The sequence below is a fragment of the Chamaea fasciata genome, unplaced genomic scaffold (assembly GCF_029207755.1).
Source record: "Chamaea fasciata isolate MVZ Bird 193981 ecotype frontalis unplaced genomic scaffold, bChaFas1.0.hap1 SCAF_9, whole genome shotgun sequence".
NCBI classification, from domain to species: domain Eukaryota; kingdom Metazoa; phylum Chordata; class Aves; order Passeriformes; family Sylviidae; genus Chamaea; species Chamaea fasciata.
Genome location: NW_027094094.1, coordinates 18,806,054 through 18,875,818, shown reverse-complemented (window position 1 = coordinate 18,875,818; position 69,765 = coordinate 18,806,054). Strand labels below are relative to the sequence as shown.

The 69,765-nt window shown below is 45.5% G+C and overlaps 3 protein-coding genes across 4 annotated transcripts; 2 read left to right on the top strand and 1 right to left on the bottom strand.

The window, feature by feature from the left end:
• Nucleotides 1-15,570: 15,570 nt before the first annotated feature.
• On the bottom strand, nt 15,571-25,221 carry HIF1AN (hypoxia inducible factor 1 subunit alpha inhibitor). The gene is made up of 8 exons (XM_066191305.1): nt 24,976-25,221; nt 23,762-24,012; nt 22,351-22,499; nt 20,521-20,666; nt 19,929-20,035; nt 19,472-19,535; nt 19,151-19,261; nt 15,571-17,978 (listed from the first exon to the last, which is right to left on the bottom strand). Exons 1-8 carry the CDS (start codon nt 25,186-25,188, stop codon nt 17,934-17,936), a joined length of 1,086 nt encoding a protein of 361 aa, XP_066047402.1. The 5' UTR covers nt 25,189-25,221; the 3' UTR covers nt 15,571-17,933.
• A 2,155-nt stretch (nt 25,222-27,376) lies between these two features.
• On the top strand, nt 27,377-31,085 carry NDUFB8 (NADH:ubiquinone oxidoreductase subunit B8). Its single transcript, XM_066191304.1, has 5 exons — nt 27,377-27,495; nt 27,665-27,791; nt 28,407-28,506; nt 30,012-30,167; nt 30,860-31,085. The coding sequence occupies exons 1-5, from the start codon at nt 27,396-27,398 to the stop codon at nt 30,950-30,952; spliced, it is 576 nt and encodes a 191-aa protein (XP_066047401.1). The 5' UTR covers nt 27,377-27,395; the 3' UTR covers nt 30,953-31,085.
• Nucleotides 31,086-33,149: 2,064 nt separating this feature from the next.
• Nucleotides 33,150-68,655, top strand: SEC31B (SEC31 homolog B, COPII coat complex component). 2 transcript variants are annotated; one of them, XM_066191310.1, is made up of 27 exons: nt 34,827-34,907; nt 37,556-37,644; nt 39,641-39,764; nt 40,588-40,783; nt 41,550-41,645; nt 42,722-42,862; nt 43,349-43,491; nt 43,729-43,828; nt 45,754-45,915; nt 47,772-47,924; nt 48,663-48,893; nt 50,298-50,372; nt 50,942-51,022; nt 51,952-52,060; nt 52,445-52,623; nt 53,324-53,450; nt 54,531-54,676; nt 56,080-56,253; nt 56,885-57,067; nt 57,771-57,984; nt 58,366-58,689; nt 59,725-59,763; nt 62,778-62,833; nt 64,084-64,230; nt 64,666-64,782; nt 66,173-66,244; nt 66,782-68,655. In XM_066191310.1, exons 2-27 carry the CDS (start codon nt 37,566-37,568, stop codon nt 66,959-66,961), a joined length of 3,648 nt encoding a protein of 1,215 aa, XP_066047407.1. In that variant the 5' UTR covers nt 34,827-34,907; nt 37,556-37,565; the 3' UTR covers nt 66,962-68,655. The 2 variants fall into 2 exon arrangements, with proteins under 2 accessions (XP_066047408.1, XP_066047407.1); XM_066191311.1 differs by lacking the exons at nt 34,827-34,907; nt 59,725-59,763 and adding an exon at nt 33,150-33,214.
• The last annotated feature ends 1,110 nt before the right edge of the window (nt 68,656-69,765 follow it).

Sequence of the window (69,765 nt, the reverse complement as noted above, 5' to 3'; positions counted from 1 at the left end):
GTGTGTGTGGCCATCACAACTGGCATCACCATCTTCCCCCTGCCCAGGGCCCTGTACCCTGCCACCCCTCTGTCACACTGGTCGTCCCCAGCCCATATCCTGCTGCTTGCATCGCCCTATCCCTGAGTTTGACCTGGACCAGGAGGGGCTGAGCCCCAGCTGCACCATGAGGCCAGTGGCTGCAAGCAGCCTCCCTTGTCCTGAACTGTAACAGCAAGAATAAAGCTGAGCCACAGTTTTCCAGCACTTTCAGGGGGCCACACAATCCTGCAGCAGCAGCAGTCCCTGTCACAGCTCAGCCTGGCCACCTTCTGGAGATGCTGAAACTTTGGTGGAGCAGATACAGAAACCACGACCAGGCACATTGTGGGCTCCCAAAAATGAGCAATCCCAGGCAGCTGGGCCACAAGGCCAGCTGTGGGTGACCAGGGTGGCCAAAGCAGGGAGAGTCCCCTGCACCACCGGCCACGTGGAGGCAGAGACTGGGCATGGTGAATGCACGCAGAGGTACTAATAGAGACCTAGGGCAAGCATCCCAGCCCTGCCTGCTTCTCTCATTCTCTTTGCAGAGAGAATCTGCAAACATATTAATCTCATCTCACACACAAACCCTCCGTCCTGATCCCAGAATCCATATATTAGGAGATTTACATAAATTACCAGCTATCAATAGGGCACATGAGGTGCAGGGGCTGAGAGCCAGCACCCTTGCCAAGAATACAGTACAAGAGGATTGGAAAGAAGGGAAAGGGAGGGGGCTGCAGGGAAGGGCTAGGAACACAGACCTGGTGAGCAGAGGTCTGGAATGGCAGTGTCTGGCTGCACTCTCTGGGTCTCTGAGTCACTTACTGCAGTCACTGTACAGCTTGGCTGCAGTGGTAGGTACATAACTGGCAGGGCAAAGGTATGAGCTCTTCACAGCACTGCTTTGCTTTATTCGGGGCTTTGCATTTGCCTCAGTCAGTATTCACCTTAGCCACCGGCATCCCCACACCTCAGGAGCATTGGGGAGCCAGAGCTGTGTGGCTCTACTGGGGTATTCAACACATCCTTGACTCCCTCATTTCTACCTGAGGGGCTTTTCCTCTGCTGGGAGAGGAGGAAGGCATAAGTTCAGCCACTGCCCACACCACCTGCCCAGAGACAGGATGCTCTCTACCTTAGATGCACTGAAAACGGCAATCAGTCTTCTGTGAGCCATGAGAAATACAGGTGATGCTTGGTGAGCATTGTGAGAGCCATGTACAGAGCCCTGGCATGCGGATGCAGAGAAAACCGCCAAAACAGATTCCCTTCCAATGTGTTTCCCGGGACAGACCTCCTCTGCAAAGGGAGTGATGGCCAAGCATAGGACAGACCCAGAAGTGCTCCAGCTGACACCAGGGAAAGGACACAGCCGTGTAATGCTGTGCATTTCTAGATCCATCCCCTTGGCATCTGCCTGGGGCACAGCCCCATTCCCATGACCCGAAGTCTCAGACCCTGGACAAGCCTGGGGCGAGCCCCGGTCCCAAGAGGGGACAGAGATGGGTCCTTCCTTCCCATGGCAGACAGTGTGCCTGACCTCTTCTGCAGCATATTCTGAGCGTCCCAGGCAGCAGTCCCGGACCCCCCCTGCCTGTGAAGAACCCCGGCTGTGGGTCCCTTTTGTCACCAGCCCGCGGCCACCTCGGGCTGAGCCCGCTTCTCCCGCAGTGTTCTGCTGCCCTCGTGGGTCCGGAGCGCTCATTGCAGCCCCGCACCCTCAGCGGCCCCGCGGCCCCCTCGTCGCGCCTTCCCTGCAGAGAGCCGATGCACGGGTTGTTCCCTTCCCTGCCGGGAGGAAAAGCAAGGCGAAAAAGGCAGGCACATCCCCGTTTTGGGCCCGGACCGAGGGAAGTGGGGCGGGGAGCACTGAGAGGGGCCTCAGCACCCAGTCCCAACCCTGCTGGTGGTGTAAAAAAGGATACAGAACAAGAACCCTCTGCACCAGAAACAGTGATCACAGGAGTTAGAGCATCACCTCTTCAGAAGGGGCGTTACGTGTCATCTGTCCCTCCACCTTTCCTGTGGACAGGCAGACATCACGGCTGAGGCCAGTGTGTCCGCAAGCTGCTGGGGCTGTTCTATAGCTGTGTGTACAGAGAGGTACTGGAAGCTTCTTCCAAGCTGAGGTGAGGTACACCCCAGTGTTATTTCCAGTGAAGAGAAAGATGGAAAAGTAGCCAGTGGGGCAAAGAAAAAAAAGCAATGCAGGCCATGGAAAACAGGTCTGGATTTGATTTATCTGCTAGACAATTGGATAAAAAACGGGAGAATTTTTCTTTTGTTTTATGATAGTGGGGGAAGGAGGAAGGAAGTAAGGAAAATGGGAGTGACCAAAATTAGAGTTCACATATGCAATATCTCCTGGCAGTGTGACTAGAGTACACACTGACCTCAGCAGGTTTGGTTTGTGTTGGTATATGACAACATATGTGGCACAATGAAAATATGACTTGCACCATATGCTTGTACGTGTACAGCATGTAGCACAGCAGACAGCATCCTTCACTAATGCCAGTGTTCAGGTGTAGGCACCTGGTCCCACGTACATCCCCAGAAACTCTAGGTATGCTCGAGAAGAAGCAAGTCCAACCCAGGTCCAGCAGATAGGTTCCAAACTGAGGCTGAAGCTGGATTCAGATTCATGCCTGGTATATCTGACACGAGGGCTCCGCGCCCTCTAAGGGGAGATGATTTTCACGGGAAAGATGCTCCTGAGGTGTCTAAGTTCAGAATCAGGTTTTTGACCCTCCTGATAGCTCAGCCTGAGCGCCTGCAGCGGCTGTCGTCCCTCCGCAGGCCGAGAGCATCGGCGCTGGCCGGCCGGCACGGCGCGGTCCCCGCGGCAGCCCCGGGAGCGGCGCACGGAGCGCGGGCTCCACGCCGTGGCCGTGCCGGGGCAGCGCACGGCAGCTCCGGGCGGCACTGCCCGCCCTCCCCGGCGCTCACCGGCGGCTGTGCCCGCGCTTACCCCTCCGCGTGTCGCTACCACATACCCCAGGAGCTGCCCGTTCCCATCCCTGCCGTGGCCGTCTTTCCTACAAGGGAAAGAGTTGGTTTTGTCTGTCTGCCTTCCTTTTAGCCAAGTTTTTTCATTGCTGTCCCCCTCCACTTACCTCAGACACCTTCATCAACACCACTGTCCCCGAATTTGATCACAGTCCAGACACTTCAAGACCCGGCGCCTTTGAGTCCGAGCTCTCCTCTTTCGGACGCACAGGCTGGCTCTCTATTTGTTCACTAATCGATTATTTGTCTGCCTTAAAGCACTTGGAAAGCACTGCCACTGTCAGATCCCGGGGCTTTCATTTTCCACCACAGCCACCCGCTTTCACTGTAACCCTCATGCAGAGCCATAGCATGGGAATTTGCCCACCCACCTCTGCTTTTTGTCGTCCCAGTGTGAACGTGCATTTGCAGACACATCCAGCATCAGGAAGATACACTTTGTCCAGTGCCTGGCAATGGCTGCGCAGTGTTTGTCTGGTTGTGCCTTGAGTGCAAGACCAGTATTTGACAGAACTTTTCCAGGGCAACATCTAATGAACCAGCAACAACAATCCAGTCTCTTGGATGCAGGAGGCAATCCCAACATCAGCAGGCATCACCATCAGCTCTGTCCTGCTGCTGGGGAAGAAGCGAGAGAGTGACAGCTGTACAGCAACTGCCAGAGGTGACAGCAGTGCCTTGGCCACTGCACCAAGAGAGAGCTCATCACTGCTGCTCCTGAGGAGCAGAGTCCTCCCTTGCAGACCTGGAGAGTCACTTTGGGAAAGGCAGGTTGTCACCATTGCATCAGAGACTGCAGGTACGGAAAAGGCAGCAGTCGCCCTGATGGCAAATTCTCCTGCAGGACAGGCCAGGCCAACCAGCAAGATCTGATTCAGCAAGGGCAGCTGCAGCCCAAATAAACCAAAGATCAGCAGAGCAGCTGGAGCAGCACCCAGAGGTCAAAGGCAGCTTGAGTATTGGGAGCCAGGGGTGTGTGAGCCTTTCCATACAAGTTTCAGATGCTGACAGAGAAAGAAAAGAACTTACAGTAAATGCAGAAAAAATTCAGTAAAAAATGGAATTCAGTGATGGGTTTTATATGAAGTGATGGGAGCCTTTCACCTCTGTAGCAAATTCTTCGAAGCAGCAGTAGATTTTCTGTCCCAGTGCCTTCAAACCCTGACAGAAGGCCCTTTGGGAAGGAGGGGTTTAGACAAAAGAAACAAGGAGAATTCCCTCAGTTACCCACCAGCTTACACCAAGTGACTGAACAGCTGCTTTTTGACTTAAAATCTCTCCCTGGCTGTGCTTGAGCTGCACAGCTCTTTCAGGTGTGACAGGCAGACCTGCGTCAAGTACCATAGCCTCCATGTGGGTGGGGACAATGGGACAAGTGACTCAGGTGGTTTCATAATCTGTCATAGCAATAGCCAGCACATGAACTCTATCAATCCTACCATCTCTAGTTTGCCTATTGAGCATCAAACCACCTGCTAACAGCAAGCAAATAAAGTTTGGTGAGGAGCATTTTTCTGTTCCTGACCTGCATAAAGGGTACCACCATCAGTTGCCTGTCTCAGAGAAGTGTTTGAGTCACAGGAGCAGTGGAGGTGACTGTACCTCCTCAAAGGGAGAAGTCTTCTGGTTCAGCAGCTAATTACAAAGTCTCTCACACAATTGCTCATGGACTTTCGCCCCTCCTGGGGTCACAAGACAGAAGGCAGATCCAAGTGTCATCCTTCAAGGGGCCTTGACCAGGGTGACAGCAACTGTACTGTAATTCCTGGGCACAGAAGCAGCTGCCAATGCAGGCAGGACCTTCAGGGCCAGGGCAGATATCAGTTGTCCACTGGGAACCATAAAACCCTCCCTCTCTTAGTATTCCTCAGAAGCACCTCCTGCATGTAAGCAGCTCAGCAAAGGCTCTCCGAACTAAACCCACATTTTCCCAGCAATTCCCTGGGGAAACTGGTACACATCAGCTCACAAGTGCAGGGTCCTGCCTCAGCCTATAGTTCATTTGCTCATGCTGAAGGGCAATTCCATGACTGAGAGCGCACCTAGAAGCCCCCTCTGATGCTGGAGACCTCTATCAAGGCCAAGGCAAACACACCATAATAAATACTTCCAAGAAAATCCAGCCATCACACATTTACTTCCATCTGCACTTGAATCCCCTCAACCCTGGGCCACAGGGTTCCTCTTTTCCCTTCATCCAGAGGCTTCATGCCTGATCTGACCCAAGCTTTAGGGCAGGATGAATGAAATTACCTCTGATGCATCTGAAATCCAGGGAATTTGAAACACAAACCGGAGTGGGGAGGTTTGAGTAGTTCACAGGTCCTGAGGATGAGTTTTCATCTAGCACCACACATGCAAGGTTCACAATCAGATTTATAGATGGACAGAGAAGAGGGCAGAGAGTAGCAGGGACTGATGATACCAGTGTACCCAGAAAGGGAAAGCCTTACTGTTCTTAATCCTGCCCTTCCCCATGGAAATTGGGCATTACATCTCCACCCAAAACCCAGCAGACATTATCCTCTCTCTCAGCTGGCAGGAGGTAAGAGTTGCTGTTCTCAGCAGAAAGCTGAGGTAGGTAGGTAGGCAGGCAGGTAGGTAGGCAGGTGAAGACTTTGTTGCTCTGGACACCACGGGTACATGGTCTAGGAGACCTTTGCCTCCAGATCTACATGCAGACTAATGACTAATCAAGCTGGCAAAGGACAATTCATCTTTTTTCATCTGAGGGACAGAGACTCAGACTCACTGGATTTAGTGCTGCAGGAGCATGGAAATACCCAGAGAAAACAGGAAGCTGGCAACAAGCTACAGTTTATAGGTAGTAAAGCAGAGAGTAGAACGGACAGGGAGATAGTTCAAGCAAATGCAGAGCCTGTGAAAAGGGACAAGTCTTGAGAAGAACTTCACATTCAAAACTGACCACGGTAGAGAGCTTTGTGAGTTTTCTGGACAATCCTTAGAGGGCTGGCTTATTCAGATTGTTATAAAGACAGGGGAATTCTGTAGGTAAATGTATCTGTACTCAGTAGTGTTAGACATGCCTTACCAGCTTGATTTCCTAGTTGTACAGCTTCCTTGTGGTACTTATGTATCAGAAAGAGCAAGAATGGTTATAGATGTAAACACAGCAACCGTCTAAACCAGCAGGTGACACAAGGCAAGAAATACAAGCTTTCTTTCTAATATACCACACTTAAAGAGATAAGATTAAAAGCAAGAAATTCTTAAATGGATAAAAACATATACTGAAAATAAACTTTATGTAATAACAATTCATTAAAAGCTTCTTCTGCCATTATTTTCACCAATTTTATTCAGAGTTGAATGTGCAAATGAGGCAGGCATGTTGTCTTATGAAAATCCAGCCCTAGGCAGTCTGTCTCCATTTCCAGGATCAAATACAAGAAAAGGCATGTTCTCATGGTTGTATATGAACTAGTCTGAAAATTAAATATCCCATGCAGAGAGCTGAAGAGAACCTACTGCTCCTACTTGCATCAGCTTTGGGTCCCACTGTGTTCCTTGAATTCCTGGAAAGCAGCCACTTATGGCCAAGAAACACTGATTTTGTTTATTTTTATTTCACTTGGACAGATCTTACTCACAGGTTAGTTTGAGAAGATTTCTCCCCAGAGAGGATTGGAATCAGCCAGGCTTTGCTGGGCCAAACTGCCAGTATCCTTGGTTTTCCTAGCTGGTGCCCTCTTTACTCCTTCAGAAGCTGTTCTCCCGTTAAGTGCTGTGCAGTTTTGTCTCCCAGATCCACGACCTCAGGGCAGTCAGTTGAGCCACCAAAGCTGTATTCCTCCTAGTGTTCGTGCTACTTTCCTGTGTCCTTTTGGAAAGGTACAGTCAGGTGACACTGGCAAGGTGCTTTCCACACCCTACTCACAGGTAACTTTTTTCCTGTCACAAAAAGGGGAGTCAGCATATGGCAAGAGAAGAAAAACACTTTTCTGGTACTCTTGTCACTTAAGAGAAAACAATTTTCACATGCTGGCATGTTCTCTGTAAGTGGTGGGATCAAAGCAAGAGGTTCGGAGACAGATGCCTTGCTCAGGCAGTTTTAGATATGCAAGATCCAAGTGTAGTTCCAGTAGATGACAGAGCTCCTTGGCAAGGTGCAAAATTGTTGCCCCGAGGAAAGATTTGGACTGCTGTGTTTTCTGCAGTAGCTGGAAAGGTGCTATCCTGGGCAGCATAAGCAGATGGAGCCTGAAGGCACAGGGGATGAACAAGACCTGGCTCTCCCTTTCTGGGAGGCCAAGGCAGCCACTGACCTGCAGTGCCTTCACAGCTCCTGACCTGAGCCAGGCCTGATCCACCTCGCCCATCAGTTCTGCCTCATTGACCACACACAACCTCTTCCAAACGCTGCTGTAAACAGCAGGCTCTTGGAGGGGGCTGGAAGGTGGCATTGGTAAGGTTCATGAGCCACCTCCTGGCTCTCTCCTCTCCAAGCACAGCCACATTGCCATGTGGAGGAAACCTTTGGCAGCTGTCTTGTGCTGGGAGACAGGGCTTGTTGAGCTTGGCTGAGTAATTCCAACCACTCCTGTCACTGCAGCTGCATGCATCCTTGTTCTCCCAACCTAAGGATCACTGCCTCGCTGAATCACCCCATTAAATTGCTAATATCTTATTGTTCTTTAAGATTTCGAAACTTGCTGCGAAACGTTTACAGATAATTTTTTTTTGCCTGCAGTCACTGTGCCTAATGCCCAGTCATTGAGTGCCATATGTGTTTATATGCACTGCAATTTTCCACTTGATTACATTTTACCACAAACACTTTCATCCACTCCGCAAAGACAGCAGCAACACATCCATAATGTTCAGAGCAGCCCAGACAGACAGAGCTCAGAACAAATGTCTCCACTGGATGGGCACTGCAAAATGTGAGATTCTTAAAACCAGCTGCCCCAGTCTCCAATTCTGAAGTCCCCGAGGGCACAAACACCTCAGTCACCTAACAGAATGTGCAAAGTTAACTTCATGCTCCAGCTTTCCCATTAAGCATCAGGTGCTGCTTGTAAGTCTGGAACAACTACACAACATGGACATGCTTGCCAATAACCAAGGATATCTCAGATTTTCCAGAAGACAGGGGATGACACAGGCTGCTACAAGGTTGATTAGCACCTGAACCTGAAAAAAATCCATTGGGACAGCAATGGCACAGCATGCAGCACAGACAAGTTCTGAAATTAGATCCTGAACCCTGAAAAGTGAAGGCAAGTTCTCATTCAGACTTTAACTAACTGGACATAGTTCAGCTTGTGCATTGTGGGGGATTTCAGCTCCTGAAGGCTACACCTTCCCATTTGCAATTAGGCAAGTCACCTTGTCACCTCAAATAGCACAAAGCATCCTGGCCAGAAGGTCAGCCCCTACCTGGGGACAGGGGGTCCCCTTAACTCCACCTGGCTCAGTGCTGGTGCAACCAGGTCACAGTCTTCCAGGAGAGGAGAGGCAGTATGATCTACACAGCAACACTGGCATCCCCATATGCGCTCATTCTTTTCACCAGTTCAGCACAGCACAGAGCAGAGGATGCCGGCTCAGCTGCAGCAGTGAGCCAAGCCTCAATTCTGTGCTGATGTGGCAATGCTGCTTTTGCTTCAACAGCCCTTGCCCTGTGATGTCCCACCCACTCCACTGCCTGGTGTGGACGCTCACTGTGGGGAAGTGGCAGACATCTGCCATGTAATGGTCAACAGCTCTCAATCCATTACCATCGACCTGAGCCTGCGTTGCTGACCAGCCTGCTGACAGACATAAGGCTAGTTTGGTGAGGAAGCTCTTCATAACCCTGGAAACCAAAGAAAGTAGCCTACAACATCCACAAAAGATTTTACATAGAGATATAGAATAACCCGGTACTTCCCTTAGATCCTGGGTTTTCTGGGATAACCTCTGCCTTCAGATCTATGTGCAGAATGTTTCTTGTCTTATGTCCAAGAAAGAAATGTTACTACCTCTTACTGGATGCAAACTGTCTAGGGACAGGCCATTTTCTGCTGCTAATGAACATCTTCCATCCTTGACCAAACTCATGGGAGCAAACAGAACTACCCTACACTGGAGAAGAGTCACTAAAGCTGTTAGTGGTCATTAGTCAGTTAGCCCAAAGCCAGTATTCCTCACCCTGGACCCATGAGCACAAGTCTGCAGAAAACGAGGCAAATGAGTGAGCCTAGCTGCCAAGAAGGGCCACCACTGTTCTGCCAAGCATTTACAGTCTCTCTTTCAACAACACTGATTAGCACCACCAGCACAAAATCAATATTTACTTCAGAGAAATGCTGGTTGAGGGAAACCCAAGAGTGACCTTGGCAGAGGCCACTCCCAAGACATGGGGCAGCATGTCTGTCAGCGGGAGCACACACTGCCTGCTGGAAAGTGCCTGTTAACTCTTCTTTTGTTCGAGACTTCTACCTTCCAGACATCTGATGCAGTTAGCCCTCAAGGGGAAAAGGTGTTTATTCCAGATGAGTTCATTGCCCTCCCTTGGGACTCAGGCTGTATTAGTTTTTAGGTCTGTATCTAAAAGGCAACCTTTCTGAGGAGAAAACAAACAACAAGAGGGGTAGGAGTGAGATAGTGGGTTTTTTTCCTTGGCTGCTTCATTGAACCCATTCATCCTGCTGCTAAAACTCCCATGCCTTTCATGTAGGGCAAGAACTCAAGCTCACATGGCAAATAATAAGAGGGTGTGAGCTTCCTAGACTCACTTGGGAGCTATCACCTGCCTGGCTGCTCCTCACAGAGGAGAAGCTGCATTGAGCTTTGAGGTTTGGCCCTGTGTTGCTGCCTCCATCCCACTGCAAGATGTGGCAACTTCAAAGCAGAGCTCATCTATCCACCATGCTCCTTGGTCTAATAAAGAATTGGAACAGTCTCATGCTAGGGCCTTTTATCTGCTCTCTTCTAGGCTCAGCTCAGGGCTTATTCACTTGTTTAATGCATGAGACTAGATAGGATCCCTTGAGTCACTGTATTCAGTCTCCTGCCTTACGATACTTGACCACCTTGTCCCAGATCTTTATATCACGTTCCTTCTGACTTCTAGCGCATCACCTACAACTTCCTTCTCTCCTTCACAATCTCTTCTACTTCTGTAAAAGTTAGTTACAATCCATCACCCTGCACAAAGGGTCCCTAGATATCCCCAGTGCCCCTAAGCAGAATGGTTATTATTACCTCTCATTCCCACTGTGGAGGATATCAGCTTTCATGCATAAGAGGGAAAAGAATAATTCTAAAAGTACAGCATCCCTCGGTTGCAGGCTGATGGGACAGGGGGTACTGTAAAGCTTGATAATAGCAGATGATAAAATCTTTTGGGGAATATCATGCACCTGATGTACCCTATTTTCATCCTAGTTAGGTAACAGGGCATTTGCAAGAGCAGGTCCTGTGGCCCAAGAGCTTCTCAGGCTGCAGGTGAATGGAAGGCATCCTCATGACATGACAAGTCCAGGTGAACCATGGCAGAGACTCAGAAGCAACTTCCTTCCTGCACATGACAATAGGGAGTTTCCCAGGAAGACTTCCACATCCATCTGCTAAATCATTCCCATTCTTTTGCCCTTGATGATCTCAGCCTGCTCTTCTTTCTCCTCTGACAGCTTTTCCCTCTAGCCCCACTGTTGGAGGTTGATCCTTTACTGAGAAGCCCAATTTCTTCTCAACTGCCTTTGCTGAAACCAAGATTTGAACGGGAGCCTCAGGAGAGGGAGGGAGCAAAGTATGACACATTCAAGCGATAGTGAAATTACACATTCGTCACAGCTAATGGGGGCCCACATGGCACCCCAACTCGATGCTGCCCCACTGCCCATTTCCCAGCTGACTTTGCTGGAGTTTTCCCCCTGCTCCCCTCCCCATGTTTCTGACGGTGTCACTCCAAGCGAAGTGGCTGATCTGATTGGCGAGAGAACACGAGGGGTGTCAGAGAAGGTGCTCACAGACATTTCTTAGCTGCCTCAAGGAAATAAAGGCCATCGCTGAGCCTGTCAAAATGATTAATCGCTTACAGGGAATGAGGGGGAGGAGGGAGAGGGAGGGAAAAGAACGGGAGGAAGGAGAAGAGAAAGACAGATGGGATGGGGAGAGCTATAAACAAACAGCAAAAGCAGGAGACACAGGATTGCCTCTGTGCTGGCAAGGAATTGGAAGCAAGAGACCCCAGGCTGTGCTTGGAGTGAGCTGGTTGTAGATGAATGGCTCCTTCACAGCCCCCAATTCCACTTGGAGATTCCTTCCCCAGGTGTGCACCACTCCCAAACACAGGTTCAAAGAGCACTAAGGCCTGCTCCACCAGAGCCAGTGTCAGACCAGATAGCCCAAGTAACATGGCCCTGTGACGCCTCAGTTCTACAAATCTCTGCAGTTCCCATGAGCTGACAGACCAGAAGCTTATTACCTCAAATGCCAAGCAAGGCCTTGCCTCCAGCTCCACAGCCTGTAGTGGCTGGCATTTGACCCAAATACCTACCAGCACCAGTAATTCTTTGCTGCCAGATGGATTTTAACCCAATAAAACACAGATGGTTGGGAGCAGCTTCTGAACGTCAGAGGTCCTGGGCAGGGGAACTTGCAGCAGAATCAGCCCATTGCCTGTGGTACTAATCTCTTCCACAGAAACTACCCCCTTGGATACTATTATAACCCCATGTGCCCTCTCTGTGGGCATGGGGACTGTCCTTTTATAGAAGCAAACTATTTGACCTCACCCCTTTAGCTGCTTTCAGCTCAGCTCGAGCCCTCATACAGCTCACTGCATGAGGCCAGCAGCACTTAAGCAGCTCAAGGGGCACAGAGCTTGCAGCAGATCTTGTAACACAGATTACCTACACACAGGAGAGCCTCCCTTCCTGGCTTCCCAAGAGGTTAAGTCACATCCAAAGGTCCTCCCCATCAAGGCATTCAAGGGCAAATCCTGACTATTCAGGGGGAAAAAAAACCAAAACCACAGCTGACATTGAGACAAAAGTCACACTTGTGCTCCTGCCATCCAGTACAGTGACATTTCCTACAGCAAGGGCAATGCCCTGCCATGTCCAAGTCTGGGATTGCTCAGGGTTTGCTGCAAGTTTGTGAAGTGAATTCTGACCCCACTGCCTACTATACCACAACCTACCTTTCCCCTCTAGGAAGTGCATGAGGTCCACTCCTCCACATGTAAACAAGCATTTAAAATGTTGCTGTGAATGAGAAGCAGCTTTCCACTTGTGTTCAAGAGGGAATAAAAGTCACTATCTGATGTATCTCCCTATCCTAAGCAATGTGACCAGTCATTCTCCTAACTTCTGTCATGATGAGCTCTGGATGAAAAACCCTGTTAGATCCTGTCCTGAGATCTGTTTTCTCTTTCATTTGAGTTCCTGTGGTGAACACTAGCCACAGGAAGAGACAGAAAATCCAAGCTGCTGTCATTTGTCTGAGCTCAGAGCCAGCTGGGAATGAGACAACATGGCTTCAGCTCTGCCCTTTGTATTTCCAGTCACAGAAAGAGTAATCACCCTGATGGAGACCTTTACATCAAGTAAATGATCCAGCCTTGCAAAGGCAGGAACTGTCACTGAAACCAATGGATCCAGTAAGCTTAAGTCTTCAGATGAACCAACCAACACTGTACGCCCCACAAATGGTTTGTCATGCCCTGTCCCAGGTTAGAGCTGTTGATTTAATCAGAGGCAATGCCTGTTCATGCAAACTATACCAGAATGTTTAACCTGACAAGGCCATGGATGACAGCTGTAGGGAAAAGAGGTAACATAGATTTCATGTGTACGATAATTTGATGAAAGCCCACAAAACCCAAACAAATGCATACAGCGGATTGTGCATGACTGGATAATGAGGTAAGATAGCAAATGACAGAGAAGTCACCACTGCCTTCTTTACCTGTCATGCAGTCCATCAGGTTCTTCCTTGCTCTTGTAGAAAATGACATTATCAAGAAAAGAGCCTGAAACTGCTTTCATGTTGCCTACCCTAAGCTTTCTGCATGCCAGTCAAGGCCCCTGCCTGCTCTCTTCCATACCACAAACTGCATGCAAGATGTGGGGAAAGGAGACAGAAAATTTAAGATGTTGTTTCTGTGGTTTTTGCTGTCAGTTTGTGGCCAGGCACCAAGATGGAAGCACAAGGTGTCAGTGGGGGAAGGACTGGTCTCCCAGATATGCCCTCTCCCTTACTAAGTAGGTGTCTGAGAATCACTTAACAGGACTGGAAGGATTTTGCCATGCTGCCTTCCTCTCCAAGCTTTCCAAGCCAGACATAACGCTCTTTGCTGCTCTGTACCTAGGCAGAGATGGGTCTGTGGAGCAACAGGAGCACTTAGTTATGCATTTTGTGGACTTCACTGTGGCTCTAGTGGCTGCCTCCATTGTTTGTGGGATATTCTCCCCCCCTTCCCTCCTTCTAACAAAGATTCTGATTAATGATCGCTCATTCCTAATTGTCAAATTTCTTTTCCTTCATCCTGTGTCTAATCACCAGTGACAGAAGCCATTACGCAAATGAGAGCAGACGACTTCCCACAACTGTTCTCGTTGGTAAAAGCCTTGTAATTTAAAGCTCTGATTTGTAGAGGAAAGCTGCGTTTCCCCAAGGCGTCCGGGCATCTGTTCCACTTACACTCCAAGAGCCTCCACTTCCGCTCCCTCCCCCCACAATTAGTCCTCTGCTTGCAACAAATATTTGACTTTTTGAGGCAGTAATTAGAACTTACTTTGCATGTGTTTGTCACAGTAACAGCATCTTTCCCTTTCCTTCTAGGCAGCACCAATGCAGAGGAGTGCCCAGGGAAGATGGTGGCTTCAGGGCTTCCAAGGACATTGATGGGCGAGGTGCTTTGTCCCGAAACAGGAACAGAAGATGAAGACCAGAAGCAAGAGTGCAAAGAAGCTTCTCACACACATGAGGCAGAAATTAATTTCTCTAAGTGTAAAAACATATGAGCAAAGGCAGTACCTCTGCTGCAGTTGCTGCTCTGCTTCCAGGGCCGAGACCATGCATTAACAAAGGCCTGCCAGGAGATTGCTGAGACCCTGAGAGCACTACCCCCATCCTAAGGCTTTAAAGCACAGTTGGCTGTGTTCAAGGTCAGCTTGGTCATTGATAAGAGCTGTTGCAAACAAAAGAAGTCTTGGCCTAGGCCTACCCCTCTCTCAAGAGCTGCTTTGACGCCAAGGGTGCCCCCCAGATGAGTTAGACTGCCCCTGCACTGCAGCTGTGTCTGATACCTCCTCAATCCAGGCCTGATCCTCAGCTCTTGGCTTCACTTGGCCTTGGACTTCATTTATCACTCCAAATTTCCCTAAGCTGAGCATGACCACCCTGATCAACAAGGGGGTGAACAAGCGGATCAGTTCAAGAACCCACACACATCTCTTTAAACAGGGAAGATCCTGCAGCTATGATTTACAAGGATTAAGACTTCTCCTCAGAAGGATGCCACATTTTAAGGAACAGGGAAATGAGGAGAAAAAAAAAAGAGAGAGAGAGAAGAAAGGTATTAAGGAACCTAAGTTAATAAAACAAGAAAAAGACTGAAAGTACAAGTGAAAAATCTTGGCCTCTGACCTAGTTTTCAAATGACACAGCGCTGATCCTTCAGTTTCCTCTGCTCTTTGCACAGCCTAAACATTTCTGAGCTTTGATGCCACCTGTACATTATCCAAGAGGCAAGTGCAGAGCAGAAAGGATCAGATATAGCAGATCACAAAGTTCAGTGGAACAGAAGCAAGGGTGTTCAGAGATGATGATCCCAGCAGGCACAGCAGGGAAGAATGAGCACCCACAGTCAGACTTCCTGCACTTGGCTTTCCTACTCCCTTCACATTCACCCTGTCCACCAAGGGTGTGAGGAGAAAATGCGATTTGGAGTAGTCCAGGCTGAGGCATCTCTCTCCCACCATGCCAACATACCTCACCTACTATTCAACTTCTCCTTATTTTACTACATCTTAGCCATTTGTTCAGAATTAGTCAACATTTCACCAATGGTTAGATTTCAAGATTGCTGTAGAGTTAATATTACCATAAAATAATAATAATAATAATAATAATAATAAACTTGTGTTTACTAGGTGGAGAGGACTTCAGCTCCCAAGGCTGCTAACACACAGCACAGGTACACACAGGAAGCTTCCCTCCCAAATCTCCATGATGACTGAGTTCATTAGGCCTGGTTCATTAGGTGTAGTTTGCTCCATCACCCAGTCAGTGACCAGAGTATGGTGACGCCATTCAGGTCAGCAGGGAAGGGAATTTTTCCCTTCCCACCAACACTTCCCGTTGACAGGGTACAGGGACATCACCTTATTCCCAGCTTTCCTTTCAGGCTTATGGAAGTAGTATAAAGTTGTGAAGACACATAGTAATGCATTTGGTATTGCTGTTTTGAAGGCAGTACTGGACACCAACAGCCTTCACCAGAGAGGAACACAAGTGGAGTTGTCAGACTGAAAGGTAGCTTTATATGTACATGTCCTTGCAGGGTTCTTCTACACAGCCACTCACAAAATAAATGCCACACCATTCTGTTGTTCAACATTGGTTGTATTTAAGAACTACACTTCAGAAGGTACCATGTGTTTGTCACACCCCACCCCCTGCACACACACCCCGAGCAGAGAACACACAGCTTCCCAATACCATGGCAAGGGGCATTGAAAGCACAAGGTGAAAAGGGAAGGGGGGGGAGTCAGTCCATCAGTGCATTGTAAATGAGCTTTCACAAAGTCAAGTGCAGCAAAACCTGTTCAGACACTTTAAAAGTTAGACCTTTGGCAAATAAAAGAAAAAAAAAAAAGGATCCTAAAAGTTCTGTAAGTACCATTCTCTCTCCACATGGGATATGATCTCCCACCCTGAGCTTCAAGAGTTGATGGTGTCTAACAAGCAGTACTGAAGACTACCATGTGCTGAATAAATAGCACAGAAATGGGATTTAATTTGAGCATCTTTCCATAAAGGGCATGTGCCCAAGATACCTGGGAAGGCCTTGCTTTTGGCCAGTCAGAAGCTTCTTCCCCAGTTGTCCAAAGGCTGTGCATTGATAAGCATCCAGCTGAGTGACCTTTGTCTGGATCTAACCATAGCTCTGGAGTCTGCCACATGGCAGTCAGACTACTCAGTGATACATATTTCTTGAACAAGGACCCTGTAGCTGCCAATTAAACTTCATTTATTCTGACCAGTAAAGCAGCCAGAAAACTTGCCTCAGGACCTCCTGTTTGAGAAGCCTTTCACTTTTGTGAAAGACAAGCCCACTACAAGTGGTGCATGAGCTGTCCCAGCAAAAGATAGGACCTGAGACCGAAGATGGAGCACTTATAAAGTAGCATGTTCCACTTTTATCAGAACCCACATCAGAACAAGCCCAGCACAACAGGGAAAACACTGGGAAGTCTCAACAAAACAAATTCTACACTTTCTGGGATGAGATACGTGGGCTATAAACAGCTTTTCCCACCTCTACCGCTTGGGACCCATTACAACCGCATCAAAAATACAAGACCTTTGCACTACCCCCCAAACCAGAGACAGCAGTGCAGCACACCTCAGGAAATAAAAAGCCAGCTTCCACCTAACGCTTCTGCATGGAAGCATAAGCCTAAGGCTTCTGCATGGAAGAGGAGAAGGAGGAAAGCAAAGTTATTTTTCAGAGTGATTACTGAGGACTCAAACAGAGGTTGTCACTTCCCAGTCTGCCATGTCAAATCCTGGAACACAAAAAGGATCAAGATAAACTTAATCACATTTAAACAAAAAGCCCTGAACTCTTTCACATGACTGTACAAGGAAGAGAACCGCACACTGGCATGGATTTAACTGACAGACAGGAGCCACACAAAATCACACAAACACGCACACCTGTGCGCAGCCACACACGCTTGAGTTCTTGCAGTTTCAGTAAAAAGGGCACTTTCCTGTGTTAGTCTGAGGAGCCAGCACCCCTGGTAGGGAGAAGTGAGGCTCTGTACCTATCTGACACTGTGTTTTGACAGCTGAGCTCAGCATCCCTTGGAAATTTAATTTAAAAATGTGGCTTAATCATTCAAGACTTGGAGAGTGCCCTGGCATTTATGCATCTCCCTTCATAATGCTACATCCCCTTTTAACCATACTGCAGCTTCAGAAGAGCAGGAGAGAAGCCTTCACTCCCCAGAAAAAGCTGTCAGAAAGGAGATTTATCTAGATGTTATTTGGAGAGCATAGGATCTGGTGCTCACACACTAGATAAATTCATTCTGATCTCTACCCTGTACTACATCCAAAGCGTAGATGTCTTAGGTTGAAGTAACTGAATCATTTGTCCAGTTGCTCAACATGCAGGCCATCTCACACGTTCCTTTCCATTAATACAAAAAGCTGCCAGAGTTGAGCAGGGACAGGTCCTCTAACAACAGAGGACTGTGAAACCTAACATTTCCCAGCTTATATCCACTGCTGGCACCAACGCACAAACACAGCCAGGAGGCCCAAACCCCATGAGGCTGAAGAAACAATATTGCTCCTGGTTATCCTCCAAGCTCTTCTTCATTTGCCTGAAAATCCTGAAGTAACACATCCAAGTGCCAGAAGCCATGCTCCTTGTTGTGGCAAACAGGGCAGAGCGAAGAAAATAAACAAGTTAGTGAGCATGAATCCAGCTTCCAATAAGTGCAGACTCTTTCTTGGGAGGTTCAGTTAGATGAGAATGGAGGATGAATAGGGTACTAATGGTTTTGCAGTTCCAGTAGCCCCTTTATTGTAGTGGGGCCAGGATAGGCCAGGAAACCCATCAGTCTGTTAAGTGCTGCGTGCAATACTAGCGCTCAGTATCTTCCATTGCTTGTGAACAAAGCAGCTCCAACATCAGCCAGGGGCACCAGGCATTAGTCATACCGGCCCTTAATCATCATATTCAACAAGGGACCCACCTGTTCAAAGCAAAAACAGGTCATGAGCCAGGATAGTTACACAGAAATGGCACTACAGAGCCTGTTCCCTCTGCATCACAGAGCCCAAGATACACCTAATCACTTTCAGAGTATTTTCTAGAAAAACACTGGGGCACCCACAAACACATTCTTAAAATACCCTACCAAAACTGCAGGGTTCTCTGTCAACACCTGACTTCAGGTGACACCAAAACATTCCATCCAGAGTAGAAATATGCTTGAAACATTTTCACTTCCCACCCAACATTTGTGATTTCTATGTAGATGCTATTAAACGGAGTCAATAGGCACCACGGGTTGTTTTCCAGGGCAGAGAAGAAACATTCTCACTCATTGAATCCCCCCTGGTCCCTGGGGTCAGTAAGAACAGGGGCTACTACTAATGATATTGCTAAGGTTTTTTATTTTTCAGTCAAGACCACTCCCACATCTCACCACTGCCTGATCGTGTAGGGAAGTTCAGAATGCTACGGCAGTAAAATAATCTCAGGGGAAAGGCTAAAGAGGAGTTTCTGTACAGTGATAAGGATTACAGACCATGAAAACATTTCTATCCTTGACCTGCATTTCCACTTTCAGATGATCAGATCTTCAAAGGCATACTTTTAGTACCCCAGTCTTTTTAGACTTAGTACCTCACGTTTTGGTTTGGGTTTTTTTGGGTGTTTTTTTTTTTTTTCTTTGATATTCCAGATGGTTAAGATTGCAAGGAATTCAGAGCTGAGTGAGACACGTGTTGAAGATGAAGCACATGACTTAATAGAGTAGATTTCTGTTATTTAAGAGACTTGGATACAACAGGTGAAACAGGTTTTCTTTTTGCAAATAATGAGTATCATTGCTGCACAGAAGGCTAAGGAGTGTTTGGGAGCAATACTTTCCTGGAAGTGCCCAAAGTCAAAGTACATTTTTTCCCACATAAAAGAACAACTGCATCATTGTTTGTAGTGGTCTTTTCCATGATTATAGTTTTAAAGAGCTTGCCTTTTTGTAAGCAAATGACCTTCTGAAGTCTGCAGCAAGAACCAGCAAAAGAGCAATCCTGCTTTCTGCCACTCTCACTGTGGCACCTACAGGTCCAAGTAGTTGTCATCTCAAGTTCTGCATTATGCCTTAACGATTTCAACAGCAGCGATGGTTCTTTTCCATACCTCTTGTGGATTTCCTAAGGCTTCTCCTAACATCTTCTCAATGTTCCTCATTATTGCCACTTTCTGATGAGCCTTTAACGGATACTCAATTCTCTTTGGGGTTGGGGCACCCTGAAATATCAAAAAGAGCTCATTTGCATGCTTCCTGTATTGGCAGCTTATTCCACCTTCCCCCAGTCACCCAGCTCTTCACACACACAACTCTGAAGAGGAAAAAGTAGCTTCCAGAAGTTCTCATATTGACAGTGTGTGCCAATACACACTTTTTCTACCTGAAAAAATCCTCTGGGATGGAGCTATCCAAGCTGCACTTGTACTCACCTTGTACCAGAAGTTCACAGTGATGGTAATCCCCCCATTCAGGAGAGACTCAATGTGGTGCCACCTGCATGGAAATCACATAAAAAAAAAAAAAGAAAGAAAAGAAAGAAACTATTGCTGTAGCTTAGAGTGAAATACCTTGGACAATGAGTTCAGCGAGCACTAGACAAGCCTTGCCCTATACCTCCTGCATCAAGACCTCAAAACTTCTGGAAAGCTCTCTTTATTTATAGATCCTTTTCTCACGCATGTTAGTGAGTACATGTACTATTAATGTGGTGTCAGGGAGAATTACTATTCCCATCCAACAGGAATTAGAAGCATACTGGCCGAAGATATCACAGAAAATATCACAGTTGCTGAAGAAGTAAAAACAAAATACTCTTAAGAGCCAACCCAACACTAAGTAGGAAACATTTTAAACCACTGGTTTTTATCACAGTAGGGTCCCACTTACCAGTACATGGGTATGTACAGCACATCCCCAGGACCCACTACCGTCTCATAGCCAACCACATTCCGGAAGTTCGGAAACTTCTCATAGTCAGGATTGTCAAAGTCCACCTAATAGAAGAAAACATTAAGGAACTCAGGAGAACTTCTTGCAATGACAGTTCTCATTATTGGCTCTCAGTGTCAAATCATCCTGGTCTTCCCTACATGGCTTTTACATTCCCATTTGTATCTGATCTTCATTGTGAGGTCCTGCAGTACCCTCCAAGTACCATATAGGTAGGAATCTTGTAATCTGTCTGTGAGCAAATCTGTGTTTGACCAAGGGATCAGTGAAACAGAACAGAGAAGGCAGCAACTGCAACCCCATTGTGCTATCAGTAAAAAGGTTTCTAGGACCCTAGCACTTGCGAGTCGGGACCAGACACAAACAGAAAACCACCAATGCATTCCCCACTTAACAAATCTGAACGAAGGTTTTGCAAAAGCTCAGCAAGGGTTTTGCAGCTTTAACTCCAGTACAGCTTCCTCCCACCTAGCATCTTTACAAATGCCCATTCTTGGCATGGAGCGGAGAACAGATCTGCTGCTCTCACCTGGCTCTGTCTGTCACATGGATGGTGCACTGGATAAGGGTAGAGGCATTCAAACTGATCAGGAGGAAACAGGATACACCTCTTGTAACCCTTAATCTGAGCAAAGAAGTTCTGTTGCTCGTCATAATGAGCTGGTGTCACATTCCCTACACAGAGAGAAAAGATAATTAAGACACTTTCATGTAAAGGTATGAAAAAGAAGCAAGTTATATTCCTTGCTAAAGACAGAAAATATACTCCCACATATTCAGAAACCAAACAAGGAAAATGACAACAGGAATGCTACAAACTGAGCACTCTATCAGTCAGCCTTTATTAAGCAGTTGCTATTCCACTTAATTTCCATTTCAAATCCATACTCAGCAACTTATGCTCTACAGGATTAGGATTTCCAGCTTGTTTCTATGAACAGCAGATGCTGAATGCTGATGGGAAGCTTTTTCATAAAACATTTTGTTTAAATGACAAGTTGTGGAACAGACTGTCAAAGACTATTAGTCTAGAGAAAAAGAGTTCAATGGTCGGATTTGAAAAAAGGTCCTAGAAGTTTTGGAAGAAAACAAGTAAACAATCTCTGTCACTGGAGCTCCCAATAGCACCCGCTCAAGTCTGACTAACAGTGCTTGACTGCTGCCACTAGATCTTAAATTTAATCAAATCTTTAAATACAGTGGGGTGCTTTGTACCCCTCACAACTGTTTTTCAGGCTTTTGCCAATTCAGATATTACTCTCTTGGCCTGCAAGAATTAAGATAACAGTTAACCCCATAACTTCATGAAATAGATCATATGATCACATGCTGCTCTAAAGACATTCCTTTTTCTAGCACATACTGGTTCAAGACAATTCCTTGGTTCTTATGCATAACCTGTTAATAGGATTTTAGTGATTATATGGCCTGTAAGGAAGTGTTGGTCCACTGATTTTATATTATGTTCTCTCAGCTAGTAAAACAAGTGATAAAGACAAACTACTGTGGGTCGAGTATGACTTGGTGCAAAGGGGAAAAAAACATCCAAGCTGTGTAATTGAACAATTATAATTGGATATGTTGGCCACATTGATTATAGGCCCTCCCACTTCACAGAACTGTGTACATTTCTTGCCCAGTTATTGAGATTACTTTCTAAAAGAATGTTCTCCTTGTCAACAGCCTAGTGGTACCTCTGTCTCCTAAGGCACCTGCCTCTAAGTCAGGCTCCACACGGATTTGGAATTCTATCTATCCACATACTTTTAAAATTTACCCATCTTCAATTTTCCCACTGTCCTCTAGCCTTTCAAGAAAAAAAAAATCCAGTCTTAATCAAAAGATAATTCCTCCTCATTATCTTAAATAAGAAAAAAAGGCTTCACAAAATAATCAGATTTCCTCCAGGGCAAACATTGGACATACTCAGAAAAGCCCAGAAGTCTAACACTGTTCAACTTGCAAACCTTTCTGCTTTTTGAATCTGCAGGCTTTGAGCTTTTAAAATCTACAGTGCCTGAAGCATGCAACCAGAAAACAGATCCCAGGATATGATAAGTAGTTACTAGAAACAGAGTCCCACCAGCATCACACAGAGCTGTTTCATGAGCACATTGCATTCAGACATTCACAGCACATCCCTGGCAAAATACAGATGATTCCTTTCTTTGTTTCCTCTTTATAACCCAAGTTAACGTGTGACAATAGTCTCCTCCCAACACAAAGCTTTAAACTACCTCCTCTGGAGGAATACACAGAAACTAGGGGAAAATCCATTTGAAAGACCTTCTGCATCTGAAATACAGAACTGCTGATGCAATTTTCTCTCCTTCTCCTCCAATCTCAGGAAGCTATTTACCTTCCATGCCAATAAGAAGCAAGTTAGAAGTCAGTTGACCCCAGCCACGTTTCCCTTGCTGCTTGTTAATCCAGTTCCAGTTGAAGCCAAGGAAATCCACCACAATCTTCCTTCCAACTGTGTCATTCAGTGTTTGCTGTAGATATAGCCTGAATTGCCCAAGAGAGAAAGCAGAAATCAAGTATTAAGCTTTGTCATGAACACAGACATACTCTGTCTCTTCAGAAAGATTTCAAAACAGAGAAGTACTTCCTAGAGATTCTGTTCTATCAATATACAGTTTCAACACCTGTGGAAGTTTCAAAAAGTCCCCAAACTTTGCTGTAAGGTTTCCCAGTACAGAAGAGAACAGATCTCGGTTCAACTTGAACAATTACAAGGGAAAAACATAATTTTAAGGAAGAACAACCCTCTTACAGGGCAGGAGGAGTAAACTCTGAACAGACCAGCCATTACCAAGTATCAAATATACTCATGTCCAATCCCTAGATGAATGCCACCCCTCTAATTCACCTGCAATACAAGTTACCTCTTCTAGCAGAACTACATGAGGGAAAAAGGGGGCTCAGGAGAGCCTGCACATTTCAGTATCAAGTTACTTAAAGCCATGTTTACATTTAGACATAGAGGATCAGAGGAATCAAGCATCTGTACCAACAATCACAGTATTACAGAATGCTGTCTGCAATGCTACAACAAAATGCATTTTTAAGAGCAAGGATTGCATTCTCTCTTGGATAAAGCACACCCAAAGCTGAGAAAGAAGAGAAATACACAGATGACAAGTGGGCATGGGTACAGTGTTCCTTCCAATTAAGACACAATTAAGCATCTGTAAATCCTTTTAGAGGCCCAATACTGAAAACACCAAGGGTTTAAGTACAGCTGCTGATAGTTATATTCCATGCCCACTTGAAGCTCCTCTCAATAACTTACAGCTCTGTTAGTGGCACAGGCCATCACCACCAGCACACAGAACGTGCACAACCTGGCCTCATATTTCCCAAAGAGGGTTAGCTCCTGCTGCCTTGGGATTCTGTGGGAAAGCCCGAATGCCACAGCCTGCACCTTTTCATCAGACAACAAGCTTCTCTACCAATACCACAGTCTGCCAAAAAAAAAGTGAAGCTTAATTCTTCCTCTATACAAACCCTGCCTCACACAGAGGAGGACAAAAATAAATAAATTCCCACAGCCAGTGTGAAGTTTGTTTGGTATGACTTTTCTAATAAGGTAACAAGGCTGCTGTCAACTAGAAGCCCTGCAGGAAAAGCAAGATTATTAAAAAGAAACAAACAAAAAGTCCAAAAAGTTCAAAACATGTTAATCATCAACACCCAGTGAAGAGAAACCTAGCTCCTACTGGAGTCTGAAGAAACAGAGAAACCTCCAGCTGCCACATATCACTCACCTCTCAGCACTCCCTTTTTGTTGTATTTCTTTGAGTCTGTCCACAAACTCAGCAAACTTCATTTCTTCCCTACTTGACTTGGGTTTGAAGTTCTTAAAATTGGCCATTTTCTTCTCATCATAGTACAAAAACTTGTGTGTGCTGGCACTATACACTGAGAAGTCCCCATTGCCAATGTTTTCCTGGAGGTAGTCCAGGTCCCATTTCAGAGCAGGATAAACCAGATTCGTATCTGTCAGCACCACTGGCTCCTGGAGAGAAACAGGAAGCTTATTGGTTCAAAGACCTCTTGAACTTAAGAACGAACACATTCATCACTGCACCCACAAAAACTCCCTTTCAAAACGGGGAGTTGGAGAAAGCATTTGAAGTAACCATATACCTTGTTCTGGGGAGAAGACCAAGCAAGACATGATAGGAAATTTTAAGAAAGTGGTGGCCTGGGGTTACAGTAAGCTCCTGGTAGCAATGGGACAGATTGCACTGTCTACTTGGCCAATCTCTATCAGCGAGGTTAGACAAACACCAGCTGGCAACACTTCTGGGCCTGCTTGGTCCTGCCACGTAGCCAGGAGACACAGCAGATTCTGGCTGGTCACTTCCAGCCTCAGCTGTGAAGGTGTAAATGCCAGCAAAAAGATCCCTCTGAATCCAGAAACACAACTCATCGCTTTTCTCAGAGGACTGCAAATAACCAGCCATCAAAAAGCTGACCATCTCTTGTACAGCAACATTACAAAGGAACCATTACAAAAGAAAGACAAGGACATTGCCTAGCTCCTCATCTACCAGCAGTAAGCACCCTAACCAAGGCAGCGCTGTGTTGCCAACCCGTGCATACACAATTTTCTTTCTTAGAGACTTTCCTTAAAAAACCCAGCTACCAAACCAACTACCAAAATGAGACTGAGCTGGTGTAGAACAAATACAGGAGCCACCACGGCAAAGGAACCTTTACATCTGCGGTCACTCGCACTTAAAAAACAATCTACACGTACCCAGGGTTTTACACAACGTTCCCACAACTTCCATCCCGATAACAAAGGGCTTAAAACAAACGTTTCCTGCGAATTTCACAACTCAACGCTGTAGCACCGAAGAAAAATGCACACTATAGCAGAGAGGAGCGGGACAGCGCCTACAACGGAGCCCGCGCGGTACCCCGGACGGGCAGGGCCGGGATGAGGATGTGACTGCGCCGGGATCCCCCTCACCTCGTTCTCGATGAGCTCCTCGGCGCGGGGGTCGCTGTGGCTGAGCCGCGGGATGGGCCGCGTCTCGAAGGAGTAGCGGCGGAACTGCGACTCGTTCCAGCCGGGCCCTGCCGCCACCGCCGGGCCCTCCCGGCAGGCCGCGGCCGCCGCCGAGGAGGAGCAGGAGGAGGAGGAAGACGAAGAGGAGGAGGAGGAGGACGAGGCCGCCGCCATCGCCGCCTCCACCGAAGAACCCGTACCAAGGGAGCCGGAAGCGGAAGCTGCGCAACCATGGCAACGCCGGAAGCGGAGGGCGGAGGGCAGAGGACCATAGAGAGAGAGGGAGTGAGCGGCGGCGGCCGCGGCAGCGCCCCCGGGGCCAGAGGCGGCCGGGGGCTCCGGTGCCCTTCGCCTGCTGTCCCTTTCCAAGGCTCTCGGGCGACCCTGGGAGCCGGGAGCACAGGCAGAGGAAGACCCGCTGCAGGAAACAGAAAGGATCGTCTGTGCAGCCTCGTTGCCGAGCCCCGTGCCGCCCCGCGAGCCTTCAGCGGGCAGCCCCTTCCCCTTAAGGGCGGCGGAGGGGCGCAAGCGCTGCCCCTCGGGCATTCCCATTGCCCTGATGGAAACAGCGCTGCCCGCTGCCTCAGCCTGCCTGCGGGAAATGCACTGCGGAGCTCGGCGCCGGAAAACGAGAAGGTTCATTAACACTTGCTACAAAAAACAAAACAAAACAAAAACAAAACCAAAAAAAAAAAAAAACAAAAAAAACAAACAAAAAAAACCCCACTGCCTGGTGCAACTAACACCCAGCCTGTGATGGCGACTACATCATTTTAGCAAGGTTTCGTGAACTGTGTGACTGAAGTGGAGCTGTTGAATTATTTTCTTATTGTATGTTTATTATATGAGGCAAAGTCTACTTTTGGCTTTAATCGGCAAACAGCAAGAATGATGATCGCTATTTCCCAAGAATGCATGCCACATTAGGCATCAGCTCTGGAGAACATTTTGGTCTGTGGCATTCAGTGGTTTCATCTTACAGTAGCTGGAATTTGTTCTGCCTGTGCAGAACTTTGCCTTCATGAGAATAATGCAATTTCCCTTTGTCCTTCCAGAATTTAATAATATAATTAGTTTCTAGGAAAAAGAATGCCCTCTCGCCTTTTAAATCCACCACATTTCTGCTGTCCAGGTTAACAGCATTTTTACAGCGTCTTTGCAAATATATTTGGGTGCTTAGGAAACTTGAAATACAGCTGTGGAAATCTGAAACATAATTCAGAAAATAAATACCCAGTGGTGAAGAGCTGATGTAAGAAGCAGCTGACCACAATCCAAGCCTGCAGCGAGGCCTGAGCCCAAGTCAATGGGAACCAAGGTCCCCACTTTCCAGTGCTGTCCCCACACTGCTGTCCCCACAGTGCTGTGGGCTGTAAGGTGGGACATGCACCAAATGGTGCTCCATGGAAAACAGCAGCAGCATCTGCACTGGAAGGTGGGGCTCTGAGTTAGTAACTTCATTAGATAACTGAGTAACTTCACTGCATACTCGTTTGTAAGGGAGTTGGCTGAATTAAGACACCATCCCTAAAAAGATATCAATAGGCCTTTCTTTGGGATAAGTGAAAGGAAGTTCGTATCTGTGACAAAACCCTATCTCAGGCATGCTGTATCTCAGATATAATTTTGTGGTTCACCACTATCTTCATTCAATTATTAGGTTTAAAATTAATGTTGTTATTAGAAGGAATGGCTCTAATGACAAATTATCCGTGATAGTTTTTGAGCTGCAAAGGTTTACAATGTAAATCGTTATAGAGACATTACCCATTATGGCTGATGTGAATAACTGAAGGAAAATGAGTTCAACTACCACAGAGTTTACATAATGAAGTAAACTGCGAAATCCTTTAATGCTCATATTGATTTTATTTACAATAATACATTGCTTACATTTGAAGAATCACATTGCTAAATTAACAAGCCATTTCTGCTGTCCACCCTCCCCTAGCTCCATGGAGATAAGACGATTACATCTGGTTATTGAATAATAATATTGATACTGATACAAAGAAGGCGATTTGCATAACGCCGTCGGGCACAGTATCGATCCGATCGAGCATCGATCCGGCTGCTGCCCAAGAGGCTCCCCGCGTCTGGAAGGCAGTTCCTGCCATAAATTCCCATTGCCCCGCTTCAGACGATGACAGACAGAGCAAAATACCGCACCGATGCCTTTTCCGTCCATTACTCTGGTGTCAGTATTACGAACCAGCGGCCGATTAATCCCGACCCCGGCGGCGCTCGCTGCCGGCACCAGAGGCGGTCCCGGAGCGGCCCCGCCCCTCACTGGCCCCGCCCCAAGCCCCGCCCCTTGCGCTGGCCCCGCCCCCGCCGCGCCGCTCCGTGCCCCCGGCGGCCGCGCCTGCGCGCTGGGGGCGATGGCGGCGGGCGCTCTCCGCGGTGTCCTCTGGCGCCGGGCGGCCGCCGGGCTCAGGGCGGCCCGGGCCGCCTTGACCGCGCCTTCGGGGGCGCGGGCGGGTGAGCGGGGAGGCGGAGGCTGGAGCGAGGGGCCAGCGGCGGGGCGGGGGTGTCTGGCGCGGCGGGCCGGTGGTTGCGGCGTCGGGGCGGGAGGGCGGCGCGACCTCCCCGGCCTGGCTGCGGCTGCCGGCGGGGCCCGCGTCCACTCCGTCGCGTTGCTCTCCCGCAGCCTCGGAGATGTCCAAGGACATGATGCCCGGGCCGTACCCGCGCACTCCGGAGGAGCGGGCAGCCGCTGCGAAGAAGTACAACATGCGGGTGGAGGACTATCAGCCCTACCCCGACGACGGCCGCGGGTGAGCTGGGTGGTGCCGTTGTTCCGCAGCCGGGAGCGGGCCGGGGCAGCTCCTGTCTTTGTGGGGGGATGCTGTAGGCTCGTAGTCCCTGGTGAATGCCTGCCTTTGCTGTACTGTGAGCTTAGAGCTTTGAAGACACTCTAGTGTTTTGAAATAGGAACGAATTGAATGAGCTTGAGGCCTGTGTGAATAAAACACTAGAGACTTCATGAGAGAAACTTGAGGGATTTCATATGCTGTTGTACTGCGAGGCTGCAACAGCACATGAACGTTGACAATAAAGGTTTCAGGGGACGTTTAAATGTTGGAGAATATTTTGATATGTGCTAAGATAACTTGTGTTCCATATTTTAGTTAAGCTTGCATTTTCTTTCATCTAGTAGAGCCCAATAAGGCTAGTTTGGGGAATACCATTTGTTATGGTGGCTGGTATCAAGGTAATTATTGTTGTGCTTGTTGTTTTAATGTATTTCGAAAATGTATATGCAGAAAAGCCATAAAAACAAAGTAATATTCAATTTTATTTCCTTAGGCCTGTCTTATACTGTCTCCTACAAATTATATCTAAATTAGTACCAATTTCTTTATGTTTGTTCTTTTGTTTGTTTCTCGTAGGTATGGTGACTATCCCATGCTCCCTCATAAGTCTCATTTCGAGAGAGACCCCTGGTACCAGTGGGACCAGCCAGACATGAGGCATAACTGGGGAGAGCCGGTAGGAACGCCAGTCCCATTTCTCAAGTTGCTCACCAGTGCTCCTGTTACTAAATTCTAACATGTGCCTCTTGTTAATGCTTTCTGTTGAATCCTTTGTGTAATTTCATCCCTAGTGCAGGTGTGTGTTGCCTGTGCAAGCATGGACAGTTGGTTCAAGGCAAAGTTAGGCTATGGCCATGTGGGTAAATACTGTGCTGAAAGTGCTGAGGACAGTTAACTTATTGCATATGAGAAGGGAGGCTTTACAAACTTAACTTTCCCTGCAGGAGTAATTTTTATTTGCCTGATCAGACTCAGTATGAGATCCTGATTCAGAATTCTTTAGCCAAGAAGCCACCATTTGAATAAAGTCTTTTTAGTGCAATGGAAGTAGCTACTGTTGCTTCATTACTCTAGGGCTTTTTTGAGTAGACTACAAACAAAGATCTTCTCTCTAAAGGATGTTTGCAACATGTCCTTAAGATAAATGTGAATAGGTCATCTATGTTAACTCTGAAAATCTAAGCTCCTCGAATTCTTTTCAGGAGTAGCTTTTCTCTTAGTGAATGACTGCAATCTGCAGTTACTGAGCTTGGTGATTGACTTATGATCTCTTTAGTAAAAGCAAGAGTTCATCTAAGTATGTGTGCTTAATATATCATAGTAAAACCATTTCAACATGTGTACCACAGCAAAGTGCATGTTGTAATGGTTATAAAAGCACATGAAAAAACCCCATGTTGATTCTGTGTTGTTGTAGTGCTTGCTGCAGGAAGGCTTGCACGTGGTGTTGGCAGTCAGGAACAAAGAGGGCTATGCTGGTGTATTCCAGGTGTCAGCAAATGCCTCTGCTTAGGCAGCTTTGATATCTGCTCATTCTGGCTCCGGGTTTGATAGGAAATGGCTCTGGAGGAACTAGAGCTGGGAATCTGGAAGCAGTATTTGAGCTAAGTAAGTTCTCTGCATTTATTAATGTGAAAGGAGAGTGTAGGCAGAACATGCTTGAGACTTTCCTATTTATACCTCAGGGCATTAGCTTGCTACCAGCCTTGCTCTTGTTGTGGAGCAACAGCAGCAGGTCCTCTCCCTGTTTTGAGGGACCAGCTTCCAAGTGTCAGGTAGCTGCTTCTTTGTTTGAAATAGCACTACTTCTGTTTGGGTATATGACTGAGCTTCCATTAATGAGGGTTCCAGTTTATACCATGCCTTTCCAATGGTCGTGGGGAACAAAGCTGAGGTGGAATGATTATGAATAGAAATAAAAACTGCTACTATCCTACATTTAAGCATGTTGTGTGGTATAAGCATAAGATGAAATGTAGAGCCTTTTGAGTTTTACTGTAAGCAACATTTTGTTGTGTCTGTAGGTAAATCATGTACCTCCTCTGTGGCTTTATCTCTACATTGGAGGGGAGATGAAATAGCTTGTGGCAGTTCTGTGAATGCTGTAATGTACCACTTCCCTTGAGTAAAGCGGCTTGACCACTGTTGGTAAATGTGCAATTATTTTCCTTTGTTCCTTAGATGCACTGGGACTTCGACATGTACATTCGGAACCGGGCTGATACATCCCCCACTGTCGTTCCCTGGCACGTCATGAGCAAACACTTCTTTATCTTTTTGAGCACAATGCTGATCCTGTTTGGTCTTGGAGCGATCTACCCATCCTACAGGCCTGTGGTGAGTGAAACCTAAGGGTAAAGGGAGGAAAGGAAGCTGTATTTCTTGTCATTGCCAATGCCGATAAGAGTGGTTTTGCTGAAGATGAGTGATGGGTGTGGATGCAAAACTGCTGCTGGCAGTTGAAGGACTGTCCTGTGGCCTCATCCAGCCTGGCTTGTTCCCTTGACTGGCCTGGCTCAGCTCACAGATGCTGCGTCATAGTGAGCAGTCCGTGTTCACAGGGAACTAATTTGAACTATGCTTCTTACAGTATCCCATCTTTGATCTAGATACTTTCCTTCCCTATGTGCACATCTACTCAAGTGAGATGCTTTAACTCTTCTCTTGCCCTGTGTTTTTAATTGTATCTCATGAGGTGTATCATTTGGGGAATGTACTCCTGAAAAATATATCTGAATACACAAGCACGTTTTGCAGTATATTATCCTCATGCTGTGAGATAAACTGTTAAGATTAAAAGCAAGACTGCCTTGATGTTTCTTTTAAAAACAATCATTTATGCAAGGAACCTCCTATTTCTGAATTTACTTTCCTCATACTCTAATATTCTAGCTGAAGCACTTAAGAAATAAAAACTTAGGTCATAAGTTACAAGCTTTCATTTGGGTAGGAATGGGATGGGGTGAGACATTTTCCTCTTACCCCTTAATTTGCTTGGTGAATTTGCCACTCTTTGTCTCTTCTTGTAGGGACCGAAGCAATATCCCTTCAATGACCTCTATCTGGAGAAAGGAGGAGACCCCAATAAAAAGCCACCAACGGTGATTCACTATGAAATTTGAAAGTTGTTCAAGTGCTACGTTTCCATCAATTCTGCTGGGGAAGGAATCTTCTCTAGTGTTCACTGGCATATGTTAACCCTTGTTCTTCAATATTCAGCTGCTAACTGCCGTGAAATATATGAGTGACACCTACTGTGCTAGTTGTCTTCTGTTGGTTTGAGAAGGCTGAATTACAGCTAATGAAATGGAGTGACCTTTTCCATTTTTCTTAATGGAATCGTATCTGTGGGGCAAAGTTATGAGTGCAGACCTAAGACTGCTGGTCATTTATGTATATTGTGCACTAACATTTCTCACCTGTGCCTGCCTATGTCGGCAGTATGTGCCTGTAACCAAGGCATTTAATTCAGGTGCTGCTGGGAGTTTAACTGGAGTGTCACTGTATACTGTAAGATGGCAGGCAGAAACAGATTGCCAAGTGCCAGTTCTTGGGAGTCTTGCACTGTGTCTACCCTTACTGGGGGTTGACTTCGCTCTCTTCCAGGTCTAGATGCTCTCTCAAGTGAAGTTTGCACAACCAGTAGGAAGCACTCACGGGGCACAGAGCCTTGCAGTGTGTAGCTTGAAGCTGACAGCAGAGCTGTGTGGACAGCAGTGGTATGAAAAGGCTAATGAGCAAGTTCAGCTCTGGCCAAATCTGCTTGGGCAGGAACAGAGCAATCCAAGTGCACAGGTGCCCATAATTGTTCGTTTATGGCCTGAGTTCCTCCACCTAGCCTGGAGTTATAGCTGACCCATGAAATCTGCCTGTTCTGCTTCAAATCACTGCTCTTGGACCTCCTATAGCTTCACCAACAGTTTGCTTGGGAAAGTTATACGTATAGGTAAATTAAGCTCCTAAATTTATCCAGCTCCACTCTGACATAGGGGTTTTTTCCTCTTGTTGCTGGAGGACATAGTACCTTTAGTACTGATTTACAGGGAATCTTCTCTCAACTCTGCCATGCTATGTCTTAACCCCACTGTTTAGATGCAGGAGTAGCTGATCACAGAAGGCTCAAGGCTTGGGCCACTCTAGGTGCTTCCTATAAACTGGATGCTGTGCTCTGCTCTCAGCACCCTGTCACAGCTCATAGTTTTGTGTTTTAAGAGAAGCAGGTATATAAAGACAGTGATTCATGGTTTCTCCATCTGTACAGATTTTAAACCCCAAACTCTAAAGGGATTGTTCCCTTGGTTTTTTTGTGTAGGGGTTTTTATAAGGATATATATTAAAGGGAATTATGGGATTGAATGCTAGGACATAGTTTTATTTACATCTAAATATTTGTTACTCCTTTGGAGGTTCTGAACAATCAACATTCCTCATAGCTTTTGTAAGGTGTCACCTTCTCTTCTCGTTACAGAAATGCTTGTTTTTAAATTATAGTCAATGATGTTTTGTCCCAGAAGGGTTTTTGAGTGGGTTGGGTTTGGGTTTTTTTGAGCTATGGGGACCTTAAGACTGAATTCTGTTTTGCAGGATAAAACACTCCCTGGGGATACTTGAGTCGAGAATTGCCATTCCACAGCACTTACATGAGAGCCCTATATACAATGTTATGAGAGTTGTAAGAGTCTTGAAGTATAATGAAGGTGGTCAGAGCAGTAAGAGAAACCCTGCCTTGGTGTGTGATAGTGTAGCACTTGCACTGGTGCAGGGCTAGTCCCATCCAGCCCATTGCACAGCGTTCCAGTGCTGCTGCCCACTTTGAGGACTTCCAATCCCAGTTTATTCTAAACGGTAGCTTAATTATGGTTTTCATCATGGGCAAGGCTTAAAGGGTTGGGCAGATATGGCTCAGAAATCCTAAAAAATGGGGTTTGAAACATAATTTTTTTTTTTCCTAAAGGAGGAGAGATGTAAGGGAAGAAGGCCTGGGTCCTTCTGCATATTTTTTTCTGGCAGTTAAAATACATAGAGAAAAATACATTCCTTTCCCTTCTGCACACCCTCAGGATGCATTAAATTTTTATCTAAGTTAAAGTTCTGAGAGGCGGAGGGGCACGGCAGCCGCAGCAGAGCTAGGCTCCAGCAGTGGTGTCCTTGGCCTCCGGCGTGGTCCATCCGGGACGGAAGGACGGAGCCGGTTCGGGTACGCTAAAGAGAGTGCAGCTGCCGGGAGCGCCGGGCCCGGCCGGGGCGGCGGGGCGGGTTCCGGGGCCGGCCCGCGCAGGCGCGGCGGGGCGGGGCGGGGCCGGCAGCGCTCCGGGCTCCCCGCGGCCACCGTCGGAGCGCCGGGCTGCGGGAGCGAGCGGCGCGGGAGGCACGGCCGCCAGCCGGTAAGGGCCGCCCGCCCCCCTCCCGGCCCGGCCCGGCCCCGCGCCCCTCGGGCACCCAGCCAGGGCAGGGGCTCGGCCTGCCGCGCCTCTGTACCCCAGCCCAGGGCTGCTGTGCTGTGCTGCCCTGCCCTGCCCGTCCCGCTTTCGGGACTCCGCTCCCAGGTCCCGTGGCCCCGTCCTTGCCCCGGCAGCCTGGGCTCCCCTCTCCCGTCTCTCCTCCGCCGGCCGGCTGGCGGCGGGCGGGGAGCCACCGGGGGATCTCGGCCGTGTGACCTGGGCCGCGGAGAGGCCTCTGGCGTAACCCAGAGCCTGTGTCTGACAGCCGGTGTCCGAGGTCACTGCTTTCCTCCTAGACCCTGCTCTTTTTCACCATCCCACGGGGTAATGGTGTTGTGCAGACAGGCACACTTGAGACGTGTGTGCACTGCCATCCGAGCAGCGCTGTGCAATCGGCAACGGCTTTGAAACTGCGCCGAGCACAAGAAGTTTATATACCATTGGAGCTGTCATGGAGGAATGTGCTGAGCCCTGCCCTGCAACAACCCCACCTTGCACACACCAGTGATTAGCAGTGATTAGCCGAGTGTCTCTCTGCCTTCTGTAATCAGGGTTTATAATAAGCACATACGAGAACAGCGTGGCTATGGGGTGCTGGGGAGCTGCGGAAGGAGGGTGTCAGAAAAGTGCAAAGGGAAGGGGCAGTAGAGAGGTTTTAAATCAGCACTGGGATGTAGAAACTGTAGGGACAGTTTGTGTCTTAACCATTGTGTCATGGTTGGGGGATGTTTTTCAGGTCTTAGGGTGTCTTCTTGTCACCCGGGTGACCTTGGGCAAATCTTTTTTGTTCTGTCCAAGTTTCACTTTCAGCTATGTGTGAGTAGGTCAGCCTGTCAGGTCCTTTGTGTGCAGTGCTGGAAGTCCAGTATCAGTAGGAACTGTTCGGAGAGGAATGGTTGGATGTCCAGTGGGAGGAGGACTGGGAAAGTCAGTGGGAGGGGATTTCTGATTGACAGTGTTTGGGTGGTGCAAGAAAGAGAAGGCCTCACTCGAGTGCTATCAGGGATAATTATTATGACAGCTTTGAGGGTTAATTGACTCATACAACAGCTATGGTCTTATTATAATGTACTGTTGAGCTGTAAGGGTTTCACGTTAGCAAAGGCAAGGAATTTCTGCCTCCAGCAGCATTCTTTGCATGGTCTAATTTGGGAATTTTCACTGTTTAGCTGCCTGCTCTCTATTTCTTGGTGGTGAGGTGTGCTCTGACCTGTCAGGTTTTGCTCTGCAGGCATTGTTGCCCTTTAAGGCCTGTGCTGGAAGCCATGCCTGGAGAAAGCTGTGGGGAATTGCTGCTTCGGTCCACTCCATTTGGGGCTGAGTTTCATTAATGTATTAGATCTGTAATCAGATGGATGTCTGTAGAAGAAGGATGAGGAATTGTCATGATTAATTAATTAGAAGTCCTGAGAAAAGCATGAGCTTTTTCTTGGAAGACTTAGATGCTATTTTGAGAGAGGACAGCAGGCGGCAACCTCTCCCTAAAAATTCTATTGTGGTTGAGTTTAATGCTTGCAATTTTTTCTCAGGCGGCCAGAAGAGTTTGCTAGAGAAGGGCTTTTTCCTTCTTTGAGGATTGCGAGTCCTCTCCTGGATACAGATATGCACATTGTATAGAAGGATCACTTCTCTAAAAGTAAGATTCGAATCAGGCTTTTTTTTTTCCCTTTCAAACTCAGAGCCCACTGACTTAAGGAGGAGGTGCTGCTGTATCCCTGCAGATCCTCAGCTGCAGTGGAGCTGAACTGCTCAGATGTTTTTAAGTGATAGTTGATACTGTGATGTTTTAGCTTCTTATGCATCCTCTGTGGGCCTTCCAAGTCTGTTGGAACCACTGCTGGTTTGCCTTTAGGGCCAGGGACACAGTGAACCTGTTCAATACCTATGATCCAGCACTTCTACAGTTGTTCTGTTGACGTTGAGCCACTCTAAATGGAGTGTTGTTTGCTTTCCTCCATTTGGGTGAGTTACCATGACCAAGACACTTTACCTTCACATTCTGTCCTGAGTTAAGTTTGTGAAAAGAGAACAGTAATGGTGCAGTAATTGACTTTCTTATGTAAAACACTCTGTTGACAAGAAAAGCCAAACAGTTGATCAGTTCTGTTCCACACAATTTTTGCAGCTTATCTTTATTTGTTCATTAAGTGTAAGTTATTTCAGCCATGCAGTCAATTCAGCACAGAGGTAGAGGGGGAGCTTGTACCATTTACTTAACTAAGTCTGTGATAGTTGCACTTTCCACTGATTCCTTACCAGTTAATTTCCTGTAGGTAAGAGGTCTGTTGGCCATTGTCTATTAAAGTTCACAGGGAAGTTGCCCTATCAAAAGCCAAGAAGCAGTGAGGCCTTGGTGTATATTGCCAGCTCCTACAACTGATAGATTGTAACCGGAGGAGGAAGAGGCAAGAAAGGGAGCTGTAAGGAGCACACCAGCTGTCCTGCCCCCCACAGTGGTGGAGTCAGCTAGAGCCTTGTGCAATCGACTGTTGCTAGAAGATTCACCTAACTTCTGGGGATGTTTTCACTCCCCTCTGCCAATGAAGGGAGGAGACCTGGACAGGATTTCTGCAGTACTATGGGAGGCATGAGTAGGTGCTGGAACATCTTGAGGGATGCACTGCAGAGAGAGTGCAGTGAATCCCTAACAGGTACCCCACAAAGTATATACTGAAGAATGGAAACTAAGAGATTTGTTATGGTAATGAGGGGATGACCTTCCCACCTCTATTCATAGGGGGCATGAAGAAATAGTTGCACTTTTTTTAATAGTACAGGAATTCTATTCAGATTCTGTTGGGTCTTAACTAAGTTGGGATAAGCTTAATGTGAGAATAGCAGTTGGCAGTTTGAGCTTTGGGAGATATTGCTGCAGACTAATGCTAAAAAGCATTAAATAGATTCTAGTCAATGAGCATGTCCTAGTAGTTTATGGGAGAGAGAGGATGTCCTTAACTTCTGACTTGTGAGGCAGAAGAAACCCTAAAAAAAGGTGTGGAATTATTAGCTGGGAGGTCCAAGCCCAAAAAGTAATGCTGACCAAACTTCCCCCTTCTGTGGACTCCAGGAGGCCAGTTTCTTATAAGCCCTGCATCTGAACAGAGGGCCATGTGATGCAGGTTGTGGTTTACACCAACAGTGTCAAGTAACCAGGATAGGTTAATCACTGCAGACTGACAAGGTAGAGGGTTTTGCTGTGCTGCCTGCTGACAATTTTACTTTATTCAGCATATCATCTGAGCCTACAGTTCTGTTTAGCTAGAGTTAAAAGACTGCAGTGCAGCCAAGCTCAAAAAGTTTAGGCACTGCTCATGAGAGTGACCCCACTAGCCTGTGAATGTCCACAAATCGTTTGTGATGCTTAGAAGGCCTGTTTGTGGTCAGGAGTGGAATGCTGGGTGCTTTCTCCTTAGTAAGAATGCTATCCCACTCAGAACTGTAATTATTTGTATTGTATTCACTTGTCTTTATATTTAGTTTTGCAGCCTCCCAGCTGCTTGCTGTTGATTGATGTTTGATTTTCAATTAGCCTGCTACATTGTTGCCCAACTAATCTCTCTGGAGACATGGGGAAATTTTGTTCCCGTTTTACAGGTGTCACTGGATCTATCTAAGTAAATAAAAAGAGTTGCTGTCAGTGCTGAGATTGAAACCCAGTAGTTACTTGCGGATTACTTCTTCTCACCTTCTACCATTTGCTGGTTCAAAGAGAAAGTCAAATGATTTTTTTTTCCTTTTGCTTTTCAGAGGAGCAAGAACAAAGTACATGAACTGAATTGGCACACGATAGCACTGCACTTTGTTTTCTGTTGCCACGTCACTTTTCTGCTTGGAATTTAGCCTGCCCTGAGATTCCTTCTGTTTCCTATTTGCTTATGTATATACTGACATTAGCTTGTTTGGAGAGAGCAACTAGTGCTAGATAAAAAAACCCATTTGTTTAAATTAATTTCTGCAGCTGATTTAAACCAGCCTGCAGTGAAGATTTGAGTATGTTAATTTAGATACCCTTCTTATTTCTGAAACTCTCCTGTAATTGGGACATATGAAAAAGAGAGCTATGTATGAAAGAAAATCTGGGCTCAGACAGTGGGATTGTGGTGGTGGGTTTAATGAATTCTTAAATATCCTGATTCTTTCCAGTAAAACTGTATTCGCTGCCTCAGGAAGTAGCAATTAACTTCACTCTTTTGAAAGCAATGTGTTCTCATCATGTTTCTGATGTGAATATTTTCACATGAACTGTATCTCTGTGTTCTAAACTCTGTGTGAAATTTCTTTCAGAGTCTAGAAAATGAAGCTAAAAGAAATTGAGCGAACGGCTGTGCAGGCATGGAGTCCGGCAAACAACCACCCTATTTACCTAGCAACAGGTAAAGTTCTTCACAATCTGTGAATATTAGAGTATGAATCACAGAAAAAAATTATGTAGAGTTGTATGGGTTTTAGCTTTCACAGTTTCCACCTTGACAGTGTCTGGAAAACTTACAAGCAATGTACCGAAAACATTACAGCTTTTATGTTTTTTTAAAGTAACTGGTAGAGAATTACTTCTGTGCCCAACTTGGACATTTTAAACATGAGTGATTTTTCAAAGGTTGAATACACAGTTTTCTGATTTCTAATTAAGACCATATGGACTCCAGCATTGCTTGCTATTCTGCATTACTTACCTCCTGTGCTTGGGGGGGAGGGAAGTTAATTCAAGTAACATTCATTTAAGGTCACTTGTATTTGTCTGTCTTCCATCATAATCATGTATCTTGACAATCAAATACTATAAACGTCTTCTCCCTGAAGTTGCCTGTTTTGGTTAACATTCCATTTTCAATCTGTTTGCAAAACCTTAAATTTTATTTTGTTGATTTTATTAATTAATCACTATTCTCTATAGTAATTTTATTTCCTGAAGCAGAAAGTGAGCCTGTTCCCTGAGTTGGCAGCAGGCACGTTTGTGTGGAGCTGACAGCTCTGGTGGTTTTGCATGGTAAGGCTTTGGTAGCTGGGGTGGCCTCCGTAGGAAGGTGCTAGAAGCTCCTGCTGTGTCTGCTGGAGCCAATGCCAGCCAGCTGCCAGACGGACCCACTGCTGTGCGAGGCCAGGCCCGGCACTGGGAGTGCCTCTGGGATAACATAGTTAATAAGAGGGAGGAAAAATGCCCTCTGTAACTGAAGCACAAGAGAAGAATGAGAATATGTGAGAGAAACGATGCTGCAGTCACCAGGGTCCATGCAGAAGGATGGGCTGGAGGTCCTTCAGGTGCCAGAGCAGAGATTCCCCTGCTGGCCCTGGTGAAGACCTTAGTGAGGCAGGCTGTCACCCCCACAGCCCACGGAGGTCTGTAGTGGAACAGATACCCAACTACAATCCACCATGCTGGAGCAGGTGGATGCCAAAGGGTGCTGTGGCCCTGTAGAAAGCCGGTGGTGGAGCAGGCTCTTGGTAGGGCCTGTGGGCCCATGGGGACAGGAGCCCATGCTGGAGCAGGTTTGCTGGCAGGACTTGTGACCCTGTGGGGGACTGAGGTTGAGGCAATCTGCTCTGAAAGACCACCCCATGGAGGGGGACCCACAGTGAATCAGTTTGTGAAGAACTACAACTTCTGAGAAGGACTTGCATTGGGGACGTTCTCAGAGAACAAGGCCAGAGTTTTGGTTGAACCAAAGGTCTTGGCTTCAGTTTGCTTTAGATCAGAAGCTGTGTAGTTTCATCATTTGTACTTCTTTTTAATAGTCCTGTGGGCACTTTCCATGCTGTAAGCATCCCTTTGGTAACTGGGGGACAGTTTGCCTGGCAGTGTCCCATTAGGCAATGTTAAATCAAGTTGTAGCTTTTATTCCATAAGAATAAGGAGAAAGAAGGAAGCTACCAATTTGTGACTGCTAGCTGTATGTGAGTTGGTGAGACATGTTTAGTTGGTTACAGTTGAAGAACTTCTGCTGTGGAGTAGGTTTACAAGGTCTGATTAAGACATGTTGTGATTGAGGAGCAGTATGCAGAAGTACTTGGGATCATAATTGTGGCTGGATTTCATGATGTCAGTGCATTTGTAATTTAGAGAAGAACTTAATATCAAAAGCCATAGTTGCTTGGAGGAGGGTGCACGAGTTGCATCTATCCCAAGAAAGAAAGTTATCTGTGTAACAGTAACCTTGGTGACCAGAATTTCCTGAAGAACTTTTAATTTATTCCAAAGTCTTTTCATAACTGTTGATTCTTTTTTCTGAGGTGTTCAGACATGTCCGCTTTTGAACTGTTACAACACCAAGGTTGTGTTGACTATGAAGAATGGGTTTTCAGTGCCTTACTTTTTTTATCTTGTGCTTTTCATAAAAATGCCCACTTGTGTTGCACTTGTACTTCTGCTAGGAACATCTGCCCAACAACTGGATGCATCCTTCAGTACAAATGCAACCTTGGAAATATTTGAGGTTGACTTCAGGGATCCCTCCCTGGATATGAAGCAGAAAGGAGCACTTCCTGCCTCAAACAGGTACTAGAGTCTCATAGTGATGTATCAATCAATGAAACTGCAAAGCGTTTTCTGGTGCAAGAAAGGAGAGAAGGAGATAATGTTTACAGCATATAAAGTGATCTTTTGAATCAATCGATCTCTCTTCAAAAAACGGAACATTTTTGTTGATACAGATCACGTTGGTTATAAAAATAGAGCAGTTGGACTATTAGGGAAATCTGAAATTACTTGTGTGGTAGTCAGTCGGTAGAGACGTTATGTACAATGTGAATTTGCTGGGGCTAAAAATTTGCACTGAAGAGACTATAGAGAGAGTGACGCTTACATTACAGCTTTTTAGAACAAGATCATTTCTGAGGCTTAGGCTCATCAGTGTGGGTGACATCTGCACCCAGGGTAAAACACAGCTTGGATTTCTAACTAGCAGATTTTAAGGGGTGTATACATATTTTTCAGATAACAGCTCTAGAAATGAAGGCATGTAGATCTCAACTAATTTTCAATAAAGTGTAGGCTGGAGGATTTTGCCCACCAAATCCCATGTGAGGTCCTAAATGCTTTAAACAAACAACAAAACAGCCAAAAAAATAGAGACAGGCTCTTCCTTTTTACGTTCTCTTTGAAAGTCGTTGGAAGGAAGCTAATTTCTTTTTTTTGCATGCAAGACCCACAGTCCTCCTAAATATACCAAACACTCCTCTTAAAAGGGAGATGATCAGATGCAGACTGATGGATACGATTGATAGGTTGAAACATGGATGTGAGTTTTCATAATGAAGAGGGTGTCTTGATTTCCACCAAACATCACGGCCAATGCCAGCTTTATTTTCCTCTTTTTTAGGTTTCATAAGCTGATCTGGGGGAACTTTGGAAATGGGTCTGCAGAGTCCTCTGGAGTGATCATAGGTGGAGGGGATAATGGAGTCCTGACAATGTACAGTGTGCATCACATCTTGACTTCAAAGGGCGACCCTGTCATTGGGCAGACAGAGAAGCATTCAGGTCCTGTTAGAGCCCTTGACTTCAACCCTTTTCAGGTGTGTAACATTAAGATATCAAAAGAGAGTTAACCTCCATGTTAGAAAAATATGTTCCTTTGTGTATAGATTCATAAAGTGAAGGGACAAATTTTAGCTTAAGAGATGCAGTAGTTGTGACACAAGGCTGGTTTGAGACTCAGATTTGGGTTCTGTTCACAGCTTTGCCACTGAATTCCCCTGTGACCTTGTTCAAATCACTTACGTCTCTATAAAAACATGTCTTGTAATATTGTTACGTCTCAAACCATTGTCCTTTCGAAATTAGAACTTCTGTTTTTTATTTGTTCAGTTGGTGTTTAATTCAATGGGGCTCTGATCACATTTGAAAGGACTGCAACATAAATGAGGAGTAAACAGAACATGGTTCTTGTGGTAGCACAAAGGCAAGTGGAAAATTGTCTGCAGTTGGTTTTGAGAAACTTGCATCTTCTCAGATGAAATGTCCTTGGTGCCAGGATGCAGGGTAAAGGCTCAGCTGGCCAGACAGGGTGGCTTCCAGGCCTGTGGCACAATTTCATCAGCCATCTGCACAAAACAGGCAAATTTTAAATATGTCTGTACTATGCCACAGTGGACGGCATGGAGGCCAGAGAGGTGCTTGGTTTATAATCCAGTCACCATCTTTATGCATGCCAGTGGCTGTGAAATACAGCTCTCATCTCACTTTGAAAGATTTTAGGGGTTTTGCTTCCACTTATTTTTAAGAAATCTGTAAGCAGGAATCTCAGCTGAGGTTTTCTGTTTTTTTTTTTTTTTTCTACAGAGTAATCTCTTGGCTTCCGGAGCCAATGATTCTGAAATTTTCATCTGGGATTTGAATAATTTCAGTGTGCCTATGACTCCGGGGACTAAATCACAGGTAAATGAGCTTTCCTCTGGTCAATACTCCTGCAGTTTTGTATCTCAGTAGCAAGACAAAAAGATGTGTGTGGAAACATCCTAGCCTTGTCAGTCTGTGAAAGAGGAATGACTTTGAAGTCTGTCAGGAGAGAGATGAATCAGAAGAGACTGGTTTCATTCTTGGGGATGGAAGAAGTGTTGTAAAGGGAGGGGAGGTAGACTGGCAAGCTCTGGAAGGATGCACTTTGCATGGATGGGTAAGCTCTTTGTGGATTTGAATCAAGTAACTGACCAGTTTATCTTGTGATCCAGCTGGGGCATGTGTGATGGATTAAGAAGGTTTATTGGACCTTCTCTGAGGAATGAATTTATTTCAGGCTTCAGCTGAGGCTTTTCATATCTCATGAAAGTCATATCCCTAGCAGAGCCAGTGAGCCATTAAATGCATCTTGGCTATTGCTCCCAGATAATGTTTCCTGAGTTTGAAGAGGACGAAGTTTCTGATCTTCTGATGCTTATTATACTACTCAGGGCAATCAACTCCTGAAAGTAGAAAAATCATAGTAAACTTCAGTAAAAGCAGGCCAAGTTTTTCCTCCAGTAAGTCTCCTGTTTGTTTCCTTGCCTATCTCCTACTTTGCAGTAGATGCAATAACAGCAATTAGCCATGAATACTTCATCGTTTTCCATCTCACTGCATTCCTGAAATGTTACACAAGGTCATCTTTCCATTTAAGTTCATCTGAGAAGTTGGGGTAGAAACATATATGTGTGCTCAGCTGCAGTTCTCTCTGGAGTGATTTATAACACATATGGCCAATGTAGAATCCAGTACCTGCTCCTCAAATGCAAAGGTACTTTTCCAAGTGACATTCCCCCATAGAATTTTACTGTCCACTGTAACCTGAGTAACATACTTCCCCTAGTCTTTCTGGTTATGGTGCTGGAATTTCCAGTTAGTTGATCAGCAATAGAAGATGGGAATCTATGCATCATCAAATCCCTAATCCCTCAGTTAAGCTATTGACAGACTCCTGTGATTCGTGTTCCCTCAGTTTGAGAATAATGGATGTGTGGCCTTTCCTGTCTTGGCAGCCCCATGAAGACATCAGTGTGGTGTCCTGGAATCGGCAGGTGCAGCATATACTGTCCTCTGCTCACCCCAGTGGCAAGGCTGTGGTTTGGGACCTCAGGAAGAATGAGCCCATCATCAAAGTCAGTGACCACAGCAATAGAGTGAGTGGAGAAAAGTCTGCGTATCTAGCTAGCTTACAATGTGCCACATGTGACTACAAAGCAGTGGCACAGACTCTTGGAACAAGTGGTTTTATTCAGGATCTGTTGGAACTACTTCTCTTGGAGGCATAGCATCAAAGCACCTCTTTTTATTCTTTCCTGAATGAAATGGGAAAACAAGACCCCTTACTGTTCTTAAAATACCTGCACTCTTGCATTCAGTTTCTGTGTTCACAACTCATTTATGAGAAGCTGCCTCCCAGCTTTCTTCCTAGGTCAACTTCGGGCTTTGACTTCTGTATGGTTAGTGGGTTTTTTTTGCTGTGAAGAGAAGGTAGAAATACTTGCCTGGAACAAGACGTTACTAGACTTGGTTTATATCAGCATTCTAGGCGAGCTCAGTACAGAATTACATGACTTTGGCCTATTTGTGCTATTGCCAGCTTGCTTTGCTGAATTTTCAGCCTGTGCTATTTCTGTCCCTAGATGCATTGCTCAGGAATGGCCTGGCATCCAGAAGTTGCAACCCAGCTAGTCCTTTCCTCTGAGGATGACCGTTTGCCAGTGATCCAAATATGGGACTTACGCTTTGCTACCTCTCCTCTTAGCCAGCTGGAAGGGCACACGAGGTGAGGACTTGCATGTTGTGTTGCATCTTTTCAAGGCAGACATCTGGGAGGCTGGACTTTGGGGAACTATGATTTTCTCCTGGGCCTGCTTTCTTTCCCAGATGAATCTGGTTGAAGATGAGAGATGAGAACTAGCATTTCTGAGCCACGGTGCTGGTGCGTGGTGCTTTCTTAGTGACTGTGTGGCAGAGTGGACTGTACAGGAAATATGCTTGAGTTCTTTCTGATCTATTTTAGGGGAGTTCTCTCTGTTTCGTGGTGCCAGGCTGACCCTGAACTGCTGTTGAGTAGTGCCAAAGACAACCGGATCTTGTGCTGGAACCCAAGCATGGCGGAGGTACGTAACCACAGCTATCAGTACACATGGCCTATTTTATATTGTGTGCTTTGCTCTGTGTGTGTCCTTCCCTGTATCCCTGTGGAGTGCCAAAGTAATTCCCTCAAACGTGTCTTATGCACCCTTTGTGTCTGGAGGGAATGAGTGTGGTCCATATCCAGACTGAAATAGGTTTTTGCTGGCCAGAGATCAGAGAGGGAAGAAAACTTGAATTAAAATCTAGTTTCAACTATTTATGGTTACTCCTGCTATGCTCACACTTTAGTCTTCTCTGGTTTCAATGTGTTTCTTATTTTTCCTTCTCCTGGAGTAGTAAGTTCTTTTGGGAGGAGATTTGAAGGAGATTAAGGAGTAATTGTTAGAGAGGGTCACTGAGGAGGGAACAATGTAGTTAAACAATGAGTGCAAACTTTATTTGTAGTAAAATGGTTTCACATGTATGTGCTTATCTAGTCATGTATCTCAGAATTACCATACTTGGTATATTTAGGTATCATCTGAATTAAAGTGGGGCTGTTTAAATTTTTTATGCACACCCATTCATTCAATGCTGAGTTCCTGGATAAAACTGAACTTTGGACAATGCAGTTGGTCTTGATGATAGCATGGGGAAAGTGCTCTAACAATGCTGAACAAAGTTCAGATGGGAGCCCCGGGCTAGATTTATTTCATGGGACAGTATCGCTCAGCTGACTACTTTAGCCTTGGAGGCAAGGAAAAAAATGAATCAGTTTTCCTAAAATGCATGAAATGCTGCTTTTCTAGTTTCATGGGATTCAAAGCTCACTTTGTCTAGATCTCTCATGGTTAGAAGTCAATCAGATTCTGAAATGTTTCTGATGTCTAATTTTTACAAAAATATTTTCACTGTCTTTTAGTGGAAAACTTAAAAAAAATTAGCATGACTGGCCTATCTTTATGCATATTGCTGCAGATTTTCTGAGTCCAAATTCAGATTAGACTTTCATGTATAAACTACTCTTAGGGAGCTCTTTTTGACTTGGTACCAATGAACGGCAAATTTTCAGGTGAAAAAGTTGTGAAACTTTGCAGTATTAAGAATTAATGCATTATACAGAGTGGCTGATCTCATAAGTTTGAGGGAAGTATTGGTTTCTTTGGGTTTGGGAGACGTTTGGTTTTTGGGATTTGCTTGTTAGTTTTTCTATTCAGCAATCTAGATTTTAATATAAGTAAATGATATTAATTTCCTTCTACCTGGAACAGAAAACACACATCATGATTGTCTATGCTTTGTTCCCGTAAACCATAAAGGAAATAAATTTGTTTTACAAATGGGAGGTTTAAAGTCAAGGCCATGTTAGTGAGTTGCCCAACATTAGGCAGGAAGTCTGTGACTGGGCCATGAATTGGACTTTGACTTTTTGAGTGCTGAACCATAAACTTGTTGGCTTCAATGTCCTTCATAGTTCATGTGCAGCTATTTTATCCCCCTCTTCTTGTTCTATTTTTTTTTTTTCTTTAGCCTCTTTATTTTCCTTGTTACGTTTGTTACTCCGCACTGTTTTTTCTCTTTATGTGTTCTTGCTCATAACACATTCTTGCCTCTTGACTTCTGGTTTTATTGTGTTGTTTTCTGGTGTCTCTCCCTTGGTTAACAGCAAATGTGACAATCCTATGGTACTCTGGTACAGTACTACTTAGAAAGCAGAGCAAAAGTGACTTCGCACTTTTGGATTTTGTTCTACAGTCAGAATCCAGTTTAACATGACCTTTCTGTGACTTTCAGCTGTTCAAGGTGCTACGATTTGGTTGCAAATGCACTCTTCAAGAAGCAAAAATAGGAGATTTGTATGCAATGCTGACATGTAAATGAAGTGACATGCTTGCTGTGGGCAAGTAGTTTGGGGAAAGCAGGAGGGTATATTTGTGTTGTGCTTTTATCTTCTCTCTTTCTATGACAGGTGGTGTATGAGTTGCCCATTCGGAGTCAGTGGTGCTTTGATGTCCAGTGGTGTCCTAGGAATCCTTCAGTCTTCTCTGCTGCCACTTTTGATGGATGGATCAATATTTATTCTGTTATGGGTGGGAACTTAGAAGCTCAGCAGAAGACACAGGCTGACAAGGTAAAGACTGTGTTAGACCTTGACAGACTGGCAGTTTCTCTCGTGACTGCTCAGAGAGGTGGAAGCACACGTGTGTAACAGGGTCACTTTTAAATTATGCAGTCTGTCCCATGCACCAGGACTATGGCTGTATGGTGTGGTAACCAGAAACTACCTGTGTGAGGGCTTAGTAATCCCACCAGATCCCAAAGGGAGACCACATTACCTCTGACAAGGTGTGTAAAGAGAACCAAGAGCAAGCTCAGTTGTGATATTAAGATACATTTCATTGTTATTATTATTAGACTAAAAATAAAGCAGCATACAAGCTTTTCTTGTCATTAGGTTAACATTAAATACATTGATACTAATTAACAGGATATATTATTCTTCATTAGTTTAGAAGGTAATTTTATAAAGTGGCTTATAAAGCACTATTAGCAATTTTCCTCAAGTCTTTTGACTACAACTTGGGAAGATGTTAATATTTTTGATACTGTAACCCATTACTTAGCCAATGAATAGATGAGCAAACTCTGAACAGATTAAATGTCACTACTGTCTAAAATTTTAGTTTTAATCTGGTGTCTAGTCTTTTAATTCCCTCCCTCTGTCGCAGCCAACAAATGCCTTTCAATACAGGTTTTAAGAGAATATGTATGAGCTGGCTTAAGTGTTATTTATATAGTCATTTACAGCTGACTGAGTTCAGTTTCATAGGATTTGCAAGATACAGAAAATACTTTATCAAGCAACAGCTGTGGGAGATTAAGGATTAATTTAACCCACGGAGAATTTTCTTTCTCTGCATTCTTCATGTGCATGCGCCACACTTCCACTGTTCAAAATTGGGGAACAGTAGTGTTGAATAATTCCTGAATAAATTGAATAACAAGTAAGAACACAAGCAGAAGGAGATAATGCAGTTATGGTGACAGGGTGTTTGTGACCAAGAGGTCTCTTGCTTATGAATTCAATAGTCTCAGGACAGAAACTCTGTTGCAGACCTGGTTGTGTATATTTATTTCTTTAAGGTTTAGGGTGTTTGGTCTGTTCCATATAAGCTGTTCCTCAAGAAATATTCTTTCTTTGGAATTGGTTTCCTCTGAAGAAAGACAAAACATTGCCTGTGATTCTAAGATTTGGCAACCTTAGCTTGATCAGCCTGATGTTGCTTTTTTTTGGGTATGCTGGTTAGCTGAATTTTAAAGCTATTCCCTATGGTCCAGTCAAACTTGAACAGGATTATCTTTAGCGAACAACAACTCTACGCAAACAATGTTAAAAATGAAAATTGCTTGTGTGTGAACAGCATTGTATGTATGTTCACTGACTCCCTAAATGTCAGAAATCTGGCTCAGGGGCCACTGACTTTCTCATGTCTAGACAAGAAAGTTTTATTTCATCAGTCTCATCTAAGCCAAAAAAGCTTGAGACAGTCCTTGAAACTAACTCATTTGAAAGGCTCCAGCAACAAAAAGGGATTCAGAATTCCTTTGTGAGAAAAACGAGAAATAAGCTGGACAACTTTTGACCATATGTTGTCATTATCTTGCATAAAACAAGTAATTTTGCAACTCCTTTGTTTAAGATGGGTGCTAGGCCTAGCAGTGTCTTTTAAAAAATCTGCATCTTGCTGAGGAAAAACAACTTGAAAATCTCTTAGGGTAAAACTTTCTTGAGAAACAATTGCTGGAACTGTTTTGAAATGCCATTTCTTTTGCACAGGGTCTCAGTGGTATTCTAGAAGGAGGTGCTGTACTATCCTCATTCTTCATTAGTGTTGAAAGTAATTAATTCCTAAGCAATAATTTTGTGCTTACTCCATACGGAGAGGAATTGAATTATATTTTCTTCCTATTTCCATCTGATTCTAGATCTCTTCCTCCTTCAACAACCTGGATCCCTTTGGCACAGGACAGAGCCTTCCTCCTCTGCAGGTGCCAGAGCAAGTAACTCAGACCACCTTGATTCCACCATTAAAAAAGCCACCCAAGTGGATCCGCAGGCCTGTGGGGGTTTCATTTGCAGTAAGTGAATGGAGCATCCTTAGCTGAAAATGTAATAGATGCATTGTCTTGTGACACAATCCTTCAGTTTCACTGGAGAAGCCTGTATCTTCCTACTGCTCGTTGTTTTAATGCCTACTTAAGGTGCATTGTAGTGTCCCATGAAGTGAAGTTTTTTTACTCCCTACATTCAGGTATATTTTCAACAAGAAAAAATCCTGTAGCAGAGAATGGGAGATTATAAGGAGTTAACAAAATCTAAGAAAAATTTGTAAAAGCTGTCCCTGTAGGCTGGCATGCATTGCCATTCTCCTCTGTCTGTCTCTTTCCTATCCAGGCATTTAATTTTCCTTACATCTTTGTTCCTAAATTGGATGGCTGAGTTGTTTTTAGCCTGTTGCTTGACTTGTTCTCTGTCTAGTGCCTGCTCTTCACCTCATAGTTTTTATCATTGCAGTCTGCCTCTCCATGTAACAAAAGAACTTACGGTTCATTTCAATGGTACTTTTTCCTCTGTGCTTCTTTGGCACTTCCAATTGGCTAGACCTGCACAAGTGTCAAGTTTATCAGCGTTCAGTTCAGCTGAAGGGCTTGTAATGTGAACTCCCTCAGTATTGATACCATCCATACACACTAAACTCTTGGGTTCCTTGAGATCACTGCTGGAGCTTGGGTCTGCCTTGCTAAATGAAGAACTAAGTGAGTAGCTTTTCCTGTTTTTATAAGAATTCCTACTGTGTCTCCCTCTGTCATTCTCAGTTTGGAGGAAAACTGATTACCTTTGGTCTTACCAAAGCTCCTGGACAGCAAATGCAGCAGACTTACCCACATCAGGTATTCATCAGTCAAGTCACTACTGAAACTGAGTTCCTTCTCCGATCCAAAGAACTGCAGATGGCCTTGCAGTCGGGAAACCTCCTTGAGTACTGCCAGGGCAAGATCCAGACAGCCAAGCTGCCATTTGATGAGAACCTTTGGAACTTCTTGAAGGTAGGATGGTTGTGGTGAAATACAGAGGTCAGTTCTTTTATGGTCCTGGGGTCGAATATAGTCCCCTCTAGCCCTTTTTACTCCTGTTCTTTAAAATATAAAATGGAATTGAATGAATACATTACGTTTCTAAAGCAAGTTGAGGTCTTGGAGGTTGTCTTGGTTTTTGTTAGGAATGGTCTTTTCAGTGGACTTGTTTGGGCTTCCTGAAACAGGATTTTTTCATCTCAATACACTGCTAAGCTATATCTGTCTGCTGCCTGTGAAGCTGTACATTATTATTTTTCAAGGTGAAGTCCAAATGGACAATGAGATACCCCAGAAAAAGGGAGAGAGCTGTAGTGGCATGAGGACTGACTAGCCTTCATGGACAATTTGGTAACCTGAGCGTTTGGTAAGAAGAAGTGGTCGTCCTTCTGAAGAAGCTAGGCTTAGTCTTGGCAGTGGTTTACAGGCACTTGTAGCAGACTCCGTCGAGGGCAAAATATTGGGATCATTGCCATAGTATTATATTTGCGTGGGGAATCTTGAACAGGATGGCCAGCTGTTAATCTAGGTGGTGATGGTGGTCTCCATTGCAACAATGTCTTCAGTTGCATTAAATGAGACACATCAAACTGTCATTTTTAGTCAATTTTTATAATCCGTCTGGTGTGTGGTCCTGAGAGACCACTCCAGCACATAAAGGATCTATTACAATTGATTGCCTTAAACTGCAAACTAGGCTTCTCTACAAGAGTGTCTTGTAGCACCATTCCTGCGTCTGCAGGAACATTTTCTGAAATGGACTGTTTACAAGTATCTTATCCATGTACATGTTTGATCATTTGTGTAGAAGGAGCAGCATGGGACTTAACTGAGACAGACAGATTCTCCTTGCAGAATGTTAATCATGCATTAGAGCATATAAATAGTGCCTGTCAATTAGGCTATGTGCAGCCTGTGAGAATTTTTGGGAGTGTCTGAAATCCTCATCCAGGGAGCTTCTGTAACAGTTAACTAATTCTTGTGAGGCCAGCTAGAAATTCAGGCAACCACCTTGTCTCAGTTTCATTCAGACTCAAATCAGTCAATTTTCTTTATGAAGAGATTAGCTTGGCAATTCCTAGACTATCCAGGGAATTAATGACCAAGTACACGAGGTATGTATACAGTCATGGTCTTGATACACAGTTGTACCTCAGTTGTAACTGTGGCAAACTTGAGTTTTGCCCTTTTATCATGATTATAACTTACATTCCATACATCTTTACACAATAGTTATTAGGTCGACATTTCATGGTTGCATTATCTATAAACTGAGCTGTAAACTTTGCTGCTGCCAGAAACAGCTAACTATTGTCAGTGTGTAGATGTCTATGATTTTACATATTTTTTGTCTTTTTAATATCCACTGGGACTCAGGTGAATTTGGAGCAGGACTCCAGGACTAAACTTCTCAAGCTGCTGGGCTACAGTAAAGAGGATCTGCAAAAAAAGGTAAGGGGTATTTCCAATAGACAGAAACCTTGACAGCAGTAAAACTGCTGCAGAAAAGTTGTAGGGTCCTACTGGAACTGAGCAAGTGATCTCATAGCGCACAAAAGACCAAACTCCATGAAATTTCAGCTGGGAGTCATGTGGAGTATACCCCACTTAAAAACAAATGCAAGCACTTCTAAGGGTGTAACTGTAGCTCTACTGAATCAATCCAAAGGGGTCTTGAGCCCAGTTATCTTGCTTTCAGTTGTTGGTGCACTGGGAAGCGTTTTAACAACAGTGCAGTTGTGAGAGCTTCTTTTAGCATTCAGCTCTTTGCATCTCAGGGGATTCTTCACCCTTGAAGAAGGTGGCAGGTGGAGACAGTCTGGCAGAGTACTGATGGATAATGCTCTGAAAAAGATAAATAGTCACTGATAGGCAGCCAGTCAGGAATAGGGTGAGGTGGAAGTTTTCAAACTGGTGAAAGAGTTAGGGGAGTTGTGTCTGGGACTTGCCAGTCTCTTGGTAGTTTTGCTGTCCGGGTGCTTAACTTTGCTTTAATCTGTGTGTGTCTGTTACTTTTCTAGATTGCCTCATGTTTGAGTAACGGGATCCCAGATAATCAGCCCCTTCCTGAGGCAGGTGATACAAATGCTGCACCAGATCAGGTATGTCCTGTACATCTTGCCAACTTGGGAGAGCAGAGGAGCGCAGAATGAACTGGAAGGTCTAATTCCAACCACTACTTGTTGGGCTCAATGCTGGCATTGCAGAGGGCAGTTCACAGGCCTGTCAGACCTTCACAGGGTCAGGCTAAATGATAATAACTTTCCCTTCTGGCTTTAAAATTAATCAGTGAACAATGAAGGACTCCTGGCTGTTATTCCTGCAAGAAGGTTTGCTTCACCTGTGTTGATTTCTTCAGTGGCAGAATTAGCCTCACCTCAGCTTAACTTGAGGCTACTGTTCTGGATTTCCGTTGTGAAGCTTCTGCTGTGGTATTTCTTTCTTTTTTACCTCTGTCCTCTGAAATGTATTTTCACATAAGTTTGGGATATCCATCTTCAGATGCCTTCCAAGGCCTGGTTCACTGTAAATTTTTCTCCTCTGAGGTATCTAAAATTTATATCTTTTGATTAGTAATCATCGTCACAAGCCTCAAACACTGGCTGAGATATTCTAGGAGTAGCAATTGTGTCCTGCATTTCAGTAAAGCACCACGCATGGCTGTGATCCAACCTGTTATTTACAGATTTTACTTGCTTGTCTTGTCTCTGTTCCATCCAAAATAGTTCCGCTTTCTCCAGGGCTGACAGTTGAGTTGACAAATGCTGCCCAGCAGCGCTGTTGGCATTGACTGTCTTGCACCATCAATCTCCTAAGCTTTGTCAGTTGCAGCACTGCTCTTGTTGCTTCCCTCATGAAACTCTGCAGATTGATTGTGCAGTGACAGGAGTTTCCAAATTGAAATTAGATTTATATGAGCATGCACAACCAAACGGAGAACAGCTCCATACCACCCTGTAATCCACTAAACTGTTTTGGATAGGATATGTGTGTGCAGTGAATTAAATAAGCTCTTGCACTTTTTGCACAGCTTTTGATGAATTCCAGCGATGATGTAGCTGCTGTTTCTTCCTCTTCAGCCTTTTTTGATAACCTCATCCCACAGAATATGAGCACATTGGAGATTCCTGTCACAGAAGGTATGTTACATAAAGAGTGTTTCTGCCCTCTTAGGAAAAGCGGTGAGGAGGGAAAACCAGAAAATTAAGAGAGACCAGAAAAAATCTAGTTCACTCCAGCAGACCGATACTTTTAAAACATATGACCCCTTCAAGTGTCATGAAGCATGTCTCATTGAGCACAGAAATATTTTTCCCAGATAGGAGACTCATTAAAAATATAGAAGAATATTCTAGATGATGGAAGACTTAGAATCAAGTTAGTGGGGTCTTTTGAGTTTCCAAATTTTCTTTTAGCTGGGCTTTTAGCTGTTACTGCTTTTTACTGCCTGCTCTTTAAAACAAGCATCATCAATGAATCTGAGTGATTATACTTTGGTTTGACTCTGCTTCTTACCTCTCTAGATACAGATGGACTCATCAGCCAAGCCCTTTTGCTGGGGAATTTTGAGGGTGCAGTGGAGCTGTGCATGCGAGCAGAGCGCTTTGCTGATGCCATCATCTTAGCTATAGCTGGTGGGGATAACCTCCTAAAGGAAACCCAGAAGCGCTACTTTGCCAAGCGGAAAACAAATCTCTCTGTGGTAAGCGATGGTTTTGTGTACACACTGAGCAGGGGAAGGTGTGCGCTGTCTTGCCAAATGTTTCTCTGAATATATGTGGAAATGCTTTTTCTTCAATGAAGGAAGTGGAATGTCAGCAGAATCTGTGCATCTCCTATTGACGTGACATTTACTCTAATGTCTTGGTAGTTTTATTAATTTATAATAGACAATAATTTATAATCGTTTTATTAATTTACAGTAGACAATTTAATGTTGTCTATATGGTATGTCTGTGTTCTCTGTTCTTTTTTTTTTAATAGTTTCTGTCTCAGCTTCTCCTGCTTGTAACCTATGGTGCATACTGCCCCTTTACAGCTCAACTAGGAAGTTCCTAGCTTATTAATTTAGAAACGAGGAAGTGTAACAGAGGTTGGGATATCTTAACACTGTACTCCCAGTCATTGATAGGAGCTGCTCTGAAACAAGATATGTGTTAGATCTTTAATCTTGTCTAGTGTGGCTGTTTCCATATTCTTTTAAGTGCTTTGTTACTTTTTACTTTCATTAGAGGCATCAGGTTCCAAGTACTGTTAACATAGGGATGCTGAGATTGTTGGACCGTAATGTACGGTGAGGAAGTCGCTGCATTGTGGAAAGCATGTTTGAAAGTGAACTGTTGCTTAGACTGTCCGCTTATCTTTGTCTTCAGTGACTGACAGGCCTTCTGTTTCCCTTACAGCTGCTTTCCTCCATTGTGCAGCAGAACTGGCAAGATATTGTTTGCATGTGTGATCTACAGAGCTGGAAGGAGGCACTGGCCATCTTGTTAACATACTCCAAGCACGAAGACTACACTCAGCTCTGTGGTAGGCAGTGTACTATGTTTTGACACAACTTCCCTTGCAGGGGGTGCCTCTGGACTGCTTACAGAAAGTAATGGATAGAGTTAGGAAAAGAAAGCACTTCTTACTCATTACACCTACCTGGAACTTAAATAAATGTAGACTGTTGAGTTAGGAGAATGATAGGTGCATATGGATTCTTTGTAGCTGAGAATCATGGTGTGAAGTTGTATAAGTGGGTTTTTCCTGTGACCTCTGCAAGTAGCATGGAAAGAAAAAACAGGACAGATGCTATCCCTAGGCTGAGATACGAAGAGGGTGATTTTCATTCTGTAGAGAAAGGTATTTTGTTTACAGTAAAAGGTCCAGTGGGCTTCATTCCATCTAAAGCAGTTTTCACCACCCTACTATTGCCTGGAGATTCCCACACCTCTTCTGGAAATTTAAAAAAAAGTGTTGGATTTTTTCACTGAACTCATCTGTCATTTCTTTCTTTTATGTGTTTGGGCAGACATATAAAAATTGGCAGATATAGAAAATGTATTTTTTTTCAACCAGGTTGGCTTTAGGTTTCCTTCCCATTTCTCTGTTATCCAACAGTTATGCAATGGAGCTGGTGAAGGGTCTATATCCCAAGCCTTAAGAGGAAAAGCTGAGGGAGCTGGGGTTGTTTAGCATGGAGAAAAGGAGGTTTGGAGTGACCTTACTGCTCTCTACAACTACCCAAAAGGAGGTTGTACTTCTGCAAAATAGCAAGTGATAGGAGAAGAAGAAACAGCCTCAAGTTGCACCAGGGGAAGTTTAAATCGGGCATTAGGAAAACCACCTACACTCAATGGGTTGTCAAGCATTGGAACAGGCTGCCCAGGGAAGTGGTGAAGTCACCATCCCTGGAGGTTTTTAAAAAACAAGTGTATGTGGCACTTAAAATCTTGGTTCAGTGGGACTTGGCAGTGCTATGTTTATAGTTAGACTCGATCTTAATGTTCTTTCCTGATCTAAATGATTCTTTGATTCTAATTAGGTGCAGATTCAAAGCATTGGGGTCAATGATCTCTTCCAAAGGGAGTGTGTTAAATGTTGGCTGCATCTCTTCCTCTCCAGACATGCTGGGTGCCCGCCTGGAGTCAGAGGGAGATGCAGCCCTGTCCAGTGATGCCTGCCTCTGCTATATCTCATCAGGCAATGTGGAGAGGCTGGTGGAATGCTGGGTAAAAAACCATGAGACTTCATCACCGCTTGCCCTACAGGTAAAGGCACTGTGATGTTGGTTTGACTCCTCTTTTGGCCAGTCTGGGAGCCCTGAACCGTTCACATTTTCCTGTCAGGGTATCTGGCTTCCAGCAGACAATGGAGACCTGTTTATACTCACCCAGGTATCTCCTTCTAGCCTGGATTATGGGCCTGCTTCGAAAGGAGGCTTGTATTCTTAATCATTCAGGGTTTGTGTGTTTACAGCGCACGTAAATCCAGCCATGGACAGGAGTTACAGCCTACCTGCCTCTCTTACATAATGATGTCATCTCTGAGCTTCCTTTTAGTTAGGGAAGTGTGAGCTATATCTTTTTTTTTTTTCGGGTAATAGCCTGGGATACATTTGCTGCTGTGCTTGTCATATATAACTTAATGCTGCAGTTATCTGGCTGTACTTTCAGAACAGCCTTAGCAAAATAAAATGAAGTCTGGATCATGACATTCCCGCTGCAAGTAGAATGATCACATATGGAAAGTCACATCTTGCAGATAAATCAGGACTTCTAAGTCAATGTTGTTACCTACCTCTCTTAATTCCTCTTGACTATTTCACAGAATCACGGAATAATTCAAGTCGAAAGGGACCCACAAGGATCGAGTCCAACTCTCAAGTGAATGGCCCATATGGGGATTGAACCCACAACCTTGGTATTACCAGCACCATGCTCTGACCAACTGAGTTAATCTCAGTAATCTGTTACACTTAAACCAGTCCTGGCTAAGCCACTAAGCCCTGTTGTGTCTGTCACTTGCTACAGTGAGCTAGACAGGTCTTCCACTTGGATATCTGCAGATAATGCCCTCTGCTACAGAGTTCCTTCGTTTTGTAATCCCACTACTGAGTAAAAGCAACAAAAAGACATCTTCAGCACTCCTGGTTGTTTTTGAAACTGACTTCCTCCCGGTTGGCAGATACCAGCATGTATCATTCTACAGCTGTAAACACTACTTTGATTTCTAAGAGTTGAAGGAGTTTTGAGTAACTAAAAACCTTCAGGTCCTTTTGCCAGCAGTAGTAGTTTCTTTTAGTAAATTTCTCTTGGTATGGTTTTAAGCCTTCATCTTCCAAGTTGATGGCTTGTAACAATAGTAGCTTCCTAGTAAAATGATCACAGTTGATTGGAATGATCTTGTGGCTTCTGATTTTCTTTTTTCCCTTACTATTACAGTAGCAATGTCAGGGTTTGCTTCCTGGTTCCTGTTTTTCTCCAAGTGCACCTGAGGAAATGGTCGTCAGTGACAGTATTTGGTGCAGAGGGGAGTAACTTCTGTCCACATTGGCCCTGATGTCAGCTGAAAGTGGGGAGAGCCATCTGGTATTGTCTCAGCATGAGATGGACCAGTAAAGCTAGTCAGATTCTGTGTAGTCTTATTTCTTCCTTCCCCCTGGATTTTTCAGGATCTTATAGAGAAGGTGATGGTGCTGAGCAGGTCCATTGAGATGCTCCGAGGCACAGCAGGACCAGCACCAGGCCCTGTCTTGGCAGAACGAATCACCCAGTATGCCAATCTCCTGGCATCACAAGGATGCTTGGCAGCTGCAATGAATTACCTACCCAGCAGCTCTAAAGAGGTGAGTGAGCAGCAAGCTGTTGTGGGAAAGACTAGTAGAGGGGGGGGAAATGGTACTTTGTATGAGAGAGAGCTGGGGTTTTGACATGCATCAGGACTTGAAGTTTCACCTTAGTTATACTAACTTGAGAATAGAGGGTAGGGTGGAAGGTGTTCCAGGATATGGGTTTTCTCTTCATTTGTATTTTCTTTGTAGTGCCTTTGATTCAAGGAATAGGAAAGGAGCTATAGAACTGTAAAATGGTTGATGGAGAACAACATTGGGAAGCAGCTCTCCAGGGAAGCTGCCTCTCTTCTTGAAACTAGCTGGTAGAGGAAGGGAATGGGGAGGTCATCTGGCAGTTTGAAATAAATCCATCTAGTGCCTAAATGTGAGTAGGGGTTGGGGAGGGAATACTCTAAAGACTGGGGGTGGATCAATGAGACTTCATGTGTCTGGCAGTATGGCAGGCGATGTCCCAGATTGTCATTTATCTTTTGCTGAGTTTTTTTTCCTGGTGGCTGTTGGGGGACATGGTTAGTTTTGCAGTTTGATTCACAGTGCTTTAGGTCAGGGCCTACTTTAACTGCCTGCCCAGCATTTTCCAGCTGGGGCTGTCAAAATGCTTCTTCTAAAATACAGTTTGTTTCAGCTCCTGATTGAACAGCTCAGAGACCGGCTCTTTCATGCTCAAGGAGACAATGTGGGTGATCAGCAGCCACCCCCTTTTCCCTACACTCCTGTCAATGTAGGGGTCATTAAACCCACAGCAGCCAAGGCTGGTTCCACCCTTGAAGGAGCAGCCCGCAAAGCAGGTCCCAGATATCCAGAGAAGGTAGGCCCTAAACTCAAGTGTTCATGATTTGGGAAGAGGGAGGAAGGCTACTGGGTTGTGGAAGGCATATGAAGTAATATGAGATGACATAAACTGCAGGCACTGATCAACTCCTCAGTGATGTCCTTCACCAGAGCAAACGCAAGCTCTGACAATCCAAAATAAGCTGTCTGGCATCTTTTCACAAAGCCCTGTCCTACATGCAGTCCCTGGAGGAGAATGTTTAAGTGTAGTGATCCACTGAGATCTCAGATCTTAGGGTGAAAGGGGCTGTGGTCATTTTCCTATACACATCTTACCGTGATATCTTAGTGAAATTAGTGTAGTAAGGCTTCATGGCTTCATCTCAGTTCTTGCACAAGAAGACTGTTAGCAAATTTTGCTTCCAACTTCTATTATTCCATTATTTTTCCTTCGCTATTTCCTCTGGTTGTGCATCCAGGAATTCATTATATGGGAACTTGCTCCTGAGGGCTAATCCTTTTGAGAGCTGGAGAATACTCTGAAGAATGTGGTGCTCATCTTGTTGAGCAGGTTATGTGGTGGGAAAGGCCTTTGATCAAGTGCATCCAGGCCACCAACAGCAGCAGCAGCAGCAGCTTCTGTTGCCTGAGAAGTGACAGGGATAGAAATTGCATCTGCTAGTACATGTATGCATATGACTCTGTCGGCTGTTTGCAAGTTCTTTGTTTTTAAATTGCAGCCCAGCTATCCGTCATCATTTGCCCCTTCAGCACCATCTCAGCCTTCAGTGCCTTCCTTCTTCACACCTCAGCCAGTGCCAGCCATGTCTGTGACACCTCACCACATTGCCCCTCCCCAGGCCAGCACGGGTCCACAAACAAGTGTCTATTCCAGAGGGCACCCCTATCCACAGTACAATTTGGGCTTGAATCCAGCAACTGTCTCAGGGCCAGGTAAGTATTTTCTGATAGTTGTGTCCATTTCTAGGTTTTTTGAGACTAAAACCTTCAATGTGGGTGGCTGCTCTAGTTTTTTTCACAGGCCTGTTGTACTGACAAAGAACAAGTCAGCTGTCTAAGAGGCTTCTCAGTGCTTCTGACATATCTAGTTGTAATAACTGTTGCTGCATGTGTGCTGATACTAAGCATATATAGAGGTGGAAAAGCCACAGCTGGCTTGATGGCAGTTTGACTGATGTAGCCTGGGCTAGGGGGGACACAGATATTAAAGGGTATGGCTTGAAGAAGGGAAGGCTTGGTACCAAGAAGGATGATGTCATGAGTAGCTGGCATATGAAACAAGTCATGCTGATGCACTCTCTTTGTTGTCTGTAGCTGTGTCACAGTCTCAGCCATTTGGACCAGTGGGAGTCAGACCTGTTGGTCCTGCTCCTTTCTCCAGCCAGCCCTCTCTGCCAGGACAGTCCCTGCCCATGACATCTCCTGGTGTTCCACCACCCAGACCTGCCCTCTTCACTCCAGCCTCAGTCCCATCATCTCAGCTTCCTGCAGCTTGTCCTCTCCCTGTGGCAAACCAGCCTCCTCTAGACTTCTCTTCAGCACCTTTCAACTGCCCCATGAACATGGGTTATCCTCAGGGGGGTCCTGGAGCTCCATCTACTAAACCACTGCCAGCAGCCATTCCTCCTCCTCCCTCAGGTAAGACTGCTTGTGTGACCTGCATGTCCAGGACAAGCCCAGGTGGGGTTTTCAGTACGTAATGGACGTGGATCTTCTGAGGTCTGGTCTGTCTCCATAAAGGCTGGATGTGGTGCTGAGGCAAAACTTACGGGCACAGTGTGCTGAGTCTTGCTGTGGGGGTGAAACAGAACAATGGTGACAGTTTCATTCAGCCTGCTCCGTTGTTCTGGCTCTGAGGTTGTGGTTGCAAGATGATGTCTCTTCAGGTCCTCAGTGCACCCTGAATAGTCATCTACTCCAAAAGCCTCTGCTCTGATGGAAAGGGTGGTGGTTCCTATGGAATGCCTGGTAGAAGGTTTGCTCATCTCGTCCTTGCTTATGCAACTTAGATGAGAAGTGTATTTGAAATGCTGGGAGAGGTTCCCTGTCCATGAAATACCCCTTACCTAGCTTCAGGAGTAAATTCCTCTGTCCGCTGTGCTCTAATGCTCCCATTTTCTTCCTGTTGGCATAAGGGGCTTGTCTGGGAATCACTTCTGGATTCCTTACTGCAATGTTTTAGATCCCTCTGGGTCTACAGTTTGAATCCAGTCTATCGTGTGAAGTCCTTGCTAGCATGAGGAACAGAAAGAGTGTTGTTGGACCTAGTTCCCCATGGATGGGCGTTCCTTCTATTTCCCTGAATAGTGTTTGTTAATTCTCTGTTTGCTGTCTCAAGGGTCAGGCTTAGCCAGGCTGTGAAGATCCCTAACAGCAAGGCTGACAATCCATAGATGTTTGAGCAGATGCTTCACCAAGCCGCACGTTTGCTGAGAGTGGAGGAACTGAGGCTATGATGTTTGCCTTCACCTGAAATCCTTTGCTGACCTGTGTTTAACCAAGGATAGCAAATCCCATGGTGTGAAGTGTGTGGGGACTACGCACCAAAGGCTCTAAGCTACAGCTGGACAAATTCCTTCCTGAATAGCTTTTTGGCATCGTAGTCCAGTGAAATTACTCACTGAATGAAAGCTGTTGGTGATCATGCCTTTTCCACCCTGCCTTGATTTTCAGGTTTCTTCCCTTGGCTAGATCCCCACACGGATCATGCAGGTAGTACCCAGAGAAACCTCCAGACTTGTGGGGCAGGCAGTGTTGCTGCTTCCAGTGAAATGCATGTTTTGATGTTTGTGCCTGCGTGCATGCTCACTGCTGTTTGTGGTTTTCTTGCATGCCTGGGGAGCTGTACAGGTGGGGTAGGGAACATACCTGTCCTGAGGACTAGTAAGTGACAGCTGGGGATATTGGAAGCCAAATAAAAGTACTGTCTATTACTCATGAGTTTGGGTACAGAAAATAGGGTCTCCCACTTTGTGGGAAATAGATTTGTAGAGAATTCTCAAAGCCTGACTGAAGGTTCACCCTTCACGTGAGACTGAAAATGGAATAAAAGGTTTTAAAATGCCTCTCAGTTAACCCATCTCTAAATCAAAAAAAAGGGCATAATCCAACACGGCTTCTTCTTCTTTATTTTCCTCCAGTTCTGGAGGTGGGTATTAGACCATTTTAAGTCTCTCTTTTCAGGCAGTTGCTGGACCAGCAGGACAGGGAAGCAGACAATTTTCCTGTTTTGTTTCTCTAGGCAAGGAACCAGGCCAGTGGTTGTAACTCATCTCTCCCTGTTACTCTCCCAGCCTTGTGCATGTTTTTTTTCCCCCTGTGGTTTGGAAGAGGTGAAGTCCCAGCAGAAACAGTGGTGGAGTAGAGCTTCCCAAGCAGAATTTGGGGGCTCTCTTCTAAGGTGACCTGGAAATCCCTTTTGGTTTTAGTTAGAAGGTGAGGTTTGGCTTTGAATCATAGTTGGATTGTTGGGGAAAATTTGGACGCAAAGGGTTTTCTGATTGATACTTTGTACTGATTTCTCTCCTTGCGATTCATTGGTGTTGGAAGGTAGTAATTTTCTAATCTACATTATCAGTGGGGTAAGGCTCAATGTCTTTGTGATCTGTCACTGCAGAGATTGCTGCTTTTTGGCGGGACCATCTACCAGGCACAAATCTCACAGCTTAATTTAGGAAATCCAGGTACTTATAGGCACTTAAACCCCCAAGCAGTCTGGCTGTGTGGAGTGGGACTCCAGAGTGGGAGTTGTCCCTTCAGCAGAGAAACAAAATACCTCAGTTTCTCCCTGTTAAGGGAAGGTGATTCCATGGCAAGGATTTCAACCACTTCCTTAGGCTGAAGATGCCCTTCAAGAATTCACTACTGAGAAATTCCCTTCTCCTTGGCAGTATTTGCCCCCAGTTTTAATGGCAGTTTATGGCATGCTTGGTTCAGCAGTGCCAGCTGGCTTCCTTGAGAGTGCTTTCTTGCCTGCTGTTATTGTTCTGGTTTTGATGTGTATTTTCTTAATCTGGGAAAAAACAGAAAGTGATTTTATAGTCCCTTTTCCCTACAGAAAAGGGACTGTAAAATCACTCAATCTGACTGGACAAAATTGCTTGCTTTGGAAATTCCTGAACATAGTATCTACAGCTCATGAACATTATTACTAACATGGTGAACAGACACCTCCACTTGTAGAAATCCCAAGTTCCTGAGAGTGTCAGGGGCAGGGACAGTTGGCTCATCTCCTTTCTGGACAGGATAATCCCTGATTCCAGCCTCTGATGGTCTTGTTTTTTCTAGGACAGGCATTGCTGGAGACTGCTGCCATGGGGCACTCCTTTCAGGGATGGTGAGAAATCCTATTTCACAAGTAGCATAGGGAAGATAGCATTTCAGCCCAGCAAAATGCACCAGGGTCTGTTGTCTCTCATGTCTGATGATTAAGTGCCTGGCTTAAAGAGTATAATTTAAATAGCTGTTTCCAGTGAGGATACAGAGTGCCACTGGGTTGGAATAGTGCCAAGGACTGCTAGGCCACAGACTCAGTGGGGGCCAGCAGAGTTCTAGGGCACAGAATCCCCAAGTTAGAAATAGGTGCCAACTTAATTAAACTTCTGATCCAAACTCATCAGAGAGCAAGTCTTGAAATCATGGGAAAAGGGAGGGCAAAAAGAGGCTGCCAGAACTTTAATAATAAAGGTAATTAAAGTAATGAAGCACCTTTTGCATCTTTCCCCTGTGATTTTTAAAGCTCAGTTCAGGATCAGTAGCTCATTAAGTGTGGCTCAGAGCTCCAGCAATTCTGATATTGCCCCCTTAGAATTATTCTGTTTTCTCCCAGATTATTCCTGTCCCATGGGCTTGAGGGTATTAATAATGGGGTTTTGTCTAAAGATGCAGGTACCTCTTTACAGGACAGCAGCAGACAAGGTAGTTGCAATATGACCTTTGCAGAATGAAGAGTGGACGCAAATCTTTTGATGTCATGTTGTCTGATGGATTTTAAATTACCTGGATTGGGGTTAGAGTACCACAGAAGCATCTGCTGAGACGCCCCTCTGCTCCCAAAGCATTTACTGGTTAAGTCTGTTCCCTTCTATTTGGCGGTCAGCAGATTTTGCTAAGCTTTGGTTCTGAACGTGATTTTGGAAGGGAAACCACCCCTAAATCTTTCTGACTTTATCAGAACAGCCTACATTGCTTTGGATTGCCACCATGAGCATTCCTGTGAGTGTTGGTGAGAAGCTCTCTCACCTGTAGCATAGCTCTGGCTGTGCTACCACAGTGCCAGATTCTCCGGGGAACCCCAAGAACTTCCTGGAATGTGAGGTACACACTTGTGCAGGTCCCCACCAAGGTTCAGGTCTGACTCTGAGGCTGACTTCTGCAGCTAATACAGGATCCAGAAAGCTTCAGGTAGCTAAAACAAAAAAAAAAGTTTCCTGTGTGGGAGTGTGCCAGTTCAGTCTGATCAGGCATCGCCTCATGAAGGCTGTGCACACACTTGGATACTGAGAATGAAATTAAGAAAGGGAAGGGGAAGCAAGAGCATCTCATGGACCTGTGAGCTGGGTTTGAAATTCCTCAGCTGAAACAGTCTAAAGGTGCAGTGACAAGGGAATTGAGAGCCAAAGGGCCTTCTCCTGAAGGAAGTTCTAAACTGTGCAAGCAACCATAAATTGTTGCTCCAGCCAGCTTCTCACAGTCTGAGGTTTGTGTCTTGTCCTATGTCCTGGCAGCTCAGGAATCTTGGAGTGATCCCTCTACTGGAAGAGGAGGCCTTCAAAAGAAAAAGGTAAGTTTTCAGCTGCAATATGTGTTGGTTGTCTTTTAGCCAGGGAGCTCCATGTAACAGATACATTCCTATAAATGCTCGCTGTTAAACTCTGCAGGTCTCTATCCCTGTTGCTCTGTCTACGTTTGTACTGCATGCGTGGCTAGGCCTGGAGTCTAAGTAATCTTGACTCTTTGCCATCCAAAGTCACATGCTGTTCTGCAGGGTGGCTGTTTTTTAACATGGTTATCAGTTCTCACGTTGCATCCTCTGTCAGTACTTCCCAGGCTGCCTACAGTAATTTGGTGTTAAAAATATGGATTTGATCTTAATGCCTTTGCCTGCACAGTTTTTTTGATAGTGGCTGAGGAGGTCACATTCTCTTCACACCTGACAGCTAGGGGCAGCATTTTCCCTCAGCACAGTGGGACCAACAGTGATTTTCCTCAGATGCTGATACCAAATGATAAGGCACTGTGCTGAGAAAAACTGGGACAGGTGTAGCTGTGAGCTGCCTGCTGTGTTGGTGCTGCAGCTCTCTGCCTTGTTGTGATTGCACTGGAGGGCCTGTGAGCTGAGCTCTTCTGCAACGAATGCTCTCAATACCCCATTTCTGTCACTGCTGCCTGCTGGCAGGTGTGACAGGAAGCTTCTTTGGCATCCTTCCCACCCCCCACTCCTCTTCTTTAGCTTGGAACAGACTTCTCGCCCTTTTTTCTGGCAGCATAGCTGGGAACCTGCTTCAGGCTGTGCTCACTACAACAGGATTAGCCTCTTGTTAAAGCCATCTCCTTTTGATCTAGCCCTGTTGGAGAGAATCTGTCATGACTCTCTGGCTTAGCAGGGGCATGATGAAGTGTTTGCAAGAGGAATCTCCCCCCATGTCGTGGGATTTTCCCCAATACTTGCTCAGTTGGACACTTTACTGCTGCTAATCTCTACATTCAGGACTCGTGCCGTTGCAGAGACCAAGCGGCTTTCTGAGGACCAGTGCTCTCAGGGGTAACGGATCTGTTTGATTGAACAATTCCAGAGGGGTTTTCTTGCTGTCACTTTGACTGTTCATCTAGGATGGAAGAGGAAGGGCCCCATTCTCTCAGTCAGGGGACTGAAAGAACAGGGATGTGTTCTTTCATCATCTTGAGAACTGGAGACTCTTCAAGTTAGAAAGGATGTTGAATTTATCTGTGGAGAAGCAACCAACCCTTCTTCCTTGGACTTGGTTTTCTTGATTGTTTTTTTGTTTTTTTTTTTCCTTTCTTTGCTGACAGTTGCCTGAGAAATTTACTCCTCTGGCCCCCATTACAGCTCCAGTGATGGGCCTGCCTGCTGAACCCCAAGGGATCCATCCTCAGCTATCCAGGTTGCAAGAATCTGGCCAGTCACCCCCAGGAGCACCCAAGGAAGGCAGCCTACAGGTACCAGGGAAAGTGGGGCATTCCCCAGGTACCAGCATCTTGTCAAGTAGAAAAACAGCTTAGCTTTTGAGGTTCTTACTACTTGGCAGCTGCAGAGGGCTTATTCTGCTCCCTAGCCCCTACAAGGCATCTCTGCCTGAGCATTAGAGGAGTTGGCAGGTTGGAAAAATGATACCTGGGTATGGGTGGGAGAGAGCAAGGGAGAACCAGGCAGGCTGTCAGCCTGCTGGAAGTTGAGAATCCATGGGGGACTGGAGCTGTATCACAGATAGATATAGTTATACAGTTAGATAACCTAACTCTGTGCTTCCAGATATTCTCTGGGTTTGTGAAGGGGTAAAATTCTCTCTGTTCTCTAGTTTGAAGAGGGGAATCTACCTGCTCCAGCTTTTCATGCTCCTATTGCATTCATTCAGCTGCTTTTTTTTCTGTCAGTATCACCAGCTACCTGGGGAAAGCATTGAGAGGAAGGAGCTCCCCCCTGAGCACCAGGCTTTGAAGGCTTCATTTGAAGGCTTGGTGCAACGCTGCTCAGCTGTTGCCACTGATCCAGTAAGTCCCCCCCCTTCTTTGATCTTTGACTTTTTTTCTCTTATAGATGTTTGACTGGTGCTTCTTTCTTTTGGCTGGGTAAAGAGAGGAAAACTCTTGTCCCCATAACCAAGTTAATCTTCATTTGCCTCCTTCTTTGAGGCTGCAGGCTCGTTCATCTTTGGGAACTGAGGTGCATTCTCTACCTTTTATCCGCTGCTTCTCATTGCCTTCTTGGAGCAATGATTCTGTCCTCCTGACTTTTTCTTTTAAGGAAAGTAAAAGAATTTACTCAGCTAATTCAGTTTCACTGGCTTGATCTGCAGATAGTTCCTGCAGAGCTGGTATTACCAGCTGTCTTCAGAGCTTAGAGGGAAAGGCTGAGAGATCCCGGGTGGAAGAGAAAGCCAAACATCTTTGTGTCCAAGTAACTGTAATTTCTCCACCCTGGTTCCTGAAAGGCTATTGGCACGTGTCACATGGGGTGAATGTGTCAGACCAGACTGTCTGGAAGCAGAAAAGCAGCGTTTGCACATTGTGTTAGGTTGCTAAGTCTTCCCAGGGCTTGAGGCTACTAAGAAGCCTTCCAGAGTACCTGTGCTTGATAGATGTTAGGGGGGACACTGAGCCCAGACTGCTATCCCAGAGTCAGGCAATTAGAGCAGCATCTTCAGTGTGTTTGCTCTGTGCTTTCTGAGAGTGCAGCATAGCAATTTCTGGGGGATAATCTAAAGGTTCCCTCTATGGACAGAAAGGCCTGTTGGTTTGGGTTTAAGCACTTGACTCAGGTGGTGGTTGAACAGCTGGCTCTGTACAGCCAGTGCAAGGTACCTGAACTCCTGTGGCTTCCAGGCCTGTTCCAGCCGTGCCCAGAGCCAGGCATTTGTGTTCATGGAATAAGTTACCTGTGAGTGGATTATTCAAGATGGGGTTAATGAGGTCAGTCTCATCAGAGCTTCAGTACTCAGTCACTTTCCTTGGTGGTTACCTAGAGTGGGAAGGATATTCCCTTTTTTCCCTAAGGAGACCAGAAAGAGTCTCTTTCTTGGGTCAGTCAGGGTGTGAGGCTGTCTAAACACTCCATGGGTCAACTAGTCGATGTTTCTCACACTTTGGAAGTAGTCACTGTATTCTGTGGTTGGCAAGTACTGGCAGAAGGGAGGAATGTCTTGGCTGGGAAATGAGAAAAGGGGCAATCTATCTTTCTGTGTTGGGTAGAGAATGTGTATATATGTACGTGTATGTACGTGTGCTGGCTTGTATCGCAGACCCTGGCTGTCAGAGGCCAATATGCAGCTGAATTGTAAGGTGCTGTGGAAAGACAGAGGAAGGGAGGGACTGAGTGAGAGCACTTTGGCTCTGGAGTGGGTTTTGAAGCTCTGGCAGACAAGCAATACCTGTTTTGCTTCAGAAAACGCGAAGGAAGCTGGAGGACGCGCTGCAGCGGCTGGAGTGTTTGTATGAGAAGCTCCGTGAGCAGGCGGTAAGTAGATGCCACCATTCCTTGTGGTCCAGCTGCGTCCCTGAGCCCACCTTGGCTCTGGGTTGTGTGTCTTGGTGTCTGTACTAGTGTAACCAGCACATATTCTCTTGGAAGACAAGGGGAATGCCAAACCTTGTAATGACCATGAATCCAGCCAGCCTTGTATCTACTTTCTTAACTTTGACCCAGACATAGTGTAAGGAAAAGCTTAGGAGGTATCTGCAAGGTGCTTTCACCCTTTGAGAAGTATACTGGCATATAGATCCCAGATGGGAAGGGGCAATTGGGAGTGGTTAAGTGTGAACACAGTGCAACTAGCTTAGAAAAATCCTAAGTTGGTGATGCCAGTTGCTGATGCCAACTGGCAGTTGTAGTCTGGGAAAGCAAGGGAAGAAGCAGCTATTCTTCCTGCCAGTGCTTGTCTGTATAGGTGCTGTTTGGTGAAGATGTAATGGAGAACTGTAAGGAAGGGTGGAGGGAGGGAGACCTGTGCTATATGGTTGAACATGCTGACTCATTTCTTCTCCCTCTCCACAGCTCTCTCCAGCCATCCTCATGGGTCTCCACGAAATTGCTCGATGCATTGAGGCTAAGAACTACCCACAAGGTCTCCTGGTTCACACCCAAGTCGTGAGCAGCAGCAGTTTCAGTGAGGTGTCTAGTTTCATGCCCATCCTGAAAGTCCTCATGACCATAGCAGGCAAACTGAATGTGTAAAGTGTGAAGCAGCTGGAACAGTGCACACCAAGAGCTGGTGAACTGCCTCACCTGTTGATGCGCTGCAGGTTGTGGACTTTCCTTCTGACTCTGGGGAAATAGGTCTGTGCTAGTGCCTGAAACTGTGCTAGGCCAGCACACCTGGCCCCATCCACTTTCCAGACAGCCCACTGCTGCCTGCAGCTCCTGGAGACTGTTCTTTCTCTCTTCTTTCTTACTAGTCTGAGGCCACTTTTCAGCCCAGGGTTCTCAGTTTCAGGCTGTCCAGGATGCACAGAGATCCTTCTTCTTCCCTATATCCCCAGCACAAAGGGGAAACTCCTTCCCTTCTAGGCTGACATTGCTTATTTTTCAGGAAGCAAACAGGGCTGGTACCTCCAGCACCACCACGGAAGAGCCTCAGGCTCTATTCCCTGCTGCAGAGTGAACTTCCTCAGTGGTAGCTGGGCTGCCTTGGGAACCTAGGCTGGTGTGTCTTCACTCTGTTGGGCTGCAGAAAGGATCTCTCCTGACTCCTCCTTTCTCTTCATTCTCATCCTTGATTCTCACGCTTTCATACCTCTGCACCTATATTCTGCTACAGCTGGGGCTAACTACTAGTCTACTCTAGGCCAGCTTTCATTCTCTTACTTCTTCACACAGTTCTCTTGTTTTTAAAAGTCAAGTCTCCTGTTTACCCTCTATCCACCTTCCTTTATATCTTTTCCCTCATCAGCTGCAGGCTCAAGCCAATAATGCTTCAGGTCCAGGAGTGATTTCGCTTTCCAGTTCTGGGGACTCTCTCATTCAGGAACGTTGGCAGGTTGTGCTCTCTACGCTTCTCCCCAGAGCCAGTCGCATCCTGTCTTGGGGCTAAAAGCTGCCCTTTCTGATTCCTGGCCTTTTCCACTTCTTTTATTTTAGCACAGCTGGACTTTTACCCACTGGTGTTATTTAAAGGCGTTCTACTTCAGGTTTTTCAGATGGCCTAGGGACTTCAGGAGCAGCAGGGATTGTTTAAGTCCCATAAAGATTTCCCTTGAGCTATCCTGACCAGCCCAGACTTGAGCAGGGAGAGACAGCTCATTGCTACAGGTATGGTGCATTCATACCGCCTACAATTATACATACATGCAAAGGTGGTTCTCAAAGGCCCCTTGGCTCTATGGTGGTAGGAATATGCTGCAGGAGATGATGCTGTCAGGACTTGAAGATATGGATTGTGCTGAGACTTGTCATCACTGTGGCAATTCCTCTGGGAGTAGATGAATGAAGCATATCTGTTCTGAGGAAGAAGTCTGGGAAGGCAGATGGGATTTTGGGGTACATCTTTGTGTGTGTACATTTCCCTCTCTTCCTCCCTCCTTGCCTTCTCTGTCAACATCCTTCTTACTAACCAGGCAGCATAATCATTGATCCATAGCTGAGAGCAAGGCTTATTCCCTGGGTTTGGATGCAGCCAGCCCCTACTTGCTCTGCTTGCTGCTTGAGTGATGCTATCGTGGGCCTGCAGTTTAGTGACGTAACCAAATCAATCTAGTCTACCATGAGACTTAGGACGGAGGAGAATCAGAGAAGGGAGGAAGAGGACATGTCTCATTCTCTCCTTTCCAGGTCAAAGTGCCTCCTTGTTGCTGCTGTGTTGTTTCTATTGCTGCGGTTTGATGCACTGAGAAATTACAGAACAGTGAAATAAAAGCTGTGTTTTGTGATGATTTTTTTCTTAGGCTTGTCACCTCTGGCTGCATGGGACATCTTCAGTCAGCATGGCCACCCACTGAGGGGGCAGTTGAGAAGTATGTGGGGCAAACCGGATTTTAGGTTCTGCTGCTATGGGCAGCATCTGTTCTGGTGTGGTGAGACCTCAGGTCTTATCCATTCCCTAAGGCTGCAGGGTCAGAGCACTGATCTCCAGATCACCTGCGTCCGTTCATCTGCATCAGACACAAGAAGGCCCCCAGACTCAGGTTCTCTTGGGGAATCTCAGCAGTGTTGGGGATTTTGCACTTGACATCAAGTGTTGGAAGTATGTCAGTAAGTAAACAGAGAGCCCTTGATGACATCATCTCCCATTAGAAATGAATGTTACACCACTGAAGCCATGCAGATTGAACTAGGATAAGGATTGGACCTGTGTGGAAATTTATACCCTTGAATTGTCCGTTCTTACCTTTAGTTAATAACTTGGGAATCTGTTGGCTGGTTTCATTTTATCTTTTAATGAGGTAAGAAGTGCTGAATTGAAACACAGTACTGAGATAAAGGTGGGGGAATCAAACTTCCTTCTTACAAAAGAAAGAAATTCTAATGTATTTTTTTTTCCTGTCAGCTAGCTACTATGTATGTGCAAGCTTGCCAGTCAGAACACATGAAACTCAGAAATATGAAGGACTGTATTACACAGCCCAAGGTTGGAGGACCTGGGAGGAACCAAAGGCCTGGAAGGATTGTTTGGATGGTGAAAATTTGAAGGGCTGTTGCTGGGAAGGGCCCAGGGTATATGAGGGATTTGGGTGTTAGGGACACACCACATGCATTCGAGGAAAACAAGCCTTTTGTAGTTCTGCTGCTGGCAGAGGCAAACACCCATTTTGAGGGAGTCTTGAAGATTTTTTTGGTCAGGAGCAGTTAGCAAACAGCCTGGCCTAACAGCTGTCCCCCAGCAGGGACAAGCAAAGCTGATTTTCAAAGGTAACACTCATGCATCATCAGAATGGGGTTGTAACACAGCCCAGGTGGCATACATCTGCTCAATGAATCTATAAGGGAAGTCCCAGCTTTCTGAGATCACTTAACAACCCTGACATTTCTTAGATTCTGCCTTT

Bases quoted from the DNA above. Each gene is read 5' to 3' on its own strand.
- SEC31B (XM_066191310.1), top strand. From the start codon at position 37,566: ATGAAGCTAAAAGAAATTGAGCGAACGGCTGTGCAGGCATGGAGTCCG. The intron at 40,784-41,549 runs GTGTGTAACATT...TTTTTTCTACAG, and splicing joins TTGACTTCAACCCTTTTCAG to AGTAATCTCTTGGCTTCCGG. The intron at 57,985-58,365 runs GTAAGTATTTTC...TGTTGTCTGTAG, and splicing joins AGCAACTGTCTCAGGGCCAG to CTGTGTCACAGTCTCAGCCA.
- NDUFB8 (XM_066191304.1), top strand. From the start codon at position 27,396: ATGGCGGCGGGCGCTCTCCGCGGTGTCCTCTGGCGCCGGGCGGCCGCC. The intron at 27,792-28,406 runs GTGAGCTGGGTG...TGTTTCTCGTAG, and splicing joins TACCCCGACGACGGCCGCGG to GTATGGTGACTATCCCATGC. The intron at 28,507-30,011 runs GTAGGAACGCCA...TTTGTTCCTTAG, and splicing joins GGCATAACTGGGGAGAGCCG to ATGCACTGGGACTTCGACAT.
- HIF1AN (XM_066191305.1), bottom strand. From the start codon at position 25,188: ATGGCGGCGGCCTCGTCCTCCTCCTCCTCCTCTTCGTCTTCCTCCTCC. The intron at 22,500-23,761 runs GTGAGTGATATG...TGGGCAATTCAG, and splicing joins CAAAAAGGGAGTGCTGAGAG to GCTATATCTACAGCAAACAC. The intron at 17,979-19,150 runs GTATGGAAAAGA...TGCTTTGAACAG, and splicing joins CCTTAGGAAATCCACAAGAG to GTGGGTCCCTTGTTGAATAT.